Consider the following 72,089-nt stretch of genomic DNA (forward strand, 5'->3'; position numbering starts at 1 on the left):
ATTTTAAATACAACCCAAATCCATAAAGTGTTTACAAAATAGTTTTCAAAACATTTCCAACATCAGAGTTTTCCCAAAATCGTAGATCATAAAGAGAGGATGTGTACGATCACGCCTTCGCCTTCCCACGGTCATCCGAAGTACTTGAAACATAACCCAAAACTGTAAGCCAACTCATAGTGAGTTACCCCAAAGTACCAATATAACACATAATCATAATAACAACAGCATGCATACAGAGCCTTTAGCATGACCGGAACGCCCCCGGCCTACAGACTATATGGTACGATTGCAAAACCTTCAGCTTGACTGGTACGCCTCACCAGGCCCTCAGCCTATCTGGAACATTCTCCGAGCCTTCGGACTGACCGGTATGCCACTCGGGCCTACAGTCTATCCGGGACGCCACTCGGGCCTACAGTCTATCCGGGACGCCTTGGGTCTCTTGGACTTTAGCACATAACAGGACCGCCTCAACCCGACATACCATCACATATCAACATATACCATAACAGCCATAGCTAGCATATACAGACAGTCATACAGATCTAACAGATCACTATAGCATACCAATATCCTATATACCAGGATATAGATCTAACAGATCACTACAGCATACCATCATACGATAAACCAGGATATAAGTCTCACAGATCACTACAGCATACCAACATACGATAAACCAGGATATCAATCCTATGGGCCGACTTTTCTGCCTTCGACCCGTAAGTACAGTGAAGAACACTCATCTCACAGACTAAACAGTAGCTGATGAGGTCCCGACTCCGAATCTCAGCTCAACTGTCACCTATCAAACCCAATGACCAATCATAATCAAAATCTCAAAATACCCAAAATACCCTTTGGTCATACTTGGTCAATTGACAAAATCAAACTGGTCAAATCAACTGGGTCAACTGAGTGAACCCAACTGAGTCAACCCAGCCGAGTCAACTCAGGGTGCGTACATGGGGCGTACTACGAAGGTACGTTGGGCGTACACGCAGCCTCGCATGTTGACCACCATCGGGTTGGTTGACCTCTTATGCGAGGCGTACTCCGAGTACGCGGGGCGTACTCCTTAGAGCTCCAAAATCCATTAAGAGCTTAATGGCTTAAGCTCTTACGTCTATAATTTAGATCCATGGTTAAAATACTCTTAGGAGTCATAAAGTCTCCAACTTTATGACTTAGCATGACCAATAAGTGCTTAACTCAAGGTCTTATTCCATTAAGACTTTCTAAATGATGCATGAAGCAAAACTATCCATTTGGAACCCATTTTTATGAATTAAGACCCCTCCTAGGCTCTGAATGGAGAGGTTAAAGGTCAAGAACATGCCATGTTCAAGATCTAACCTTTTGGGACCAGAAAGCTCTATAAAACCATCCAAATCTAGATCTACATGCTAGAGGGATAAAGTTGCAAGCTTTATACCTTAGGAAGGTTGCAAATGATGTAGAAATCCCAGATCCAAGTGTTCCACTCCTTCAAGATGAGCTTGGCTTCCTTCCTTTTTCTTCTAAGGCACCAAAATACACACTCTAAGCTTGAAAAGGATCCTTAGGATGAAACTAGGGTTGCAAACACATATGAGAGGGATGAAGGTAGATAAGGTGGATGAAATGAGGTGGTAAGAATGCTTAAATACGAGTCACACCCTAAAAATTAGGGTTTCCATAACTGGAAAGTACACCCCGCGTACACTGATGTACGCCGCGCGTACTAGGGAGCGCCCTAGTACGCTTGGCGTACATTACGTACGCATAGCGTACTCCCAAGGCCAAATTATGAAAATGCCACAAGGGCTCCTTTTGCAGAATTTCTTGAACTTAGGGACCAACATGTGAAATAAGTAAATTATAGGGTGAAAATTAGAAGTACCTTATCATCGGGATGTTACATTTGTATTATTTTTCTGCTGAATAATTATAAAAAAATATAAATACCATACAAAATCCAAATTAACATAAATCGCAATTTATCTTTAATAATTTGTAATGGTCTTTTTGACGTATATTTACAAAAATAACATCCTTTTTTTATTTCCCAAGGATTTCAAAGTTAAAAACAAAATATTTAAGATTGAAAGTCAAATTTCTGTCCCCCAACTTTTAAGCTTTGAGTCTTCAATGTGTCTATATGTTTTAGAAGGCAAGGAATGTTGAGACATCTATATGAAATAGAACCATGAGGCACCAAAACACCAAACCACCATAAATGACAACGAAATTTGACAACTTCAAAAAAAAGAAAAAAAAACAGCAACGTTCTATAACAGAACCATGGATAATTTGGTCCAACAAGCAGCACAAACCTCGAAAACCATCAACACAGATAAACCAGGAACCAACCAATGAACCACAACAAAACCATAGGTAATTCGGTCCAACAATACACCTGTTGGGTCAAAAATATTGGTTTATACTTTGCTTTTCTAAGCTTTTATTGTTTTCGGTCTTGGGCCGAAAACCCCTTTGATTTGTTTGTAGCTTGGACCGAAAACTCATGTGTTTTCAGTCTGGGTATTGGGTTTGGGCCTTGGGTTTAGTCCATAGGTATATATATAGGGTTATTTGGAGTGTTAGGTAGCTAGACCAAGGAAGGAATCATATTGTAAAAGGGAAGCCATTGTTGAACACCTTGAAGTTCTAGAGAGAGAAAGTAGAGAGAAGTGTGAATCTGTAACGTCGTAAATTCCAAAACAATTTTTCACTTTTAAAAATATAATTTCATTCATAAATATTATAAATCCCCATGTATCACATCTCAAATCCATAAAATTCATCCCAAGATCACAATACATAAAAACTCCACAAGTGTGTACTGATCATGTCGGCGCCTTCCCGCGATCCTCACTGGTACCTGAAACACATAACACAAAACACTGTAAGCATAAATGCTTAGTGAGTTCCCCAAAATACCACATATAACACATATTAGCCACTCGAGGCTATAACTCTGTGGGCCCACTGGCCCTAACTCTGTGGACCCTCTGGTCCTAACTCTGTGGACCTTCTGGTCCTAACTCTGTAAACTCTGGAATACACACAGCATAAATCACATAGAAATAATGCAGTGCAATACATCACATACATAACATACAAGATACTCTGTCACATAACTCTACTTACCACTCAAGGTAAAGTATAGTGAGAAGACTCACCTCGGGTAACTCGGATAATCTCGCACATGGATATACTGATCTAGCCCCCGCCTAATCACATAAACAATATCCTCAAATAAATAATGGCTCTCAAAGGCTAGATTAAATCCCTTTCTACCAACCCACAAAAGGGTAAAAGACCATTTTACCCCTCCCTGACCTAAAAGTCCAAATGTTGACCAAAACCCTAAAAGTCAACGAAAGTCAACAGGGGGCAGTACGCGGCGCGTACCAGCTCTTGTACGTGGGGCGTACTCCGGCGATCCAGAATCGGGGTCTCAAACCCTTACGCTGCGCGTACTGAGATTTACGCCCAGCGTAAGTCTCAGTTTCATGCCCTCATGAATTTTTGGTCTTAAACGGTTAAGACTTAAACTCAAACTCCATATCTGACTTCTCTAAGATCACTTAATCCATAAAGTCGAGACCTTTAAGCCTTTGCATGGCTGTAAAGGTCACTAATCACTCTAACACCTTTCCTTTACCCTCATAAAGCCTAGATCTCATGCATGGCTTAATATTCACGTCCAAGATTGGATTTTTATGAACCCTCAACTCACAATACTCTGAAATATAGAAGATCTAAGCTTATGGAGACCTTTTGCTCATAAAGTCTCCACCTTGGGACCAAAAACCCTAAAAATTGGTCCATGAAGCATAAAACAACAATAACAAGGAAAGCTCAGAGCTTTTTACCTCCAAGTGAAGCTCCTCCCTCTGTAGAACTCAGATCCAAGCTTGCACTCCAACTTCTAGCCTTCACAAGAACCTCCTCTTCTTCTTCACTAACACACAAAGGCACTTTTAGCTCAAGAACACTCATACACAAGCTTAGAACGAAGGTTGGCTCTCTCTTAGGGTTTCACTCTCCCAAATGGTGGCTGGGGATAAGGCCATAGCTTTCTTTATATAGGGCTCAAGTCTCATTTAGGGTTTTGAGTCTAGACCCGCTACGCCCAACGTAGCCTAAAGTACGCCCAGCGTACCGGGTGGAGTCCGCGTCCAAAACACGCCCATGAGTACGCGCAACGTACTCTTCAGTACGCCCAGCGTACTCATTTGCCACACTCTACTTTTAAGGGCTAAACAAGACAACTTAGAAAGAAGAAGGGTTTAAGAGACGCACCTGAATTCCGGGATGTTACAGAATCTCATGTATTGATCATCATTCATATCATTGAATATATTGAAGATTCACTTGTTCTTCTTCTTCTTCTTCTCCATTTGATCTTGCATCATCCACTTGATTGGGATTCTGCACCATCAAGTGGATCTGATTGATACATCAAGCAATTTTGGGGACTTACAGTTGGTATTAGAGCTTGGATTGTATCAATCTTTTTGACAAGATCTGGAGCGTTTTTGCACTTTATCTTGAAGGATCTTACGTTTTTTAATAGTTTTGGACAAAATATTGGGGGTTTGTTCTTCGTGTTTTTCATAAAAATGAGTTTTTGATCGAGTTTGGTGCTAAAAAGTTGAAAAAATGCGAGTTCCGGCGGCCATTTTCGCACAAACAGCAAGCTTCTGCGAGGGGTGGCGGCGGTTTACGGCCAGCAGCTAGGGCATCCGGAGCATTTTCGGCCGGAAACTCATTTACGGTTCAGCAGTTTGCAGCTGAAAACGAGGGTTCGCAGCCGGTGTGTGCGGTCCGAAGAGTTTACCAATCGATCTAGCATGCCAGATGTTTTCGATCTAGCATGCCAGATGTTTAACATCTTCCAGTTTTAGTTCAAGTAGTCTGGCTGTTTCAATCCTAGTTTCGCAATTTTGACATTGTTGGCCCAAAAATCAATTTTTCAAATTTTAAAGTTTCGTTTTCGACATAAACCTTTGACTTTTAAATTTTTGACTATCAATTTTGACTTTTGACCTTAAAAATTTGACTTTGACTTTCAAGTTTGACCTTTGACTTTCTCGTTTAACCTTCAAATTTTCACTTTTAGCTTTTTGGTTTGACTTTTAAGGTTGACTTTCAAGGTTAACCTTCAAATTTTCTCATTTAATTTGACTTTTAAGGTTGACTTTCAAGGTTTCAAGTCAAAGGGTATTTTTGGTAAACCATGAGTTCCACAAACATCCCGGTCAATGAAGTTTCATGTTCTCAATCTCGTGAAGCTACAATTAAATTTCTTCGTGAACAAAATGATTTGCTAAAAAGAGAAAATGAGGACCTGAAGTACGAAGGTAATACTCTTAGGAAAGGTCAAAAACCACTTAAAGAACAACTAGACGCCAAAGTCCAAGACTTCCGAAAACTTCAAGAAGAATATAACAATAAATGTGAAAACTATACATATGTTAAGGAAAAGCTTGCTAACTTGACTGCCGAACTTGATACATTAAAAGCTAAATATAAAAATGCAGATTTTACCTTTAAGAAATTTGATGTATCAAGTGAGGTGGTTGCATCAATGATTGAAAAACAATTAACATTCAAAGATAATCAATCTAAGGGTCTATGGTATCATAGTGTGCCACCTCCTTTCAATGACAACTATAACCCACCCATTGAAACCAACGAGGAAGAAATACATGCCCAGTATGGCCAACCCCCTTGTGCCAGTTTCGGTTAAGACTGAACAGTCTGGGCCAACTGAGAGTGTTGAGGTGAAGGATACTAATGATTCTACTTCCTGTGCAGGTAAAGTAGTGGAAGATGAGAACAAGGAGAACAGAACTAACTCTAGATCTGTTGATTATGTTGACTGTCAAACTAATGTCTCCTTGAACTCTGAATCTGTTGCTTCTAATCAACCTGTTGTTGGTAAATACAAGCCACCAAAACAAGCGAAGCAGACTGCGTGCTGCAAGTGTGCTTGTGGGAACAATCAGAGACAACGCAAGGACACGCCACCAGGCGCAGGCAGAAACAACTTCCAAGTGAAGAAAAAGACATGTTTTTACTGTGGAACACCTGGACACATTGCCAGAAATTGTCCAAATTGTGCATATCTTCCTTACTACACACAAGGATGGCAGAACGCGCAAAGAGGGAGATTTTTCAAAGAAAACCATTTGAGGCCATGTTCAAACAATGATAACTGGAATGCCAAGAAGGCCAAGAGTGCAACTCCCAAGAACAAGAAGGGTATGTCGGCCAAGAAGTCCAATTCAAGAGATGCTCCAGTGAAACCAAGACCGGTTAGGTCAAAGTCATCTCAGTGATCGGCTTCAAGTTCCAGAGCAAGCGATAAGGCACCCAACCGATCGAATAAGAAATGGGTTAAACCCGACTACAGATGGGTACTGAAGGTTCACACTCCCAAATCATCTAATGATTCTAACATTTCCTCATCTTCTGTTTGTGATAAACAAGATATGTCACGGAAAAAGTACCTTGCAAAGATGACAAAGGTCAACCCAGTTTCAAAATGGACTGGGTTCCAAAGACCAACTAATCTCGCACTGTGCTGGAGCCGCTATGGAGGAATATCATCAGACTTCGGTTTGTTAATAGTGGTTGTTCCAAGCACATAATATGGGACATCTCTCAACTGTACAACACTCAGAACTTTAAGTGAGAGTATCTGTCCTTTGCGGGAAAGGAAGAAAGGAAAGGATCTCACATGGGGTTTGTGCTTAACGATGTGAAGAATTTTCGGATCTATTCTGAGATTGAAATATGCGTGCTGTTCTCAGACCTTCTGGATGCAAATTCAATTGGTAACTTACGGTTTGAGTTTTCTTCTCGATGCTCCTGAGTTTTCTCTTACAATGATTTGTTTTGAAGACAATCTTTTATTTTCTTATAGTGTTTGGTTTGTAGGTATTGTTTGGGAAGTGATATGAAGTATAGTGCTAAAGGGCAATTTATGATGCGTGTAATGCACTAAAGCCGAATTGTCTAGACTTTGTGTTCAATGTGCTGGTAGGCACAAAGGATACAAAAGGACTAGACATTGATTGACAAATGAAAGGACTAGACAATATGAACTTAGATAGTTTCATTTGGACTGACAATACGATGCTTGGGTAGATTGAGCAGTGAGATAAACATGGGAACCTGCGAGATACACTAAAAGTTAATTATCTAGAACTGTGGCTCAACATTTCCCTGATGTATGGACTTATGTCCTTAATTCCGGTACTGATAGGGCGACTGGGGTTCTGATAAAGTAGGTATGTAGGAAATTATTTTCTTGCTTTCTATCTGTCAGTCATATGTTGCCTCCTCTGCGTGATTGGAACATATCCGACCTGGAATGCAACATATGCAACTCTATCTCTATGCGTATCCTTATCTATGAAATTCTTTCTATCTGTTAGTCATATGTTGTCCCTTCTGCGTGATCAGATGATCTGACCTGGGACACAGCAGATTCTACCTCTCAACCTCTCTATCTATGTTAGTCATATGTTGTTCCCTCTGCGTAATTGGAAAACATTTGACCTGGGATACAACATATGCATCTCTATATCTATCTTCTTTCTTAATGATTGAATACTCACCTAAAGTAAGGAATTCTTTGGAAGTTCTTGATTACCGGGGTATGTCGGGAAGACGGGAACACGTTCTAGTACATCTAAAATTGAACCATTTAATAGGTTGTATGTAGATCTCGCTGCTGAATTTAAGTGGGCAACAATATCCTTGGTCGTCGTCAGCCAAAGGGTCCATTTAGGAATATATATCACAATGACATGTCACTTATAATTTGTGCAATTTGTCAAATATCCTTTGTGTTTAAGTGGACCACAATACCAGTGATTGACCAGATCTAGACATGCAGGTGTGTGCTGATAAACGATATTGGATTGTCTGACTGCTTTGATCCCAAATCAGTCTTAAATTTAGTTATCATTTTTGTTTCTGTTAAATTTGTTCATAGTTTTCCTGTATGCACAAATTTTGGGGGAGAATTAAAAATTTTAAAAATCAAACGAAAAATCAGAAAAATTAAAAATCCATAAATAGTGTTATTTATGTTTTATTTCTTTTTTAGAAAATTAAAAAAAATCCAAAAATATTTTTGTCTCTGTTTTATTTTTTCAGAAAATATGAAAAATCCAAAAATATTGTGTGCTAAGTTTTCTTTTAGTTGTGTTTTTATCTCAAATTTTCTTTGTCTTGAAAAGTGAATTTAGATGTGGATGAGACTCATGGAGACTGTATCGATATTTTCTGAGCCAAAGCTTCATCCGTGATTGTCGAAGAATTTTCATTCGAAGGAACAAGAAATGAAGATTATTCTTTCAACATACAATCTTTCAACCCCAAAAGCAAGGTGAAGCTGTACTTGAAGATTATGTGACAAGTTGCATTGAAGCCTCCTCAATCAATTTGCTGCTATCTATGTACCTGCTGAAGTGATCCAGAAGTGTCGTTCTCTATTCTCTCTGAAGATTCTCAAGCTGAAAGTGTTGATTTTCAAGAATCTCTACATGAAGCCTCCACACCCAACTTGCATTCAATGTCAAATTTTGAAGAAAAGCCTAACTGTTCAAGATGAAGTCATTCAAATAGAACATTTATTTGTTCATCCTGAAGTTGTGAAGAAATCGAAGATAAACGCTGAAGCCAAGCTCAAAGTGAAGATTGACAAGAAATGTATGCCACATTTTTAGGGGGAGTTTGTTGGGTCAAAAGAAAAGAAAGCTATAAACCAAGGGGGAGATTGTTGGGTCAAAAATATGATGGGTTTTAGGTAAAACAAATAAACTAGAAAAACAATTCCTAAGTTCACATGCAACCTACTTTGGATCTATGTTTTAACTATTGAACATATAACTTTGAATTGCAAAACAAGAACCCTAGAGGAGAGAGGCTAATTTCGAAATTAACAAACTAGGGTTTAGGGTTTACATACCTTTCAATTGTTATAGCAAACAATTGATATTCCCTTGATCTTGATCTTGATCTTCTTGGAAGCTTTAGCACCACAAGTGTAATGCCTCTAATGGAATCACACCCAATGACTAGCAAGAAGGAAACTTGGAGGAGAAAGGATGGAGAGAGTATGCAATTTCGGCCTTAGGGTTTCTTCCAAAGAAATCAGTGACCAAAAACATGAACCAGGAGGCTCCTTATATAGCTGAGGGATCTAGGGTTTAAGGGAAACCCTAGTTAACCTTTGCTTAGGGCCTAAGCAAACCCAAGGGCCTTATCCAAGCCCCTATGGACGAAATTATTAGGGTTTCCCCTAAAGATTTCGTCCACCCTCTTCCAAGGGGGTTCTAGAGCCTTCCACTCAACTATTAGATAATTGCAAACTAGTCACTGCACCTTATAATTAATTCTTTTAACCCCAAAATCAATTCTGATTAATTTCTGGCTAACAATTAATTAAACATAATGATTTCTAATTAATATATTAATCCATTAACATATTAATAAATCATTTATATATATATATATATATATATATATATATATATTAATTTATTAATCTTATAAATTAATATCTCTCCTTTCATAATTTCCTTGTCCAGTTGCTAGGTTGAGGGCAACCCAAAAGGACTGTGCTGCTATCAATTCAAGTACATACCAATTATAGTTATGGGCTTAGACACCTAATCCAACAGTCTCCCACTTGGATAAGTCTGTAACTATAATTGCTAGTATGCCTTCTAAATTTGACCAGCAAATTGTAGCTTCCAAAAGCTGCTGCCGAAATCTGACCCAGTCAGTTACGTGTCCTAAGATAAGTGATCATATAATCCTTCGTTCTGCTGGATATCCCTAGACATAAGACATGGAATGTAATCAATCTCTTTGTCCAGAATCTATGTTTCCCGATTCCTGATTTGTGATGATGTAGGACTTCTAATCGAACACATCAATTTAGTCCTGGCTGGGCCCAGCACATAAGTCAACACCAAATCATCGAGGGGCCCACATATATCGCTTTTCCTGTTAGGGCAAAAGGAACGAATAAACGTTGACTCATATGCTTGTATCTTTTACTCATCAAATTATGCATGACAATACGTTTTATAACACCAAGTTACTGATGCGTTTTCGTATCACCAATGCACAACCGACTTGTAAATTACAACTCATATATCTTCGTTTCAAGATTATAAGATATTATCGTCTCAGTATTACTCGTGATGAATTCCATGAAGTAATACTCTGAGCGAGGGTTTATCCAATACTCAAATCTCAATTTCTGAGTACTCATGAACATTGCAGCAATTCTATTGCCATGTCTATCCTTAGATAATCTGCAATCCAATTCATGACAGTCTTAATTCACTACTTACTTCCAAGAGTACGAGCGACTGTGGAGTTTGAATCATCTCATTATTCAGGAAGTAAAACATGCAAAAATGAAACACAATAATAAACAATCGACAAAAGGTAGTAGCCAAACTTATAAATAATACTTTATTATTTAATCACCAAAAGTCAATTACATTTACTTTGTTACAAGTTTCAAAAACTAATCTAACTACTAAAACTAATATCATCTTTCAGTCCTATGCTCCGAGCATGCTGAATATGCTTAGCCCTACTCAGACCCTTTGTGAGAGGATCTGCTGGGTTATCTTCAGATGACACCCTCTTTACTATAAGATGGCCTTCTTCTACTCTATGTCTGATGAAATGGTACTTTCTGTCGATATGTCTGGTCTTACCATGATCTCTTGGTTCCTTTGTCAAGGCAACCGCTCCTTCATTATCGCAGCACAGTTCCATAGGCTCCTGGATGGTTGGAACAACTCCGAGATCCCCGATGAAGTTCCTCAACCAAGCTGCTTCTTTCGACGCTTCACTTGCTGCTATGTACTCTGATTCACAAGTAGAATCAGCCACCGTATTTTTCTTGGAACTCTTCCAAGTAACTGCTCCTCCATTCAGTAAAAACACCCAGCCCGACTGAGAACGGAAGTTATCTCTATCCGTCTGAAAGCTGGCATCACTGTAACCATCTACTCTCAAAGTATCACTGCCACCAAGCACAAGGACCCAGTCCTTTGTCCTTCGCAAATACTTGAGTATATTCTTAACTGCTATCCAATGAGCTCTACCTGGGTTTCCCTGATAGCGACTGACCATGCTCAAAGCAAATGCCACATCAGGGCGAGTACATGTCATAGCGTACATGATCGATCCGACAGCGGAAGCATAAGGTACACGACTCATGTCATCTATTTCAACATCTGTACTCGGGCATTGAGTCTTACTCAATTTGGTATTGCTCTGGATAGGTAGCTCTCCCTTCTTGGAATTTTCCATACTAAACCTCTTTAGTACCTTATCCAAGTATGTGCTCTGACTAAGTCCAATTAGTCTCTTCTTTCTATCTCTCAATATTCTAATCCCAAGAATATAGGCAGCTTCTCCAAGGTCTTTCATTGCAAAACACTTTCCAAGCCAAGACTTAACCTCTTTCAAGGTTGGAACGTCGTTACCAATGAGTAATATGTCATCGACATATAACACCAGAAAAGTTACTATACTCCCACTAGCCTTGATATACACACAAAACTCATCTTCACTTCTAGAGAAACCAAACTCTTTGACTTTCTCATGGAAGCAAAGATTCCAACTGCGAGATGCTTGTTTCAATCCATAAATGGATTTCTCAAGCTTGCACACTCTATTGGGAAACTTTGCATCAACAAAACCCTCTGGCTGACTCATGTAAACATCTTCAGCCAACTTCCCATTAAGGAAAGCAGTTTTGACATCCATCTGCCAGATTTCATAATCATGAAAGGCAGCTATGGCGAGCAATATCCTAATAGATTTAATCTTAGCCACTGGCGAAAAAGTCTCATCATAGTCAACCCCTGGGGTTTGAGTAAAACCTTTTGCAACCAGTCGAGCCTTGAATGTATGCACATTCCCATCCATGTCTGTCTTCTTCTTGAAGATCCATTTGCACCCAACTGTCTTGCGACCTGGTGCACTATCAACCAAATTCCAAACTTGGTTGTCATGCATGGACTTAATCTCGCTGTCCATTGCCTCTTTCCACTTGGAAGCCTCTGGGCCTGCCATTGCTTCCTTATAAGTGACTGGTTCATCTAAGTTTACCAGTGTTCTGTCACTTATGAATGTGTCACCATCTGAAGTAATATGAAAACCATACAACTCAGGTGGCACACTCACCCTAGTGGATCTTCTAAGAGGTAATGAGTTATCAATTGGTTCAACAGGAACTGTTTCCTCTGGTTGAGTGCTAGTGTCATCTAAGGTTCCTTCATTGGCTGAATCTTGAATTTCTTCAAGGTCAATAGTGCTCCCACTGTCCACTTTGAATATGAGCTCTCTATCAAGAAAGACTCCTCTTCGTGCTACAAAGACCACGTTTTCACTAGGCCTGTAGAACAAATATCCAAAAGACTGCTTTGGGTAACCAATGAAAACACATTTCTCACTTCTAGCTGCTAGCTTGTCGTGAGTCTCTCGTCTTACGAAAGCTTCACAACCCCAGACTTTAATGTGTGCTAACGAGGGAACTTTCCCTGTCCACATTTCGTGAGGTGTTTTGGCAACCTTCTTTGTAGGGACAAGATTGAGGATGTGGGCGGCTGTCTCTAAGGCATACCCCCAGAAGTGAATAGGAAGCGAAGCCCGACTCATCATAGAACGAACCATGTCTAACAAGGTTCGATTACGCCTCTCAGCTACACCATTTAACTGTGGTGTCCTAGGAGGAGTCAATTGTGAGACTATCCCACATTCTTTCAGATAGTCGTTAAACTCGATACTAAGATACTCCCCGCCTCTATCGGATCTAAGTATCTTTATCTTTCTGCCCAATTGATTTTCGACTTCATGCTTAAACTCTTTGAACTTTTCAAAAGTTTCTGACTTATGCTTGATCAAGTAGATATATCCATATCTGCTATAATCGTCAGTGAAGGTCACATAGAATCGATTAGCATCTCTTGTAGTTGATCTGAAGGGTCCACACACATCCGTGTGTATGAGATCCAACAGACCTTCACCTCTTTCACAAGACCCTGTGAATGGTGATTTTGTCATCTTTCCCAAAAGACAAGACTCACACATATCATCTGACTTTAGGTCAAATGATTCCAACACTCCATCCTTTTGGAGTTGGGCTATGCGTTTCTTGTTAATGTGTCCAAGACGAAAATGCCACAAGCATGCCTTGTCTACACTATTAGACAAGTCAATATTAAGTACACTATTTCCTAGGCTATCAACACAAGTCACTGTTTCATACACACCATTACAAGGCAAAGCTTCAAACATAAAAACACCATTCTTATAAACAGAAATTGAACCATTCAAATCATTAAAAGAATATGTAAAACCTTGTCTGAACAATGCATGAAATGAAATAATGTTTCTCGTCATCTCAGACGAATAGCAACAATTTATTAAATCTAATCTAACATCATTACTAAGCAGAAGCTGATAAACTCCGATCTTGGTTACTGGTGAAGACTTTCTGTTTCCCATGATCAGGTTTATCCTTCCTCGCTCTATCTCCTCACTTTCCTTTAGACCCTGCAAATCAGAACAGATATGAAAACCACATCCTGTATCAAGGACCCATGAACGAGAAGATAATGAGTTATTAGCAGAAATAGTGTAAATACCTGCCGAAGATGGCTTCACTTTGCCATCCTTGATATCTTGCAGATATTGTGGGCAAGATCTCTTCCAATGCCCCTTTTGGTTGCAGTAAAAGCAAACTGCCTCTTTTGGATCAGACACATGGGGAGTGGAACCATTGGGCTTAGCCTTTGGGCCATTACTAGATGACCCAGCTTGAGCCTTGCTCTTCCAGTTTTGCTTGGGAGGACCTTTCCTCTTTTTCCCCTTTCCCTGTCCAATAGCCAAAACAGGGGCACTCGTAGGTGTGGAGGGTATACTTTTACCCTTCATCCCTGCCTCAGCTGTCTGCAACAAGTTGTGCAATTGGGCCAAGGTCTGCTCAGTATTGTTCAAATGGTAAGTTAGAATAAACTGACCATAACATTCAGGAAGTGAGTTCAAGACCATGTCAATGGCCAATTCCTCATCAAAGTGAATATTGAGCTTGACCAAACGCTCTATGTAGCGTTGCATTCTTTGCACATGTGACACAACTGACTCTCCATCTTTCATCTTGCAAGCCATGAGTGACTTGACTACTTCGAACTTTTCTTGACGAGCTCGCTTATGGTACTTTTCCATAAGGTCCTTGTTCATCTCGAAAGGCCAGTAGTCCTCATAGTACCTCTGCAGTTCTGGGGACATAGTTGCCACCATGATGCATGCCACTTTGGTAGCATCATCGTAATGTTTCTTGTAGGCAGCAAGATCTTCAGGAGTAGCTTCATTCTCATCAAGCTCTTTGAGCTCCTTTTCAAGAACATATTCTTTGTTCTCGAAACGAAGAGCCATCTTGATGTTGCGCATCCAATCGTTATAGTTTGAGCCATCCATAACGACTTTGGAGCAAATATTGAGCAAAGAGAAGTTTTGGTTGGAGGAGGACGAAGCAGAAGTGTTTCCAGGAGTAGACATCTGAAAAGAAAGAAAGTTTTAGTTAGATTTCAAGATACCTTAATAAAATAACCCAAAGATATAATATCAAGGTTAGGATCCAACTATGAAGATTCACAACTTAGAAATGGGATGCCGAGATCCAAGTGCAAATTTCATAAAGGTAGGTGAATGACGATTCACCAATTCCACCATTAGACGAAACAAACGAAGTGAAATTCCTAATTCATTTGAGATACATTGAAACTATTCAATGGCATGTTTTAATCTCAGATTATGCTCTTCTATTTGTGACTGGGATGCCGAGGATCACAAACAAGATGTGAATAACCATGCAAATGTGCTTGGTAACCTCATTGTCTTTATCATTAACTATTGATGTGCTGGTAAACCACACACGCTCCATCAAAATGACAATTATGAGATACCCATTACTACTCTTTATTAGTGCCTTTTAGTGTGCTGGTTAACCACACACGCTCCACTAACGACCAATAAAGCATAATGTGCAATTTCATGGATTAGCATACTTTTCACATTTTTCCTAAAGTAACTAGAGTTGGGATTTTGAAAATAATGTTCTAGTACTTTCTTTAATATCATTATACTTTTAATGAGAAGTAGTTGTCCTATCAAATCCGTTCTGCTAACGACCCTCCACTAATCAAGGAAGCGGTGGGTGAGAGTGGACACCCATTCAACTACCATTTTATAGGCAGTTTCCTTATACCCCCCTTATAGATTAGCTTCGTGAATGAGGCATACTAGCGATTTGACTGACCATGTTCTTATACATATATAATATTAAACTTTTAATTATAATATATGTATAAGGTGTGTTTTAAAACATTTTAAAACTTCAAGGGTTTATAAATTTCGAAATTTAAGCTATTAAATTTAAATTTAAATAAACCAATTAACTAGATTTAATATTTATCTTTTAATTAACTATTAATCAAATTATTAAATCTTGTAAGGATTATCTAATTAAATTAATCCATTAATTTAATCCTAATCCTTATCCCTCTAAATTTCGAAAATTAGGGTAAGGATAATTATCCAATTAATCTAATTAAGTAACAATTATCCAAAACAAGAAACCCTAGTTATCCTCTAGCATATTTCGAAATTTACAAGGGATGAGGCTAGGGTTTTCAAAACCCTAACCCTAATTTCGATTAGGGTTCTTTGGAGGCTAGGGTTTTCGAAAAAACCCTTTGATCCAAAACCCTAGAAATCGAAAATTTTGGCCTTTAGGGTTTAATAGCTATAAACCCTAATTTGCAATTCAACAATTGTAGCAATTCAATTTAAAACAACAATGGCTCTCATACCACTGATGGGTTTTAGGTAAAACAAATAAACTAGAAAAACAATTCCTAAGTTCACATGCAACCTACTTTGGATCTATGTTTTAACTATTGAACATATAACTTTGAATTGCAAAACAAGAACCCTAGAGGAGAGAGGCTAATTTCGAAATTAACAAACTAGGGTTTAGGGTTTACATACCTTTCAATTGTTATAGCAAACAATTGATATTCCCTTGATCTTGATCTTGATCTTCTTGGAAGCTTTAGCACCACAAGTGTAATGCCTCTAATGGAATCACACCCAATGACTAGCAAGAAGGAAACTTGGAGGAGAGAGGATGGAGAGAGTATGCAATTTCGGCCTTAGGGTTTCTTCCAAAGAAATCAGTGACCAAAAACATGAACCAGGAGGCTCCTTATATAGCTGAGGGATCTAGGGTTTAAGGGAAACCCTAGTTATCCTTTGCTTAGGGCCTAAGCAAACCCAAGGGCCTTATCCAAGCCCCTATGGACGAAATTATTAGGGTTTCCCCTAAAGATTTTGTCCACCCTCTTCCAAGGGGGTTCTAGAGCCTTCCACTCAACTATTAGATAATTGCAAACTAGTCCCTGCACCTTATAATTAATTCTTTTAACCCCAAAATCAATTCTGATTAATTTCTGGCTAACAATTAATTAAACATAATGATTTCTAATTAATATATTAATCCATTAACATATTAATAAATCATTTATATATATATATATATATATATATATATATTAATTTATTAATCTTATAAATTAATATCTCTCCTTTCATAATTTCCTTGTCCAGTTGCTAGGTTGAGGGCAACCCAAAAGGACTGTGCTGCTATCAATTCAAGTACATACCAATTATAGTTATGGGCTTAGACACCTAATCCAACAAAATATTGGTTTATACTTTGCTTTTCTAAGCTTTTATTGTTTTCGGTCTTGGGCCGAAAACCCCTTTGATTTGTTTGTAGCTTGGACCGAAAATTCATGTGTTTTCGGTCTGGGTATTGGGTTTGGGCCTTGGGTTTAGTCCATAGGTATATATAGAGGGTTATTTGGAGTGTTAGGTAGCTAGAACCAAGGAGGGGATCATATTGTAAAATGGAAGCCATTGTTGAACACCTTGAAGTTCTAGAGAGATAAAGTAGAGAGAAGTGTGAATCTCATGTATTGATCATTCATATCATTGAATATATTGAAGATTCACTTGTTATTCTTTTTCTTCTTCTCCATTTGATCTTGCATCATCCACTTGATTGGGATTTCGCACCATTAAGTGGATCTAATTGATACATCAAGCAATTTTGGGGACTTACAACACCAAAAAATCAGCAAGAACACCACCAGACCTGCAAACAGTCAAGCGAACAAGAATTACACCACATTTGCCAATTTATTGTATTAAAATTAGTCCTAGTCTTTAACCAATTGAACATGTACATGCTAATGTCATCTACGATTATCATAGCAGCTCGTCTCTCGCTAGTAAAACCGGTCATGTTTTAAATATGTCGTCCGAGAAAAGTAGACAAATTCTACAAGGAAAATAGCTATACACATTATATATCATTCACTAGTCAGGTATGAGAAATATGTCGTTCTCCATCTTTAGTTATGAGAAAGCCATGAAATTAAGTGTCCAACGGTTAATATTTATAGTCTAGGTAACTTGCAGACAAAGTCATATTTGAATGATTAAATAATAGATTTCATCCCAATTCAAATCATTTTCTTATCAACAACTATGAGGCAGAATGATTAAATAATAGATTTCATCCCAATTCAAATCATTTTCTTATCAACAACTATGAGGCTTCTGGAAACCCTAAGAAGACTCCCAAAACCGTCCATGCAATTGACTATTCTAGAATTCCCTCTTTTGTTCAACTATTGAACAATTACATTTCACCCATTGCACCTTTAATTAATTCCAATTAATTTCAGATTAATTCTGATTAATAATTAATCAATTTTTACTATCTTTAATTAATTCATATTAATTATTAACTATTTCTAATTAATTTATTAATCACATAATAAATTAACAAATCATTTATATCTTTCCTTTGATCAATCCAATCCATTTCCTGGTTATAGGGGTAACCCAAAAAGGACTTTACTTTTATTCATCAACATTATACCAATTTAGTTAGGACCTTAGACACTTAAATCCAACAAAAGCATATATCCTTCAGATGCAGAGGAGGACCACAATGGTGCTAGACGAGAGAACCGACGACAAGGTGGCGGTGGATGGGGCTGTGCGACGTCAGCATGCTCGAGAGAGCTAACCCTTTTTGCCCTTCTCATAAGGAAGAATTAAAAAAAAATTGCATTCCTAACATTTGGTTCACGCATTATCGGCACTTAATGACACGTTGGTAAGCAATAAACTCATTTCCTCAATTAATCGTGAGTATTTTGGTTTTAAAAACAATTCGAGTTTAAAAAAAAAACTTAATTCACTATTTTGTTTTTGATATAATGGTTTGTTGATTCTTTACAACTTGAATATGATGCATGTTTGAATCTCGATCCAGTCACTGTTTCTTATTGTGGACAATTACACATGTGAAATGTGGAGACTATGACAAGACTGTAGAAATCACACATAATGTTGGAAAAAACTGATGGGTTTTATAGGTTACAAAACCATGTGCTTACGGAAAATCTCTTAACACTTAAGGGCACATGCAACCTAAAGGATCTATGTCATAACACTTTGAAGTAACATACCATGAACAACAAAACTAACATGAACCCTAATAAAACCCTAGTATAATCGAAATACAAGAATTAGGGTTACATACCTTTGAGTTATTGTAGCAAATAAATCACTTCAATCCCTTGTACTTGTTGGTCTTGGAAAGCCTAGCACCAACAGTATGATGTCTCTAATGGCTCACACTCAAACCCAATAACTAGAAGATAAGTGAGAGAGAGGAGAGGAAATGAGAAATCAGAATTCTCTAGTGAAGAAGTGCGTGAAAATAGCTGACCCAAGCATCCTATTTATAGCTACCAAGAAACCCTAGAAACCTTAATTTTGAACATATAATTGAAGGGTTTTGAGCATTCTAACACTTCCTAAGTGTACATGCAACCCTAATAAACCTTGGATCTATGTTTGTCTAAAATTCATGCAAGATGATTTCCAAGGTTCATGATCCTATCTAGCATACATGGGGAACATTTAACTTAAATGTAAGATAGAATACCATACCTTGTTGTTGATTTTGATTCCTTGAAACCTTGTGAGCCTAGCACCCCAAGTGTGATGCCTCAAATGCTTCACACAACACCAAATGCTATGGAGTAAACTTGGAGAGAATGTATAACACTCTAAAATCGGCTCTAGCCCTCTTGTTTTTCTTAGTGTAGCCGATTTTGGGAGATGTCACATGGTTTATATAGTGTGTTGCATTCGGTAAACCCTAATGTAACATGACTCTTCATTTCCATGATCCATGGATTAACTCTATGGAGCATCCATGGAGCATCCTATGGGTGGAACCCAACTTGATAATCCATGGAGCCTCTTAGCCCACTATATAAGTTTTGGATGATTTACATAATCAACCCATATATTTAATTAGTTATCTTTTGATCACTTAATTAATTCTAAATTAATTCTTGATCAAACTAATTAAATAATACTATTAATATATTAGAACTTATAATATATTAATAAACCATAAGTGTTATTTCTCTCATTTAGTTTATCCAATGCATGGTGCCATGCAACCCAAATGGACCATGCCGGGTCGGGTCAAGTACATACCAGAAATAGTTATGGACTTAAACACCTTATCCAACAGTCTCCCACTTGGATAAGTCTACTAACTATAACTGCAAGTATGACTTCAGGAACCGATCGGCAATCGTAGCTCTTTCAAGGTCTCTCGGAACTGAGAAGATGATGATACGCCATTTAAGATAAGTGATCATATAATCCTCTGTTCTAGATATCAGCTGGACAAATACATGGAACAATGTCTTACTTATTGTCCAGCAATTTGTTTCCCGATTTCCGATTTGTTTGACAAAGAACTTAATTGAACACATCAACTTAGTTCTGACCGGGCCCGATACATAGGTCAAAACAAAACCATCGAGGGGCCCAGATATCAGCTTCTAATCCAAGAAGGAACAGATAAACTTCGACTCATATGTTTGCTCTACTACTTGTTGAATTATACACAAAAGCACGTTTTATAACATCGAGTTACCAATGCGTTTTCGTACAATCAATGCATAACCAACTCATAGGCAACAAATCATATCTCTAGGTTTGAAGACTTATATGATGTTACCATCTCACGATCACTCGAGATAAATTCCATGAAGTGATACCAGTGAGTGTGGATTGATTCCAATACTCAGAACTTGTGAGTACTCATGAAGTGTTGTCCTAAAACTTGACACCTACAACCAACTTCATGACAGTCTTAATTCATATCTACTTCCAACATATGACCAACTGTGGAAAATTTGAATAATATGTAAAACAAAACATAATATTCTGGAAGTCAAAACATGCAAAAGAAATTATAGTAAAAGATTGACAGAAGATAACAACACTTTACTCATAAATAAACACAACTTTTATTCATCATCAAATGTCAATTACACTTTACAAATTTCCAAAATTATCTAACTACTAAAACTAATATCATCCTTTAGCCCTATGCTCCGAGCATGCTGAAGATGCTTAACCCGACTCAGTCCCTTCGTGAGGGGATCTGCTGGGTTCTCATCTGATGATACCCTCTTTGCCATGAGGATTCCTTCTTCTATGCGATGTCTGAGAAAGTGATATTTTCTGTCGATGTGTCTGGATCTCCCGTGATCCCTTGGTTCCTTGGCTAAGGCAACAACACTTTCACTATCACATAAAATTTCCAGAGGCTCCTTTATAGCTGGTACAACTCCAAGGTCTCCAATGAAGTTCTTCAGCCATATTGCCTCCTTTGCTGCCTCGCTCGCTGCTATACACTCTGATTCACAAGTGGAATCAGCTATTGTCTCCTGCTTGGAACTCTTCCAAGTAATTGCTCCTCCGTTTAGGGTAAAGACCCAGCCCGACTGAGAGCGGAAATTATCCCTATCAGTCTGGAAGCCAGCATCACTATACCCTACAACTCTCAAGTCATCACTCCCACCGAGGGTAAGGACCCAGTCCTTAGTCCTCCGTAGGTACTTGAGGATATTCTTTACCGCAGTCCAGTGTGCCTTGCCAGGGTTCCCCTGATACCTGCTAACCATGCTCAAGGCAAAGGCTACATCAGGTCGAGTACAAGTCATAGCATACATGATCGATCCTACAGCCGAAGCATAAGGTACTCGACTCATTTCTGCTATCTCAGCCTCAATACTCGGGCTTTGAGTCTTACTCAATCTGGCGTTACACTGAATAGGTAACTCTCCCTTTTTGGAGTCCTGCATGCTGAATCTCTTCAGCACCTTATCCAAGTAGGTACTCTGACTAAGTCCAATTAGTCTTTTACTCCGGTCTCTCAAGATCCTTATCCCTAGAATATAGGCAGCTTCTCCTAGGTCCTTCATAGAGAAACACTTCCCAAGCCAGGACTTAACTTCCTGCAGAGTTGGGATGTCATTTCCTATGAGTAGTATGTCATCCACATACAATACCAAAAAGCTAACTATACTCCCACTAGCCTTGACATATACACAAGATTCATCTTCACTCCTAGAAAAGCCAAACTCTTTGACTTTCTCATCAAAGCAAAGATTCCATCTGCGAGGTGCTTGCTTTAATCCATAAATGGATTTCTCAAGCTTACACACTCTATTAGGGTACTCTGTATTGACAAAACCCTCTGGCTGACTCATGTAAACATCCTCAGCCAACTTTCCATTAAGGAAAGTGGTTTTGACATCCATTTTCCATATTTCATAGTCATGAAATGCAGCTATGGCTAACATAACCCTAATAGACTTAATCTTGGCTACTGGAGAAAAGGTCTCATCATAATCAACTCCCGGAGTTTGAGAGAAGCCCTTTGCAACCAGTCGTGCCTTATAAGTGTGTACATTACCATCCATGTCGGTCTTCTTCTTGAAGATCCATTTGCACCCTACAGTCTTACGACCTGGTACATTCTCAACTAAGTTCCAAACTTGATTGTCATACATGGACTGTATCTCGCTGTCCATTGCCTCTTTCCACTTGGCTGACTCAGGGCCTGCCATGGCTTCTGCGTAACTGTTAGGTTCATCCAGCCCTACTAGTGTCTCATCACTAATAAGTGTATCACCTTCCGCAGTAATATGGAATCCATAGTAATGCTCAGGTACATTCCTAACTCTTGTGGAACGCCTCAGAGGTACAGACTCGTCAATTGGCTCAACAGGAGTTTCCTCCTCAAGTTGAGTGCTAGGGTTTGAAGTTCCTTCACCACTTGACTCTTGAATTTCTTCAAGGTCAACTTGCCTCCCACTGTTTCCTTGGCTTATAAACTCTCTTTCTCGAAAGACAGCCCTCCTAGCTACAAAGACCACATTCTCATTAGGTCTGTAAAAGAGGCAACCAAAGGATTTATGTGGGTAGCCGATGAAAATACACCTCTCACTTCGAGGTTCGAGCTTATCATGAGTCTCGCGTCTCACGAAAGCCTCACAACCCCAAATCTTGATGTGGTCTAGTTTGGGTACTTTACTAGTCCACATCTCATGAGGAGTTTTGGCAACTTTCTTTGTAGGGACTAGATTAAGGATATGGGCGGCAGTCTCTAAGGCATACCCCCAAAATGAGATTGGTAGCGAAGCTCGACTCATCATGGAACGAACCATATCCAACAAGGTTCGATTACGCCTCTCAGCCACACCATTCAACTGCGGTGTCCTGGGAGGTGTCAATTATGAGACAATCCCACATTCCCTAAGATAGTCGAGGAACTCTGAACTAAGATACTCACCACCTCTATCGGATCGAAGCATCTTAATGTTCCTGCCCAATTGATTCTCGACTTCCTGTTTAAACTCTTTAAACCTTTCAAAAGTCTCTGACTTATGCTTGATTAAGTAGACATATCCATATCTACTGTAATCATCAGTAAAAGTCAAATAATAACGATTAGCATCCCTTGTGGCATGTTTGAAGGGTCCACACACATCCGTGTGTACAAGATCCAACAAACCTTCACCCCTCTCACAAGAACCATTGAAGGGAGACTTTGTTATTTTCCAAGTAAGCATGATTCGCAACTATCATCTGACTTTAGGTCAAATGATTCCAAGACTCCATCCTTTTGGAGTTGGCCTATGCGTTTCTTGCTTATATGTCCAAGACGACAATGCCATAATGATGCTTTATCCAAGTTATTATCATTAACAGAATCAATACACAATACATTATTTCCTAAGTTATCTACAACAGATACACTTTCATACACACCATCACAAGGTAATGCTTTAAAATAAAGAACATTATTAAAGAAAGCATTAATCGAACAAACTTCATTATCAAATGAAAAGGTAAACCCTTGTTTATACAGTGCATGAAAGGAAATAATATTTCTTGCCATTTCTGGCGAGTAACAACATTTATTCAAATCTAAACTAAACCCACTACTTAGCAATAAAGTATAAACTCCAATCTTGGTGACAGGTGAAGCTTTCCTATTCCCCATGATCAAGTTTATTCTTCCATGCTCCACATTCTCACTTCTTCTTAGTCCCTGCAAATCAGAACAGATATGAATACCGCAACCGGTATCAAGGACCCAAGAGTTAGAATAGGGTGAGTTATTAGATAAGATAGTGTAAATACCTGCATGGTTGGGTTTAACTTTCCCATCCTTCACATCTTGCTGGTACTTTGGGCAGTTCCGCTTCCAATGTGCCTTTTCATGGCAATAGAAGCATTCAGCCTCTTTTGGGTCAGCAGAAGGAGTGACGAAACCTTTCTTTGTTCCATTTGAAGAGGAGCCTTCAAGGGTCTTACCCTTGGTACCTTTCGAGGGGCTCTTCCTCTTCTTACCCTTCCTTTTCCCGATTGCCAAGACAGGGGCGGAGTTGGTAGGAGTAGGAGTAACAACCGACTTACCCTTTAGACCACTTTCCGCGGTCTTTAGGAGTCCTTGAAGTTTGCTGAGTGTGACCTCTTCCTTATTCATGTGATATGTCATGCGGAATTGATCATAGCACGAGGGTAAGGAGTGAAAAATGATATCTATTGCAAGCTCCTCGGGGAAGTTCACATTAAGCTTCAGCAGACGGTCCACAAATCTTTGCATTTTCTGCATGTGGCCCGTGATGGGTTCACCATCCTTCATTCGGGTTGTTATCATGGAGGAGATGATTTCATACCTCTCTTGTCGGGCACTTTGATGGTATCTTTCCATCAAGTCTTGGTGCATTTCAAAAGGGTAGAAGTCCTCATAGGACTTTTGGAGTTCTGTTGTCATGGTGGCCATCATGATGCATGCCACTTTGGTGGCATCCCTTTCATGTGCCCGGAAGTCAGCGATCTCCTGGGGAGTTGCAGTGGTCTCATCAATCTCTTTAAGCTCCTTATCGAGGACATATTCCTTGTCCTCGTAGCGGGTAATCATCCTGATGTTTCTGATCCATTCATTAAAGTTGGATCCATCAAAAGTGACTTTCCCACACAAGTTCATAAGGGTAAAGGAGTCATTAGGATTAGAGCCAGAAGCAGCATTGTTTGAAGACATCTGAGCAAGAAGGAAAACAAGATTAGTTTAGATATAAATATAGTCCTTAATAAAAACACCCAAATGTGATATTAAGGCTAGGACCCAATCACAATATATTATACTTAGAAGAGGTATACCGTAATCTAAGTAATAACATATTTGAAAGGTAGGTGAATGACGATTCACCAATTTCCACCAAAACGAAATATTAATATATTAAGTTTTTAATTTGGTTCTTAGAAATTCCTAGATTCTTTTGAGATTCAATGAACTTTTCAAAGGCATGTTTCAATCTCGAGTGTGCCCTCCAAGTTTTGTGACTGGGATACCGAGGATCACAAAACGAGGTGTGAAGTAACCATGCAAATCACTTGGTACCCTCAATGTTTATTACGCAATCGATGTGCCGGTTAACCACACGCGCTCCACCGACCTATAATAAACTTTAAGTCACCCTTTACCTACCTTGTTAAGTCCAAGTTAGTGTGCCGGTTAACCACACACGCTCCACTAACGACTTAAACAAAGTGTAAAGTGTAATTTCATGGATTAGCACCTTATTCACATTTTCCTAAAGTAACTAAGATTGGGAATTTAATAAAACATTTAGTTACTTTATAATATTCATTATACTTTTAATGAGAATTTATAAGTCCTTGTCCTACCCGTTCGGCTAACGACCCTCCACCGATCAAGGAAGCGGTGGGTGAGAGTGGACACCCATTAAGTTGCCATTTTATAGGCAACAACCTTATACCCCCCTTATAGACCGACTTCGTGAATGAGGCGTACTAGTGGTAAGACGACTTGATCTTATACATATATATTATTAACTTATAATATTATAAAGTATAAGGGTTGAATTTTAACTTTTAAAATTCTATGGGTTGGAACTAAAGTTTTAATCATGACTTTACTTGTTCTAAAACTTGAGGGCAAGTTTTGTAAACTTTCAAAACTTTTCATTTCTTATAACTTATGAATTAATTGAGTATTAAAAATGAAGACTCTTCATTTTTATAACCCTTGTGTTCTTTTAATGGCTTTTATTAAAGTGTGACCTTTGGTTTTTCCATAACTTGAGGACAAGTTATGGACTCCATTAAAACACATAATGATCATGAATTAAACTACCAAGTAGGTTACAAACAATTCCTATGATCATCTAATCTTCATAAGTTCAAGAACATGAATATGAACATTTCAAGAGTCATAAATTATTCTTAAAACTTGTAATTTTTGATAATTGCCATTGTAAATGGATTAGCATAAACTCTACACCATCTAAAACAAGTTTTAAAGCACCAAAACAGTTTAGGGTAATGTTTCTAGTCCATTTCCAACAACAAAAATCGAAAATCTGCTGTCAGGGCCTCCTACTCGTCGAGTGCATGAACCTACTCGGCGAGTAGGATGAATTTGCACTTGGACTCGTCGAGTCCCCCCATGGACTCGGCGAGTCCAGTCGTAAGACAGCAAGCAATTTCGATTTTTTAACACATTTTTGCACAAATAACAAACAAACAAGCCTAGGCTATGATACCACTGAAGGGTTTTGAGCATTCTAACACTTCCTAAGTGTACATGCAACCCTAATAAACCTTGGATCTATGTTTGTCTAAAATTCATGCAAGATGATTTCCAAGGTTCATGATCCTATCTAGCATACATGGGGAACATTTAACTTAAATGTAAGATAGAATAACATACCTTGTTGTTGATTTTGATTCCTTGAAACCTTGTGAGCCTAGCACCCCAAGTGTGATGCCTCAAATGCTTCACACAACACCAAATGCTATGGAGTAAACTTGGAGAGAATGTATAACACTCTAAAATCGGCTCTAGCCCTCTTGTTTTTCTTAGTGTAGCCGATTTTGGGAGATGTCACATGGTTTATATAGTGTGTTGCATTAGGTAAACCCTAATGTAACATGACTCTTCATTTCCATGATCCATGGATTAACTCCATGGAGCATCCATGGAGCATCCTATGGGTGGAACTCAACTTGATAATCCATGGAGCCTCTTAGCCCACTATATAAGTTTTGGATGATTTACATAATCAACCCATATATTTAATTAGTTATCTTTTGATCACTTAATTAATTCTAAATTAATTCTTGATCAAACTAATTAAATAATACTATTAATATATTATAACTTATAATATATTAATAAACCATAAGTGTTATTTCTCTCATTTAGTTTATCCAACGCATGGTGCCATGCAACCCAAATGGACCATGCCGGGTCGGGTCAAGTACATACCAGAAATAGTTATGGACTTAGACACCTTATCCAACAACAATAATAATAATATTACAAATCAGACAATTATCTAGTTTCCTAATTATCATTTGGAGGCTTCTAGAAACCCTAAGAGGGTCCTCAAAACCATCCAAATGATAGATGTTTCTAGATCCTCTCATTTGTTCAACTATTGAAAAATTACAGCTCGGATGCACCTTTAATTAATTCCAATCAATTCTGAATTAATTCCAGATGATATAAAACAAAAAAAAAACCCTTACTCTGCTTTTTTCTCTTACATATGCACCTTTTATGATGTTATAATATCATTATTTATAAATGTCCTCCAGAATAAATATATTGGATGCTCAGCCACAACAAGAAGTCAACAACCACTATCACAACTAGTGGAGAGCCTTCAAGAAGAGGCTTAAACCCATTTCTTGGACAAGAAATGAGATATACTTAATATCTACCCGCATCTGGATGAGGCTACATTAGAAAACTTAAAGAGAGGGTATAATTTGAGGAATTTTAGTTTTCTGATACGTGAATGTCTCTTTTGAGTATTACTTGTTATGTTGTTATGTTTTAACTATGTTACTTCTATTTGTAGGTAAAAATTCAGAAAGGTACAAGCTCAAAGATTTTTAAGAATCCTACCCTACTAGGCTATCATGGGTATCGGGGCAAGAAACCTTAGTGGGAACGAGAGATGGAATCCAATGATGACATCTTACTTTTAATGATATATGGTTAGTTGTTCATATTTATAACATCCTAGTTATAGTTTAATGATAGTTTGTTGACATTCTTCTTTTTTTACATCCACCACCCTCACATTGCTCCAATATGATATGATGATGTAATTTTATGTAGTAAAAAATGTCATGTGCTTGAAATTGTTTAAAATCAGCTGTCTTATAATTATGTTAAAAAACTAATTATTTGTTTTGTTTGTTATTCGTTGATGATAAATGATAGAACTGTTTGGGACAATTCCTCTACGATTGGATCATGGGTGTTCTTTCTTTAATTTTTTATTCAAGTTTTATGATGTAGCAGGAACTTACCAAATTAATGATTTTTTTGTTAAACAGACATATTTTTTCTTTGAATGATGTTTTTTATCGATGTCTATTACGGTTGGGTTAATTGGCATGTCAACATTTACAAATCCATGCTTAATTAAAATGTTTTTTTATAGTTTTGTTGTGAATTTATCATTGTAACTTGTAACCATGTTGTTACTGGGTTTATAAAATTAATTAAAAATAAAAAAATTAAACTAGTTATAAGACCCTTTTGAATATTGTAGAACATGGTTATAAAATACAAGAAGAATGGACCAATTGTATGTATATGAACCGAGTTATATTGTCGCACAAAAGTGATCATGGTAAGGAAGAAAAACATGGTTTTAAACTGAGGAACCGGTCTTTATTGCGATTATATGACCCAATTGGAAAACTAGGTTCTATTACGTTTTCTGAATAAGACCCGCTGATAAGAAACTCAGTCGCAAACCGGGTTATATAAAGCTTTTAACCGGGTTTTTTAAGGCATTTTGTAGTAGTAATTGCTTTATATATAGTCTAAAAATAGTCATAGTCATAATATAAAATCTATAATATCAAGGAAACTTTTCTATCTAACTGTGACACCTTAAAACCAAATAATGGCAACCTTGGAGATGATAATATAAAATCTATAATATCAAGGAAACTTTTCTATCTAACTGTGACACCTTAAAACCAAATAATGGCAACCTTGGAGATGATAATTTCGGAACTCGCATAAAATAATAAACATGCAGTAATGAAAAAAGATTGCACAAAACAAGAAAGTACAAGCTGATACATAACCGTCAAAGGCAACACTTTCACAAAAGGTTCATCCCACAACAACACATTATCACTTAAAATTAGGATTTTGGCACATTTTCAACACCTAATGCGAAACCAAATTAACACTTAAAAGACAAACAGTTGTCAAAATTATTTACACTTCATAGAATAAGTTCTAAAATGGACCAATTTGAAATAGATGTTATTAGTAGAAAATGTGGAAATTTTGTTTAATCCCTAAGCCATTTGGTTAAGAATGTGATTTTCTCTATATTTAATCACTTAAAACTTAGGACTAAGAAAAATGAAGTGTACATTTATTGACCAATATCCAATATAATCGATCGACACCAATCATGTGACACAAAATAGAATAAGTAAGAAATTGACGTTTTGTGTGGCGTTCCATGACTATGCATTTTAATATTTATAGTCTAAAATGTTGTCGTTCAATCTTGACGCACAATCATAATCCATCAACAAATCTAGCGTACTACAAATACCAGCATCATTAGCTTAATGACAACCACCACCACCTACAACAATGGAGCCTCTCACCATCGTCTCCCTCGCTGTGGCTTCATTCATTCTCTTTGTCTTTTGGGCATTATCACCCAAGACCTCCAAGAATTTGCCACCAGGTCCACCAAAACTACCCATCATCGGAAACATACACCAACTTAAAAGCCCAACTCCTCATCGAGTTCTTAGAAGCTTAGCCAAGAAATATGGCCCCATCATGCACCTACAGCTCGGACAAGTCTCTACAGTCGTCGTGTCTACACCTCGACTTGCTCGAGAGATCATGAAAACCAACGATATCAGCTTTGCTGACAGACCCACAACCACAACCTCCCAAATATTCTTTTATAAAGCTCAAGACATTGGGTGGGCTCCATATGGCGAATACTGGAGGCAGATGAAGAAGATTTGCACCTTGGAGCTTCTTAGTGCCAAAAAAGTTCGATCTTTTAGCTCTATTCGGGAAGAGGAGCTTCGTCGTATCAGTAAGGTTCTTGAATCACAAGCCGGAACAACCGTCAACTTCACGGAAATGACTGTGGAGATGGTGAATAATGTCATCTGCAAGGCTACGTTGGGAGATTCCTGCAAAGACCAGGCTACTTTGATCGAGGTGTTGTATGATGTGTTGAAAACTTTGAGTGCTTTCAATCTAGCATCGTATTATCCTGGTCTACAGTTTCTTAATGTGATCTTGGGGAAGAAAGCCAAGTGGTTGAAGATGCAGAAACAGCTTGATGACATCTTGGAAGATGTGTTAAAGGAACACAGATCTAAAGGAAGAAACAAGAGCGATCAAGAAGATCTAGTTGATGTTCTTTTGAGAGTCAAAGACACCGGTGGACTGGATTTCACAGTCACAGATGAACATGTCAAAGCCGTTGTTCTGGTACGAATATATAAATATATACAAACTTCCAACCACCAAACATGTACATGGATTTTAAATTCATAATCTAATTAACATGTTTTTGGTTTAATGCAGGATATGTTGACTGCTGGAACAGATACATCTTCAGCAACACTTGAATGGGCGATGACTGAGCTCATGAGGAACCCTGAGATGATGAAGAGAGCACAAGAAGAAGTGAGATCGGTGGTGAAAGGAGACACAATCACCGAAACGGATTTACAAAGCTTGCATTACCTGAAACTAATAGTAAAGGAAACACTGAGGTTACATGCTCCTACACCTTTGTTAGTACCCAGAGAATGCCGGCAAGATTGCAACGTCGACGGATACGATATTCCGGCCAAAACTAAGATCCTTGTAAACGCTTGGGCTTGTGGAACAGACCCTGACAGTTGGAAAGATGCAGAAAGCTTCATCCCGGAGAGATTTGAGAACTGTCCGATCAATTACATGGGTGCAGATTTCGAGTTCATTCCGTTCGGTGCTGGCCGGAGAATTTGCCCCGGACTTACATTTGGGTTGAGTATGGTTGAATACCCACTTGCTAATTTCTTGTATCATTTTGATTGGAAGCTTCCAGATGGATTGAAACCCCATGAGCTTGACATCACGGAAATCACAGGGATTTCCACATCGCTCAAACATCAGTTGAAAATCGTACCGGTCCGCAAGTCCTTAGCACAGTAAAAGAAGCTGAGCCTTTAAGTCTTTAACTGGACCACCCATCCACACTGTTGTTCGTTCTTATCGTATTGTATACAAAATTTTCGTGTACATTTTGTTATGGGTTCACAATAATTAATCAATAATATATGTTTAATCATTATTTAATACTCACAAACAATATTTTAAAAAGCTAGTCTGGTGTTTGTTTTTTTAAGCAAAAATTCATAAAATTTACGGACCACCTCTGCAACCCTCTGCAGCAGAAGAGATAGACCAAACGGTTGCAAACTGTAATAAAAAGCGTGTTTGTTTTTCAACATCTGCATGCTGCTGCAGATATTAAAAAGTTTAAATAAACTGATTTTATAACAATTTATCACATTTCAAGCATCAATTTATCACATTTCAGTAACAATTTATCACATTTCAGCATCAATTTATCACATTTTAGTAACAATTTATCACATTTCAGCAAAAAATAACGGCATTTCAGCATAATGTATGACATTTCAGTAAAAATTTATGATATTTCAGCATAAATTTGTGACATTTCGACAACATTTCAGCATAAATTTGTGACCTTTTAGCAAAAATAAACCAAAAAAAAAAAAAAAACGTGTGAAACATTAATTCAGCAAGATTTCAACATATAATCAAGATTTAGTAAGATTTCAACAAGAATAAAAGAAAAAAAAAAGGAACTTACCTGAAGTCGATTGACCAGACGAGGAATGAGGGTGCGTCGGGGAAGGAGGTTGCGCCGGCAAAGGAGGTTGTGACAACGAGGAGGTGACGACGACAAGGAAGCAGTCGTGTCGATGGGGGGAGACGATGGGAGATTGCGGTGTTTTTTTTTATGGAGTGTAGGCCCAATTTTTCTTTGTAGGTTTTAGGTTTGAAGAGGTTGGAAGCTGCAATATAAGTGCTGCCCCATACAGAACACGCGCAGAGGTTTTTTACTACGAAGACTTCCGAAAAACAAACAACTACGAGATGAAAAGTGTTACGTGTGTGCTACGTCGTGCAATAATAAGTGGTTTGAAGATGTATTTTATAAATAAATAAATAAATAAAACAACACCTATAGTTTTCGTCGATCAACATTATATGACCTCAAGACTCACATCCGACCTTATGCAACAAAATACACGACCTTAAATAATATGTATTTATATATAACTAGAAAAAAAAACCACCCGAGCTTCGCCCCGGGTTGGATTTTTTTTTTTTTAACAAAGTAACATCCTACTTTTGTTTCATCCTAATTCAATGTAAAAATCCATCCCACTATAGCAACATAATTCAAGTTTTAAAGTACAATGCTATAACTAAATAGAGTTTAAAAAATAAAAGAGAACAATGTCTTATTGTAATAGAAAAAGGATGAAAACCACTTTCTCTTCAAGTCTCATGAACCAATTCACCCTTGGAATTGAGACTCGATCTGTAACAACACATTTGCGAGTATAGAATCAACACCTTCTCCATCTTCTAGACGGGCCCAATGCATATTGTAGTTGAGTAGATTAGAGAGAGGGAAAAAGAAAGGGTAATGTAGTCATTTAGTTGGAGCAGGAACCAAAACTATTTAAAAAAAACCTCAAATAAGTACCAAAAACTGCAAGAAAGAATGGTAAGGAACCGGACAATGTATTCTTTTAAGAAGAAAAACAAAGTAATGTAACCTGTTACCCTAAAGATCAATTTCACCAACAAATTTTCATTGTAACATGTCATCAGTTATAAATTTGACCACTATGTTATCAGAAGTACAGGCTTAAAAGCGTGGAGAATAGCCCCACTGAAAAAACATCATAAACGAAAATTGGTTGAGTGACAGAAGCTAAACAAAACAGTTTCAAATTACTATGCATTTGAAATATTAAAAGAATATATTTCATGCTGAAGTTTGACATTTATTTATTGAGAAACTATAGCGGTAACACCCATGGTTGCAACTCGACTTCGATTTGTGCACCCTATCTACATGAAAGAAGTAAAATATGTAAGAAGTCAATTAAAATTAATGACTTATTTAAAAAATAAACATAACATTCCATTTGTTAAATCTAGCTAGTTTTGGGTTTTATGAGCTTTTTGTCCCAAAACCTTGGTCCTTGTGAGTATGGACTACTCCAGACCATTTGAGCTGTCCTTTCAGACGTTTTTGAGTGCATGGTGTCGTAAAAATGCAAGCTTGGTCCTTTCCTTTCATCCATGCATGAGTTATGGAGTTTTTGGTGATGTTAGAAGGTAGGGTTTTGGGATTGAGCTCTCTTTAGCCATGTAAAGGCATAAAGTTGGAGACTTTATGGATTAGAATGTCTTTTAGGGCCAGATATGAGGTTGGGTGAAGTGTCTTAATGATTAAGAGCTTAAAAATTAAGACTTGGATTTAGGCAGAGTACGATGAGCGTAAATCTGGCTACGCCCCGCGTAGCCAGCTGGGAGCTCGTTTTCGGGCTTTGTGCTCTACGTCATGCATAGAGCCTTGGTACGCTATGTGTAAGGTCGATTGGATCATTGACTTTTTGACCGAGTGTGACTTTTGGTCAAATTGTAAGGGTTTTGGTCTTGGAAGGGCCAAAATGGTCTTTTTTCCCAAATTGTGGATTAGTCTTGGTTTGGGACTATTTGAGTTTAGATAATTACCTTAATTGCTAATTAGGGTTATTTGGTGTGATTAATAGGCGGAGTCTAGTTCTGACAGTTTGGGTGTAAGTTTTATCAGTCTTCTATGCAAGGTGAGTCTTCTCACTATACTTGCTTGTGTGTATGTATGTGTATGTGTGTGTGTGTGTGTGTGTGTATATATATATATATATATATATATATATAAGTGCTGACCAGTTGAGTCTATTTGTTGTTACTGTGATACTTGTTACTGTGTGTGCTGAGACTTCGAGTAGTCTCCAGGGTTGCTGATAACCCACATGACGTGTTATTTGCCCACTGAGACTTTGGGTAGTCTCCAAGGTTGCTGATAACTCATAGTTGTTTATTTGTGATGTGTTGTATGTGGTATTTTGGGGAACTCACTAAGCATCGTGCTTATAGTTGTTGATTACATGTGTTTCAAGTACTTCTTATATTAAAGGAGGGGCACGGCTCGATTGCATTGCATCCATGGGAGATTTGTGCACATGATAACTTTTGATGATACTCTGATAAATGTTTTGAGTTAAATGGTTTTATCTAAAATATCCGTAAGTTGTGAATTGAATAATCAGTTAACTTTTTGAATGAAAAACTTGGGTTGAATTTTGGGGCATTACATCTTGTGTCGTCTTAAACTTTTTTTTGTCGTTCAAACATGTGAATGATTTCAAGAAAACATATAACTTACGATATATCACATCAGTAAGATAGTACCCATGCATGTATGCTACTCCATTTTCTTGAAACGGTACATCGCACGCCTTTCCAAGATAGATGTCGTTGAATATCGATGATTGGTTAAGAACTCTGATGTCGTTATTTGCTCCAGCAAGACCAAAGAATGCATGTCATATACAAAGATTGTGAGACGCAATTCCTTCTAAAATAATCGTTTGCTCTTTATGACCACCTCACATTTATTGACCACACCATGCGTTAAGGCACAATGCCTAAGACCGGTACATATAATCGATGCTACTTAGCATTCCGAGGAACTCATGTTCGTTTTCATGCACCATGTACACATTGGTAGATATCATTGATCGTTGGTTTGCGCAAATATCGTTTGACGTAAACCAAATAACAACTTTACCGAACTTGTACACACTTTCTCGGGTGGTCTGCCCGGACATCCTCAAATACTCATCTCATTTGTCTGCTCCCATTTTGTATGCTAACTGACAAACTCTGAATATACATTTTTGAAATGGAGAAAAACTTTTTCTACATCTCCCACCCCGCTTCAACTCAAAATATGGAAATCAAACCTCCAAGTTACCAACAATACGTCAAAATAACTCTTTCCATATCTGGAACCGTCATCAAAACTTTTCAGCGTACACGGTGTCATCTGCAGAATAGTCTTCTATAAGACAATTGTGTGAGATTTCACAATTCTCTTCAGCGGAGGTCTTCTCATTCGAGAACGTGAACTTTAAGCTTCTCGGTTTTGAAAATATGTGTCTGATTTTGCGATGATGGAATCGAGACGTTGCTTCTTGTAACGCCTTCGAATCCGACGATCTAGATCACGATGACGACATTATGGTTTAATGACTTTTTGAGAGAAAATATAGAAATTGGTGTGAGAAAAAATATTGTATAATTGTTTAGTATTTAAGAGTGGCAAAGTTATATATATATGAAACACCCCAAAAATACGGTCCAAAAAATTCGTTTTTAAAACATTAATAAAACCATAACTCATAAATTATTATAAATAAAATCATAAACCATGTGTCTCAAAACATCACATCAAATGATGTATCAAATCATATGACAAAATATCAAAGTCTAAAACGCCCCAGGCTGAACTATGGTGTGTGCGTTGCAATCATCCCGAGCCCTTCCCTTTGCTAGTGGAAGTACCTGAAAACAAAACTGTAAACCATAAGCACGAAGCTTAGTGAGTCCCCCCAAGCTACCACATATCATACACATAATCATATATTGGGCCTAGCCCACTGCATCGGGCCCCGCCCGGCATCGGACCGAGGTCCGGCATAACTTGGGCCTAGCCCCTGCATCGGGCCCCGCCCGGCATCAGACCGAAGTCCGGTATACATATCATATCAACAAGCATAACATAAACATAAACATAAACATGAAAGCTAACATTCCTCGGGCTTGCCCCGGCATCGGACCAAAGTCCGGAACACATAATTAGACACATGCAAGAATCACGAAGACATCAAGCATACTAACTTCCTCGGGCTTGCCCCGGCATCAGATCGAAGTCCGGAACATAAAATCTACATCGGGCTAACCCCGGCACATACAATCACACATAAACGGGCCGGCCTTGGTGCCTTAGACTCGTTCCTATAGGAGAAGACTCACCTCTCAAACTGAATGTTGAACTCGTGCGTGAGGAATCTCTGCTGGCTGCTCCGACGACTCCCCGGAGTATGACCATTTTACCCCTTGGTCCTACTTGGTCCATATCTAAGGTCCAAGACCCTAATACAAAAGGCCCCACACTAGGTAGGCTTCCCAAGCCCACTAGTAGCCCACTAATGGCCCAATTTGCTAAATTGAGCACATTCCCTCTAATGGGCCTTACCCTAAGCCCAAACATATTATTGGCCCTAATTATCTGACTTCTGATGGCCCACTAAGGCCCAAAGACCCAAAGTCCAAAGTATGGGCCAAACCGAGGCCCAAAAACACGCCAAGCCCATATATGTTGAGTACGCGGGGCGTACTCCTCTGTACGCTAAGCGTACTGGCTAAATGGCATGTACGCTGCGCGTACCTGCATGTACGCCCAGCGTACTTCCCTGTTAAGTCACTTTTCCCATTAAGTGCTTAATACTCTAATCCAAAGGCTATAATCACAGATCCAAGTCCTCTTCAATGTCTTGATCCATAATCACTTGGTGGCTTGCAACCCACCAAATGAGCCCAAACATAGAATAATAGCAACTAACTCCATAGAAATGGCTAGATCTCATGCATGGTTACATAAAGGCCTTAAAGGTTGAAACTTTACTTCTAAAGGAATGCTTTGAGCTCCAAGGGTGACAACCATAAGCTCAAAAATGAAGTTGCATGATAAAGATCCATCCTTTGGACCTAAAAAGGTCCAAAGCTCCATAATCCTAGATCTAAGCTTCTAAGAGGAAAGTTAGAAGCTTTATACCTCCTTTGAGTGCCAAAAGATGAAATAGTCCCAGATCCTTGAGCTCAAGATACTCAAGTTCTTCTTCAACTCCTCTTCTCTTCTTCCAAGCTTTTCTTCACCAAAATAAGCTCAAAAGGTCAAACACACACAACAATGGAGTCTGAGGGCGTATTAGGGTTTTCTGAGGGTGGGGGCTGGTAAGGAGGCCAGGGGGTGGCTATAATGGGGTATAGGGATGTGCTTCGGGCCGAAACCGACCCGAACCCGAAACCCAAATTGGATGAAAAATGGGAACCGAAACTCGGACCGATTATACTAATACGAATCGGTTCGGTTCGGGTAGTATGGGTTTCGGTTCGGTTATTAACCCGATAGGACCGAAATAACCCAAATAAACATTTACACTATGTTTTTGAACCGAATAACCCAAAAAACCGAAATGACCCGAATAACCCAAATAAACCGAAATGGACTGAATAACCCAAATAAAGAAATTTTATATCTAGTTCATGAAAAAAAATATTAATTTAATATTTTTTTTTCTTGAACTAAATATAGAATTTTCTTACTTGGGTTATTCGGGTCATTTCGGTTTATTTGGGTTATTCGGATCATTTCGGTTTATTTGGGTTATTCGGTTCAAGTGACTATTCACTTTCCGAGTCGGTCTTTTTGGCCCGATTAAATCTTTATTCGGGTAACCCAGATCGAATAACCCGAAACCCGAATTGGGCAAAAATAGATACCCGAGAACCGACCCAAATAACTTATTCGGTCCTAATTCGGGTCGGTCCGGTCCGGGTTTCGGTGTCAGTTCGGGTATTCGGTCCAAACGCACATCCCTAATGGGGTATTTATATGTCTTAAACCCTAAAAATTAAGGTTTTGGCATCTGCTCGCGTACCCTTCGTGTACGGGCGCGCGTCCCCCGCATCCAATGCGCGCCTCTACGCCCCGCGTACACCAAGGCTACGCCCAACATACGTCTTATGGGCGGCCCAATTCTTTGGCCCACTTGCTAAAGTCCAATCCAATAGTCATTTTTATCCATATTTAGCCCAACAATAATTTAAAAAATATTTAATAATTAATACCTCAAATGACGTTCGTTACAATATATATATATATATATATATATATATATATATATATATATATATATATATATATATATCCGTTGGAATTCAAAAACACAAAATATTTTTGGTTGGCCAATCACGAGAAGAAAGAAGTAGCCGTGAAATTTGTGAGATAAAGAACCTCACCCAGTCTTTTGTTTTTCTTAATGTGGTTCTCAGTCTTTTGTTTTTCTTAATGTGGTTCTATCCATATCATCAACGGCTGCACGGTACGGTTTACTATACACACAAATCTAATAGCAATTTTTATATCTATTTTTTAATTTAATATAAAGTTGTTGTTTCATAATTAATAACAATATATTATATAGTTTTAACAATATATTATTTTTGTTACATAATTTTATTTGTATAACACATGTAGAGATTCATCTAGTTTATAATATTTAATCCTATAAAACCAAAGTTCCTTTCTTTGTATAGGTATTTAAAAATGAACAAAAACACAACAAATATATTCATTTTAATAGAAATGGTATCGGTTTACTTGATTGACATGTTTTTTTTTAATGTTCTTTGAACCATTGCATTTTGGGAGGTTGTTTGCCATTTATCCACAAGCATCAACCAAGATAATTAAAAGTCGTAAAAGCAAGGTGGCTAAGACATGTCTTAGTTTAAACTTGTCCGTTATTATATCTTGAGAATATTTTTCTCTCTTTTGTTTCTATTAATCTTTTTTATTTATCAAATCAAAATAAATTTAAAATTAAAAAAAAAACAATTAAAAGAATTGATAGATTTTATATATTATTATTTTATATGACTAGAAAGATAGATATAAACTAAAAAAAAATTATTACTTTTATATCCTGCATACATTACATGTCTTAGAATTTTTACAAATTATTCTTCAAGTTTGCTTATTTTTATTTAAAAAATGAATTTTAATAAACCACAACTATATTCTTTCCACATACTATACTCTACAAGAAGATTAAGGCTAATATTGGAAATTTATAGACTTATTCAACTCGGTATATTCATTATTTTGGTGTGAGACTTGTGTACTATATTAATTGATTAAAAAAAATTATATATGAAAATATAAAATTTGAAAATGAAAATGAATTTTGAAAGAAACATATCAATTTTAAATTATGTATATTAAATTAAACATATTAAAATTTAAAAATATAAGAAAAGAAATTAATTACATATTAATTACTTTTTATAACTTGTAAATTAGAATAGTTAATTAAAAAAATCAAAAATTACCATAAAATGACAAATGAAAATTAATTTCTAAGAATTAACTAAAAGATTATGTGTATCAAAATACATGAGAATGTGATAAATAGTAGAAATGTTTTTATTTATTAAAATAGATTTTGTATATTTTGAAATCACATTTTAGATGTTCTTAAGACGACAATGATTAATTTGTTATTTAACATTTAAAAAAAAATGATCCACACATGAAAATTTATCTTTTTACTAATATTTTATCTTTGTGAAACCACCTACAACCAAACGGCAGCCGTGTATTTTTCTCGAAACCATTGGCACCCACTATATTTATTTTTAAAACTATTTATCTCCTTTTGCGTTTATTTCTTAAAACCGTTTATCTCCTTCTCTAATGACGACCGAATTTTCATTTTAGTTTCATAAATTCCCGAAAAAAACGTGTATAACCATTTCTTTAGAGCATTAGGTGTGGGTAACGAGGTGCAACACCAAGTTGTGTCACCTCACATGTCACATAAGCAAGTGGTGTTATAACAGCAAATGAGGAAATTGGCAACAAGATACAACACCAACTTTTTGAAAATAAATATGTTTTCTTTTTTATTTTTTTTTCCGAAATTGGGTTTTTTTTTACTTTTTCGTTTTTTTTACTTTTTCATTTTTTTTTTCTTTTTGCATTTTTTTAATCATTAAAATGAATATATTTTTTATAAAAAATAAAATTTAAAAAAAAAAAAAAAAAGACATAATATTTAAAATCTAAAATTACGATTACAATTAAAAAAAACATAATTTTAAACCTAATATTATAACTAAAATATCATTCAGATTACTACTAAAACCACATAACAATCCTAATTAACCTAAATATTTCTTTCTAATTTGTTCATTCATCGTTTGTAGCACCGCTAGATCAGCAGGCGCCAAACCCTCCTCGCTCGTCCGAAGAATTGACAACTGATGTGTCATTAGTTCCCTCTCTTTTTGCTCCTGCTTCTCCCGTGCCTGCCTTTCCAGGAACTCCAAATGACGACGTTTCAACTCATTTTTTTCTTTTATTAATAAATTAAGCTCGTCGAATTTCGCTCTCATTTCCGCCGCATCTTTTGCTCTCGTCTCCACCTCCTTCGCATGTCTTGCAGCGCGCCTCGCTTTGTCGCGTCCGGGCGGTCGTCGTGGTGAGGATATCTCTTGGATATCATTCTGGATCTCATCGTCGTCGGCGTTTAGGTCGATGTTAGTCCGTGCGTCCGACACGTCGACCGAGCTAGAATTGCGAGACCTTTTGGATTGAACCTCCGACGATGTAGGCGTTTTATTCCACTTTGGATCCGCTCGCAACAATTCCCATGATTTTTCAAAGTCGAAAACATGACCTATTTCAACCCGATATTGTTCCTTAGCAGATTTGAACAAATCAAATTCGTTGGTTCCGCTTTGTTGTTGCGCCTCAAGCCGGTTGTAAATACCGTTGAATTTGCTGCACCGCTTAGTTATCATACCCCATTTGCTGCTCAACATGTCATTGTTGCGATACGGATTTTTCTTTAAAATAGCTTAAAACTTGTCGAGCACCGCCCCAATAAGCTCCTTTTTTCATTCCATTTCCGCGAAGTTCGTTTTTTGAAGTAGCACACCAAGCTGTCGTCAAAGCGTATTCCTCCTCCGGTGTCCACCATTGTGGAACGTCTGCATTTTCTGTTTCTACCGCTATTGATTTCCCTTTCGATTTTCCTTTCCCTTTCCCTTTCTTACTACTTCCCGCTTCCACTTGAACTGATGGTTGTGTTGTAGGCGATGGTTGGTTGGTTGTTTGTTGCATCGAACCAAAAGTAGAGAAAAGATTTTGTTGTAAATTTGGGTTTTGACCAAATTGATTTTGTTGAACGTAAGGTGAGTTGGGAAATTGCAGTGGCGGTGAAGTGGGATTGAAAGCGGCGCATTGGTATGGGATTTGTGGTGAACCTTGAGACGATAAAAGGTTGAAATAATTTTCATACCCCGCAAATCCGAGAGGCGAGGTTGTGTTTGGGTTTGATGATGGAGGGGGGGTGTTTGGGTTTTGCTCCATTTTTTGAAATTCTAAGAAAATATGTGTATAAGATATAGAAAGAATGAGAGAAAGGTTTATAAAAATTTGAAATAAAATGAGTATATATATATATATATATATATATATATATATATATATATATATATATATATATATATATATATATATATAGGTAAAAAGGTAAAAAAAAAAAATTGAATTTGACCGTTTTCAAACGGTCTATAGTGACAACGGTTATTTTTTTGGGCGTTACACTTCGTTTCCATGGCAACGAGAATCAACGCAACGAGCAACAACGAGATGGGGGGCGGTGTGCAGCTCGTCGTAACGCTGTTGAGGGGTGCCACCTCATCCGCGTTTCTTCTCGTTTGGACCCGTACCGCATACTCTTAAGGTTCTCTTTCTTTAACTTCTTCGACGAATATAATACAGTTGGTTTCATCATTTTTGCAGCACCGCTAAAATAATAATAATAATAACAATAATAATAATATAATATATAATTAACTATAATAAATGAAGATCCATTTTGTCACATGTCAATCTCTCATGAGTTTTGACACTTGTCATTTTGTAATATTTTTGAAATAAATAATATCCACATTTCAATTCTTAGGTTTTTCAAAATTTAAAATTAAAAAGTCACATTATATTTATATATGTAAAGTATTAAATGTCATAAATATAATATTAAATTGCAATTAATACATTTTTTATTTCTTATTTCAAAATTTTATTTTAAAAAATATTTCTTGTTTATACATTTTAATATTTAATTTCTTTTTTAATCAACCCGTGTAATACACGGGTTTTACACCTAGTCTCCATAATAAATGAAAATAATTTTGTCAAATGTCATGTTGTCATTGAATTTGACACATGTAATTCTCTAAGAGTTTTTGAATTATTTTTTTTCCATTTGTCATTTTCTTATATTTTTCATTTTCATAAATTTAAATCCACATTTTAGTAAGATTTATATATATAAGGTAGGTTATTCTATTTAATTTCATAATAAATGTTCTATAATCTTTCAAATCTCCTATATTATATATTAAATTACTTACTTTATTTATTATATCTTTTATATTTATGTAAAACTATTACTTTAAAAAATATGTAATTCTTATAACTTTAAATTAAACTTTTGCTTTTAATAAACTCGTGTAATACACGGGTCTCACATCTAGTAATAATAATAATAATAAAATCTGCAGCACCGGTCACAAACACAACGCGCTTGGAAGCAGAATTGTGTCCGTGTGCGTACCTCCAAAACTACGATTTTTTTTTGTGAATTTGTTCTATTTTCAAATTAAAACACGACAAATTCACATTTTTGTATATTTGTTTTCTTATCTATTTGTTTTAATGTTTTTATTAATAGAATAAATTACATAAATGGTCTATACGTTTAATTTATAACTTTTTTCTGTAGAACGGTTCATGTATTTTTATTTTATTTTATTTTTTTTGCATTTTTTTCTCCCTAATAAGCGTCTAATAGGCGTGTAGTATTTTTTTTCCTCCGATTTTTTGATTATTTATTTTATCATTTAAGATAATATTAAATACTAACTGTGCCCCACTCCTATATTCATTTTATTTTTCATCGTGTTAGATATTTGAAATTGGATATATACCAGGAGGATCTTTTAGAAATTGGCCAAAAATAATGGAATTTATTAAATTTGGAGAAAATCGGTCATACTTAGTCAACACGGTCAAACTCGGGAATTTTGATTTTCTTAAATAAACAACTATAATATTTTTTTTAGAACATTGTCTACTCTACTCATAAATGTACATCATTCATCAACAAGGGCACCGGAACAAAAGCAACTGGAAATTGTTTCTTGATAACTTGATGGATGATGTTGATCTAATTGGGGGAAGAGGCGGTGATACCACTTTCATGTAACACAAGGTAACTCTTGATCTAGTATTACTTTTGATGTCTTAAGTTTTATGATGTTATTGTGATAACAGAATTTGTAAAGCCTCGTTTTATTTTCGTCTTATTACTTTCTACTTTTAGAAAGGGTTTAATAAATAAAGATGGTGATTATACAATTAGAAAGAAAAAAAGAAAATAAATAAGTAAAAGAATAGCTAAATGTTAAAATATAGTTGTGTGAATTAATTAAATAAAATGCATTGTAAAAAGGTTATATAATAATAATAATAATAATAATAATAATAATAATAATAATTCTCCGGCGTTGCCGGGGTCGGAAGGTATTGCTTTGTAAAGTAAAGTAGCATGTTGATTGTTTTTTGTCCGTTAATGTGAGGGTAATTTGGTCTTTTCAGGTAGTAGGGACTGAATTTGTCACCATGGGTAAACCATACTGACAATTTATCTAATAAATAAAACATTAATTTAAAACCAAAAAGAGAATGTTAAATCTGGTAAACCACAGGGACCAATCGTGTAATTTTGTCTAACAATAATAATAATAATGATGAGGGACCATTTCTGCCAAAAAACTAAATACTAATAATATGTAATAAAAGGCGAGGGTTATTAAAAATTCAAACCAAAGTGAAAGGGTTGTTTGTGAACAAAAGCATAAAGATGAAGAGTCAATGTTGTAAGTTGGAGGACCAAAATTGACAAAAAAAGTGTCACTTTACGGTTATAATCTCTCATAACTTTAATATATATATATATATATATATATATATATATATATATATATATATATATATATATATATATATATATATATATAATAAGAGAAAACTACAAAAATGGTCACTGTGGTATGCAGTTTTTTGGGGTTTTAGTCCAAACCACGACTTTTTTGGATTGGTGGTCCTTTTGAGCTAGTTTCATTGCGTTTTTGGTCCCTCTAAATAGTAAAATGACTGTAATACCCTTGGATTATTTATTTTTCATTTCTTTCATTTTTCTTAAAATCTAAATACTTATTTATTTATTTAACTAATTAAAAAAATAAAAGTATCTCTCTCTCTCTCTTTCTCTCTCTCTCTCTCTCTCTCTCTCTCTTCCATCCCATCGTATTTCCTTCCAAAGATTCGGTGATATCTTCGGCCGACCAACACTGTTCATCACCTCCGACCAGCCACCAACCCACCATATTCAGCACCCTCCATTACCTGCACATCGTAGCCACCACCACCATCATAAATGAAGTTTGCCTTTCACCTATGATGCCCTCTCGTGAAACCCTTCAACCATGGACATGATCAGCTTTCGATTACTCCTCCAGAAACGAAAAAACAATTCTAAAAGCTTCTAAAAAATTGAAATCGTTTGAAACGCTCACCCAAACCAAAAAAAACCAAATCTCATATGATAATTTAAATCATGTTTTAAAAATCGGTAAACCTAAATAAGATGGAATCCTAATTGGTTTGTTGGGGAGAATGGAAATCTGGGAGATAACATCGGGAACTGTGATCTTGGAGAATGTAGGCATTCAAATGGAAGTGGAGACGACGGTGATGTGAACTCCGATGGTGCTGCATCTCAGGCTAGAAATTTCAAACAATCACTTCACTGGTGCTGCATTTCAGGCAACCTCCCTTCTCAATTTCTATCAATTGAACCTCAGTTTTGTCGGATAAACTCTCCTCGAAGTTCAACTTCACCATTACCAATCGTAACCCTAATAAGAAGATCGTGTGTGTATACGATCCGGTTTCTGTTTTGCTTAATTTGAAAGACGTCGATGTCGGTGACAAATTGATTCTGGCTTTCACGATGGGGAAGAAGAAAAAGATCTGAAGAATAAATAGAGTTTACTATTGAAGATCCATGTCGATACTAAAGTGAAGGAGTAGATCGAAAGCTTCAAGACTATTGAACAATGATGGTTGGCCGAAGATATCACCGGATCTTTGGGAAGGAAAGACGGTGGGATGGAAAAGAGAGAGAGAGAGAGAGAGAGAGAGAGAGAGAGAGACTTTTATTTTTTTTAATTAGTTAAATAAATAAATAAGTATTTAGATTTTAAGAAAAATGAAAGAAATGAAAAATAAATGAAAAATAAATAACCCAAGGGTATTATAGTCATTTCACTATTCAGAGGGACCAAAAACACAATGAAACTAGCTCAAAATGACCATCAATCCAAAAAAGTCGTGGTTTGGACTAAAACCCCAAAAAATTGCATACCACAGGGACCATTTTTGCAATTTTGTCTAATAATAATAACATGGAATATAAAGTCGAGGGTCTAATCTGCCATTTTCAGTAATCACTTTTGAATAAAAAAAATCGAATTTAGGGTAGATTCCGTTTAAAATCCAAACCCAAGGGACCTGTTGTGTCAAAATTGGAAACTTGGAGTCAGATTCATGAAGCAACGTCGTAGCAGCATAGCGAGATCTTTTGCTCGATTTAGACCAGCAAGCGAAATCTGTGAAAGTAAATTGATCCCTACCCCAAAATACCTTCCCCTTGATCGATTAAAGGTTTTCCTTCCCGTTCTTGAGCTTCAAAACCGAGAGAAAAATACGAGAAAAGTTTGAGGTCCGGTGAGGGTTTTCTGAGAAAGAAGCAACTGTAGAGATCGTTTTAGGCCGCCATCGAAGCGGGTACGAGGCCCATTCCCTCCCTAGTCTCACTCCCGACCCCTCGCTGCCACTGTGGTGGTTGGAGCTGCCTCCGGCAGCCTCCAAATCGACCGGAAAATGCATATAGCGGGAATTATGTTTTTTTTAACTGTTTTTAGTCGAGTTTTGGGCATGCTTACCACTTGATAATGCTGTTATTTAGTCCCTAGAGCATCTAGGATCAGGTATTGTCAACTAGAAAATGAATTTTACTTGGTCTTGTGTTGGTGTCTAGGACCAAGAAAACGACATCTTTTATTCGATTTTGCCCTAAAAATCCTAGAAACGAAGAACTGCACTTTTGAATGTTTTTGGTGTATGAAATATGATTTTGAACTAAATTTTATGGTTAAAACACAATCCATATCATGTGTTGTAAGTTTGGTTGGATGTGAGTGCTTAAAACGAAGAATAAGCTACGTTTATGGTTGTGTATGTTTGGTATGTGTTTCATGTGTGTGTGTAAACCCAAGAATATGTTGAATCATTCTTACCCTAATATATGTATATAAAAGTGTGTGGTTTAACGCCTATATAATCATATAAGAGGAGGTGTGTGCACAACATGATAATACAAGAAGGTTATGAAGTAAAAGTATAAATAAAGTATAATATGCATATTATATGGAAATGATCTAAGTAAAGTTATTGGTATGGGTGTAGGTGTTCAGAGAGGGAGTTTAACCTAGAAACTCTAGTGGTTTGATCTTTATTTGGTGATAGTTGGTTTGCGGTTCAGATCAGTGTGAGGAGTTGAGAGTGTAGTGGTGTTTCTTCGGTTCTGCGATTCAGGTGAGTCTTCTCACTATGCCACCTATGACATTGTATATCCTTTATATGATAAGATAATGGTACTGTTAGAGTACGAGTATGCTAGTGGACTATATTTCCTTGTTATGCATGTGCATTGTAGGACACGTGGTGTCATGATATGCTAAACTAGTAGAGTCTTGTTTGTAGTTTGTATGATAGTATTGATTGTTTATTGAGGGTTGTATGTGGTTAAATTAGATAGCCTGAGAACTCTGGGTCTAAAGCCTTATCGCATGGTTCTTATTTGATTTATTTCTCTCGGGCGGACCATCTGTTCGACTGTCTATCTAATCTTTAGCTACATATAACTTTATGTATTATGTGAAATACCAAGATGTGGCCCCTGGAACCTATATCTAAGACCAGGATGTAGCCCATGGCATTGCAGAAAAAGACCATGGTTGGAACCATGGCAACGGTATGAAAGACCAGAATTTAGCCCCTAACACCTATATATAAGACAAGGATGTGGCTCATGGCATTGCAGGGAAAGACCATGGATGGAGTAATAGAAACGATACGGAAGACCATGTTGTGGCCCCTGAAAATGGAGTCTTAGCTGGGCTCGTATACTCCCTAGGGTTGGGCCTATTATGTATAATATATGTATGTAAATAGGAGACTTGGTTGTTCGATGCTAGGGGTGAGGACTTTGCTTGTATGCATTGTATGTATGGTGGAATATGTGGTAAACTGGGGAACTCACTAAGCTTTATGTTTATAGTTATGGATTAAATGTTTTGCAGGTTGTTCGTGAGAAGAGCTCAGTAGGACTATACACTCGCATCGAAGATTTTGTTCTGCATTTTTGTAACTTGACTCTGATAACATTATGGTTTTAAACAAACGAATGTCACTTATTGTTTTTAAGTAAAATGTTTTAATTGGTCAAACTTATATTAAATGAAAAGTTTATTCTGAAATTTAGGGATGTTACATTGTAACATCCATAAAATTCGAGCCAATTTAAAACTTTTTAAATCATATAAAACCATTAAGTTATTATAATTTTGTTTTCAACATAGTTTAAACATCAGAGTTCCCAGAAATCATAATCATCAATCGAGGAAGTGTACGGTCACGCATTCGCCTTCCCGCGGTCATCCGCTGAACTTGAAACAATAAACTGAAACTGTAAGCTCGAAGGCTTAGTGGATTAACCCCAAAATACCAACCTCATATAACCATAATCATATCGTATCAACAAATACAGAACAACCATGCATCTCGAGTCTACAGTGTGACTGGTCCGCCCGCACCGGGCCTTCAGCCCACCTGGTCCACTCTCTGAGTCTACAGTATGACTGGACCGCCCGCACCGAGCCTTCAGTCTATCTGGCCCACTCTCCGAGCCTCGGCACGTCTGGACCGCCCTCTCGGGGTCTTCAGCCTATCCGGACCGCTCGTCGGGCCTTCGGCCTGGCTATGTGCCCTCCCGGGTCTGTAGCCTATTCGGTCCGCCCTGGGTATGTTGGCCTACAGCACAAAGCAGGACCCGCCTCAACCCAACCCCCAATCAAACAACCATGTGTACATATAACATATAATCACATAATAGTCTATAGACAAACAAACCGATCTAACAGATCATATAGCATAGCAACATCCTACAAACAAGATACCGACCTAACTGGTCACCAACATAGCATCATCCTATATACCAGGATACCGACCTAAAACAGGTCACTAAACATAATACCGTCCTAACTACCAGGACGCCGATCTAACATATCAATAAGCATATCAAACAAATACCAGTATACAATCCGAGAAAGGGCCGGCCTTGGTGCCTTAGACCCTGTTGATATAGTGAGGATAACTCACCTCGCACTGCCGATCTGAACTGAAGAGTCGAACTCCCGAATCGCTGCCTCACCAAAATCCCAAACGGCTGAGCTCTCGACTCCCAAAGCTATCAATACCAAAATATCACTTAGTTCAAAACAATAATCCTCCTTAGGGTAAAATGACCATTTTACCCCTAGTCCAACATGGTCCATTTCCAAGGCCCAAAACTGCAATATAAAAAGGCCCAACACTAGGTAAGCTTCCCAAGCCCACTAGTGGCCCAATAATGGCCCAATTTGCTACATTGAGCCCAATCCCCTTAATGGGACTTTCCCTAAGCTCAAACATATTCTTGGCCCATAATAACTGACTCATGATGGCCCATGAAAGCCCAAATACCCAAGCATGGCCCAAATCATGGCCCAATAACACAAAGTCCATACTGACAGATTACGCGGGGCGTACATCTACGCACGCTAAGCGTACAGGCTAGAAGGTGCGTATGTTGGGCGTACCTGTACGTACGCTCAGCGTAAATCCCCTGTTAAGTACTTTTCCCATTAAGGGCTTAATACTCCACTTCAGAAGCTATAATCACAGATCCTAATCCTTTTCGACGTCTTAATCCATAAAGTCACTGACTTGGTGACTTTACTTGGCCCAAACAAGCCCAAACTCCAAAAATGATGCATTACTTCCATGAAGAGGGCTAGATCTCATGCATGAACCCATTAAGACATTCAAGATGGAGACTTTACTGCTTATGGGACCCTTTTAGCTCTGAGGGTGGCAACCCTAAGCTCAAAAACGAGATTTCATCATAAAGGTCCATTCTTTGGACCAAAATGACTCCAAAACCAAACTACACTAGACCTAAGTATTCTTAGGTAAAGTTATGAATTGTATACCTCCAAAGAGTTCCAAATGATGATGCTATTCCAGATCTATGAGCTCCAACTTCCCAAGTTCTTCCTTCCCAACTTCTTCTTTTCCTCTTCCAAGCTTACACCACCCAAAATGAGCTTCTTGAAGTCAAAATCACCCAAAGATGGAAGGATGAGACGTTTTAGGGTTCTCTGAGGTTGGGGTGGCTGATAAAGAGGCTAGGGTTTGAGCCATAATGTTCTTTATATAGTGTTTAGCCCCAAAAATTAGGGTTTAGGGTCTCTGAGAGTACGTTGGGCGTACTCCTCCCCATACCCGCGATCATTTACTCCACTACGCTGGGCGTACACAGCTTACGTTGGGCGTACCCAGCCGGACACGTGCATGCTTCCCTTGCATGCATGGGACTTGCTTGCCAAACATTTCCATTATGGACCATTTATGCCAAATTCTTTATAGTGCTATAACTTCTTCATTCTAAGTCCGTTTCTGACGAACCTTATATCCACGAAAAGGTGGCGAGAAGCCCTACGCTCCTGACCACACACCCAAGCCTTAAACCTTCTGAATAATTCTCGGGACCCTAAAAGACCGAATTACTTATACCCTGGGCCTCCGAGACCGCCACAAAGTGCTTTTCAAAATGGAGTGTTACAACTCTCCCCCACTTAAATTAGACTTCGCCCTCGAAGTCTGCTACGGCCAACTACCCCGCAACCTCTCACGGTGCTTCGTTACGATTGGAAATCCTTGGTGCTGACAGGATAAAGCGTCCTTCAGCTCCCAAAACATCACACATGATCAATCCACTAATGAACACGAACACTCATTCCAGAGAAGACGATTCCACAATCCAATGCGGCACACAACCATTTACCACCTAACACCCGAAATCTGGAAACCTAGATTCGGTCTGACTCCCTGGCCGACCACTAATACTATCCATCGCTAGCTCTCTTCTCATTACTACTAACGGACTATACACCCCTGGGAACCTGAAGTTCCTACCCGAGATAGAACCATGGGTCATAATCTGCTGAACCCCTGACCCTACGACTCACCGTTGGCCCGCACCGGGTATCTTGGCCTACTACATAAAGCAGGACCGCCTCAGCCCGATCAAGCACAACATGTCATCTAATAGACCATCAGAATAAGACGACCACATAATACCGATGATAATTTACCATGTCGTTCCTTGCCATCCACCACTTCCATAGAATACAGTCCCGCAAGCGATTACCACCAACAACATACCTACCACTACCGGCCAACCAGTACGGTACTCATATCTAGCCCATACCACCCTTCGGGTGGGAATACCAATATGTCAAGTCCAAATGATCATAGGGTTCGGTCATCCTCGGGATGGAATACCCTAGATTGGAATACCAACATGTCGAATCAATTCAACCATCGTGTTGAAACTCTCTCGGGGTTTGTTGGCATATCGCCTCAACCCTACCGCACCTCCTGAGCCTTCGTGCCTACGACTTTCATTCGGCCCGCACCGGGTATCTTGGCCTACTGCTTAGAGCAGGACCGCCTCAACCCTATCCAAACGCCATAGATGATCGTGAGAAATATCTAACCCGGTTCCCAGAACCTGAATGACAAGACATTCTAATCCCAAGCCTTCCTAAAGCTGACGAATACCCATTCTGATCTACTCCCAGTCCCCAACTGGAGTATTACTCGATCCAAGAAGATTAATCCTTTGAGACACTCCGAACTGATGAGATCACCAAGATCCTCTGCACTCCATCTGATCTCTAATAACAACTTCCGATCAAACCAAAATTACACCGGAGTCTTCAGCCTACTCCAGCAGCATGTTCAATACTTGGGGACAGACCTACTGAATGTTATAGCATAGCAGCATTGTAACACCCGTTTCTTTATTAGATAAATAAATAAATTAATGAACGAATAGTAGCCCTAAAATAAATAATTGAAAGTTTAGGGGGGGTTAAAAATATAATTTCCGGATTAGTTATAAAGTATTATGGAAGGCAGAGACTAAATGGTAATTGTTGGGACTTCATTGAAAAGATTATGGAGGCTAAGTGGCTATTTGGTAAGTATTAGACTTAATTTGTAAAGGATTTCTGGAGATTGGGTTAAAAAGGTAAATTTTGGATTAGTCTTGTAAAGATTTTAGAAGATGGGGGCTATTTTGTAAAAATTAGGACTTAATTAGTAAGGGTTTTCAGGGGCAAGGTTTAAATGGTAAATATGGGATTAAGTTTGAAGAAAATGTTATAAGGAGGGACTATTATTGTCATTATGGCAAACTTGTAGATGGAGGCGGGTATTTAAAGGGTGTGTAACCCTAACCCTAAGAGAGAGCAGTTGCCGCTCCATCCTTATGCCCCCACCATCGGCCGCCACCCTACTCCCTTATTCCTCCGACCACCGAGCCACCATTGATCTCGTTCGTCCTCCGGTTACCAAGCATCATCAAATCGTCCTTGCCACCGGCAACATCGAAGACCCACGGCGTGTGGAGGGCAGCCCTCAGGCGCTGCTGCTTCGTCGTTGCCATTAGCGACCGCCGCTACCGGATCCTGCCACCTTGTTTCTGTCGCTGCTGTCTTTTCCGACGAGAGGAGAAGCCGTGAATCGGAGCCGATTGATAAGGAGGTTATATGGCATTTATTCCATCGGAGAAGGCGAATCCTCTTCCTTTTGCTGCTGTGGTTCCGATGGCTCTAACCGCGGCCCGTTGGTCGCTTTTTCTGTCGCTCTCCGACGACGTGCTGCCGCCTTGTGGGTGGTGGAGTGCTTAAGTGTTCGCAAATAAGGGTTGTTTTCGGAATTAATGGTGTTGAATGTACATTTTTGGCAGAAAATCAAGAAGAACCACCGCCACCACCATGAGGTGGTGGCTGCCGCTACGTGTCACCGCCGGCTACCACAAGGGTGGTTGCGGGTGTGTGTTTATGTAGTTAGTGTGTGTGTTTATTCTTGGTTAAGGCATTGTAAATTGTAATTAGCTAAAGTATAATAAAAGAAATTGAAAACCACCACCTTAGGGTGGTGGCTGCCGCCACCGGCCGCCGTGTCGGGTGGCGGTGTGCTTGCCTCGTTGTGTTCGATTCGTTTAGGGTGCTTGAAACCCTAATGGGCCTTGTAAGCTCTAATGGACCATAATTGACCCAAATAAAACCCTAATGGGATTAATGATATTCCAGTGGGCCTAATAGGCCCAATAAAGCCCTAATTGACCTAAAAGCCCAACAAATTGATAAATGGGCTAATATTTGGATTGGAAAACCCTAATGCCAATAAAACCCTAATTTGGGGAATTAACCGGGACACACGGGAATTATTTAATAACTTGAGATATTAAATAATAATCATTGGCAAAGATTAATCTAAGCAATATTGGACTTAATGGATTAAGTCCTTAGAGGATTAAGTCCTTAATGGGTTAAGTGAGAAACACTTAACCCTAATCGTCATTTTATGTGAAACCCTAATTTCACTTGGGTTTATTGTTGGGCCTCTTTATTGGGCCTTGATGATTGGGTTATAATGGGTCATCCAAAGTCAAGCAATTGGACTAGAATAATTTAATGGGCCTAGGGTAAGGCCCATGTAAGGGGTTTGGGCCTTAATGATTATATGATGTTGGGCCTTAGAATAAGACCATGTATAGGCCATATGTTGGGCCTTGATTCACAGATTGACCTTTGGGCCTATGGATTGGGCCTTGGGCTTGAATAAGCCAAGCTTGGGGTAATGTAGTAATTATCCAAAGAATGTACTTATGGTTATGTAGTGGAACCCAATTATTAATTGGGTGATGTTTTGATATTGACAGTTCGGGGAAGCTGTCATCCAGCAGCTGGGATTGTGTCTACGGGACTTCAGAAGTGTGAGGTGAGTTACCTTCCAGTAGGGGTGGGTCTATGGCCACAATGCCGACCCACCAGTAGGAGTTGTTAGATGATTGTCTTTGTGATAATTGTCTATGTTTGCTACTACCTGTTATGCTTATGTACTAGTATGTTATGATTTTATGTGATAGTGATAGTAGGGGTGAAATAGTCCCCGGTTACCGGTCGATAGGACCGAAGGAGTAGATTAGTACCCAACTATGCTAGATAGATTATGATATATGTGATATGATATTATGTGGTAGTAGTAGGGGGTGAAATAGTCCCCAGTTACCGGTCGACATGACCGAAGGGGTAGGCCAGCACCCAGATATGCTAGGCAGTATGTGATTTATGTGTTTATGTTATGCTTTTATGTGGTAGTGGTAGGGGTGAAATAGTCCCCGGTTACCGGTTGAAAGATACCGAAGGGGAGGCAAGCTCCCGGTTACCGGTTGAAAGATACCGAAGGGGTAGGTCGGGCACCCAGATATGTCTGACATGGAGTAGGTCGGGGACCTCGGTATGCCTGACAGTGGGGTAGGTTGAGCACCCCGGTATGCTCAACAAGGTAGGTCGGGCACCCAGATATGCCTGGCAATATGTGATTGTATGGTATGTGGTATGATGGGGGAACTCACTAAGCTTTGTGCTTACGGTTTTCAGTTTTGGTTTCAGGTAGTTCGTTTTCAAGGAAAGGAGCCGGCTCGATCGCAGCGCATCACACCATATTTCTGCACATGAGATCTTGGGGATTACACTCTGATATTGTTTTATGAAATATGTTTTGATTATTTCTACTTTAGTTTTGACATGGGATGTTATTATGGATGTTTTTATACTTTTGGTTTTATAATAACTTATTTATAAATGAAATTTTTGGTCTTAAATTTTGGGATGTTACAAGCATACTCAATACCCGCACATAGATCTACAAACACATACAATCTTCAGCATGACTGGACCGCCTCACCAGGCCTTCAACCTATCTGGACCACTCTAAGAACCTTCAGCATGTCTGGACCGCCTCTCTGGGCCTTCAGCTTGTCTGGACCGTTCTCCGAGCCTTCAGCCTGACTGGTACGCTGATATGGGCTTATTTAGTCATAGAAATCATTCATTATCTTATTAATTATTGTTGATTTTATATCATTTTATGGACAAAAGGTACTTAATTAGCTTAATATTTCAATTTCAGCAATAAAAGACATGCTCGGGTGAAAAAGGAAGAGGATTGAGTGATTGGAAGCTTGGAGATTGAAGTCTGAAGAAAGAAGGATGTTGCTGGACAGCTTGACCCCTCGTCAGTGTTTTGGCCATATCTCATGAACCGTAAACCCGATTGACGAGATTCAAAATGTTCTAAAAACTAGACACAATTTCGGACGACTTTCGTGTTTTGAGAAAATGTTGATTCCAAATGGACTCGACGAGTAGGCCATAAACTCGACGAGTTGGTTAGAAGTTTCGCGATTCTTGACTTTGACTTGCCGTACACGGGATTTTAAGTGATGGACTCGCCGAGTCAGTCACTGGACTAGCCGAGTAGCCCCTGTTTTCAGAATATATATATATATATATATATATATATATATATATATATATATATATATATATATATATATAGAAACGCTTCTCATTCGTACCCTAATGAATGGGAGAAGCTATGGACGATTTTTAGAGGCCAGAAGGGTTCTTAGAAGCTGTGGTTTTCGAGGTTTCAACTTAGATTCCAATTTTGAGAAGATCAAAGGCAATTTAGGTTTACTCTTTACTTAATCTTTTGTTTAAACTATGTTTGCATCAATTAATTTCGTTTTTGAGTTACTTTCTACTGTAATCATGAGTTAAAACTCATATCTTCTGTTTAGGGTAGATGATTTTGTGAATATGGATTGATTTTATGGTTAGAATTAATTTTAATTGGTGATATTGTTTTGCTAAGCTTGTTAAAGAACCTCATTGATTAATGACAACTATTTTCTGTTAATAAATCAGTAATTAAGTTGTATGAACATCTCTTAGTTATCAATTTCATATGATTTATGTGACCACATAGTTATATGTCTAGGAATAACGAATGTGAAACTAGAATTAACTAGAAGATAGGTAAGTTAATACGTGAGCTTGTGTGATACACCATCAACAAGAGGTTGATTGAATCACCAATTCAATTAACCATTACAAGTCTTACTTAACCCGAATTAATTAACTAGGGAACTTATTAATTTAGACAACTGGCCACTGCTTGAATTAATCTGTTTTCTAAGGATTAGCAATAACGAACGTGAACCTAATCATCTCAATCAATAGCCAATGAAAAGTTAATTCGATATATTTACCATAAAATCAACCATAGGATCAAATGACTCGAACCTAGACAGAAGTCCTTTTTATCATTGAATTTAGTTGCAATTTAATTGTTAGTTGCTTAATTAGGTGCTAGTTTAGTTAAGTTTCTAGTCTTGCAAAACTAGAGAAAACCCCCATTTTATTATTTGTTTTAGATAATATTAGTAATTAATTTAGTTTGTCGTTCCCTGTGTTCGATACCCTACTTATTTAACTATACCACAAATGATAGGTCCACTGCCTTTGTGTGTCTAATTTATAATTGAAAAGTAGGATTAAAACTAGTTGGTTTGACACACATCAAGTTTTTGGCGCCGTTGCCGGGGAACGGTTCTAAATAGTTAATTTTATTTGCTAATTGTTATCATTTTTTTTATTTGTTGATTAATTTTTTTATTTAGTTTAATTTTTATTTTTATTTTTATTTTTATTTATTATGTATTTTCCAAATCTCGATGCTCTTGATGCTTTTCTTGAGGAAGTAGTACAGGAAATTGAGCAAGAAGATGAGGAGTATGACTCAGATGAAGATTTGAAGAAATTTGGAAGATGGTTAGATAACATCTTGCCTAACACACAAGGGACATCTGAGTCACAAGAGCTAGAAGATGAGGAATATGACTCAGATGATGATTTGAAGGAATTTGGAAGATGGTTAGATAGCATCTTGCCTAATAAACAAGAGCAATTTGAGTTACAAGAGCTAGAGTTAAAAGATGAAGAATTTAATCCAGAAAGAGATTTGGAGGAGCTGGAAAGATTGCTAGCAGAAGGGTCAGATGAAGAACAAAAACAAGCTGAGTTGCAGGAACCAAGCCGTGGTTTGACCATTACCACGACGTGGCCCCCTATTTTCCCAGATTGTGTTTCGAAGCATGGGGTGACGACTCCAACTTTGGAGAAATTTCTGAAGCACGATCCATTTTTGATTAGTATCCAACCGGTCCCAACCCTTATCAAGATTCTTGGGTTTTACAAATTCAAGCTTGTTTGGCCAATTTTAGAAGCAAAGAGCCAAATTTTACAATTTGGTCCAAAGTAAATATTCAATGCAACGGATGGATTGACATTGAGTTTATTGGAAGTTTATTAAGTTGAGAGTCCAGCTAAAGACTCGCACAAAAAGAAGCTCTTGCGGGAGGCAACCCGTCATTAGAGTTTGCTTTTCTTTTTCTTTGTAAACTTCTAGTATTTAGGGATAATTTAGGATTTTTATTTTGATGTTTTTTTATTACTTGGTATTTGTTTTTTATCTTTTCAGAATATAGGGTGAGGGATAGAATGAACGAATAAAGCGTGAAGAATAAAACGTGAGATCGAGTCTAAAACGAGAAGAATGGGAGAATTGAGTCTAATTACGAGTCCGATAATTAAACAGCTGAAGGGATGTGCTTTTACTGGAGGAAAATGAGGGGGAATATTGCTATAATAATCTCCTTAAACCCCAGAAACGAACCTGAAGCAGGAACTAATTTTTTTCACTCAGTGAAGAAAACTCGTCGAGTTCCATTCAGATACTCGACGAGTCCATTTGGAAAAACCCGACTGTTATCGACTTAACTCGGCGAGTTCACTCTGGACTCGACGAGTTACTCTTTCTCTTACCTTCAAGTTGGTGATTTGATTACATTTGACAAGGGCATTTGGCTATACTATTAAAGATCAATTTCCGAGAATTTCCAAGACCTTTTTCCTCTATATTTTGGAGCATAACCACACGAGATTTTGACACCCAAGGCATGGATGAGCTGTTCCCACGCCAAAGTCAGCTGAAGATAGAGCTCAAAAGAAGAAAGATCACCCTCGCCACTACTATCCCAGGGGAGTTTGTTCCAATTCTCTCTTTACTTTTATGTTCTTTAATTGTCATGATATGCAATGGGGACATTGCATAAATTAAGTGTGGGGTAGGGGGTTGGTTACATTAGTTAAAATTTTAGTTGAAATTTTAGTTAAAATTTGAAATTTTTGCATAAAAATTGCTAGAATTAATTTAGGAAATCTTGGTAAAAACAATTAGGATTCCATTCTAGTGTTATGTTTGATGATTGCATGAAGACCCAAATGTTTAGTTGAGCCTATACACGTTCTAGTGCATTTGTGGCCTCCTTTATTCTAGTGAAATCATGGGACAAAAACACAACCTCGCTTAGTTTGAGGGATGCAATATGTTTAGCATCGTGTACTGTCACACCCCCAAACCAAGGATGGCGGAAATGTCCGGGGGTGGAGGACTTCATGTATAGTATCATAACAACAATTGTAATAGTAATTCAAGCAAACACAACCAACATATATATAATTGAAAAAGTTACATCATTGTATGAATTACATGTTTACGAATCAATTACAATATGTTGACAAAATATGAAATAGTAGACGCCTTAGCGTCCCATCCTCAAAAGCACTTGGTTACATGTTTAATGATTTCCTGAGAATACAAGTTGTTTTGAAAGAGTGTCAACACAAAGGTTGGTGAGTTCATAAGCTTTTGTATGGTATTATTAAAAGCCTTTCGTTTGTAAAAGTAGTATTTGTGTTAGAAAATCCAATATTTTCCTTAAAATGTATATGTAGTCTTAAATTCAAAGACCGGAATGTATAAGTAACTTTTCTTACTTATAATAAATAATGTAAGTTTAAATCGACATAAACTCGTTAAATTTTAATGAAGTTCCCGTAAATTCCAATGTTTATTAATACTTTATGTGAGTTTATTATAACTATGCTATGACCAAGGTTGCCTAAAACGACGTTCTTCAGGCGTCGGAAATGTTATGACATTTGTCACCCCAGACCTATCGGTCTAATTGTTGCATGCAGTTTAGGTGTGGGTTTGTCAAACCCAATATAGATCTATACACAACTATCACGCTCTCCCTCAAGGAGACTCTGGTTACAATACAGGACTTAATGTTAATTTGAAGTAAATGTCTCACAAAGTCATTAAGGGAATTACGTGTTATGAAAACTTGGTACCGTATGGCCGTACCTTGCTTAATGAAAATCTTCTTTGTATAAATGTACCCTTTTTAAATGTATGTGTTATGTAATGTATCATAAACTATACCTATTATAGTTTATCAACCAAGGGTAGTACGTAGTAATGTATACAAACTATATTCAAACTAGTTTATTAAATGTTTGAATATATTGGTTGTACTTTGATTATAATCACTTGTTATTCTTTATATTCAATATGTCCAAATCCATTTGTAAACTGATGTGTGTCTATATATTAAGACAAAATGACATATATTGCAATAACATATAATCACATAAAGATATACACCTTGCTCAACATGTTACAAGGTGAAATGAAATTGACAGCAACTTTTTGTTGAATACAGTTTCTGTTACTGTTCTTAGAAAATTTATAGAAAAATCATCAAAGCTCCAAATCCAAATCCACAAATTCTGAGAGTTTGGAATATGAGTCTAGTTTGTTTGTAAATTTTATCACGATTTTTAGTGATCTCTAACAGAGGTGAAAATGTTCATAATCACAGACTGGTCCGGGTTTGCCTCTGAAATGATAGGCAGTTTTGTAAAAATCACCATAAATTGTAGAAAAATCATATGGATATGTGAAAGTAGTCATTTTAAAGCTACGAGTTTGAACTACTTGCACCTGGAACAGTTTTGAAAACTAAAATATTTAAGTTGACCAAAACAGTCCATGATCGAAGTCCATCTTTTCTGATGTAATCTGTTAGAAAAAGTTTAATTGTGTTCTTGATGATTTTACTTGTATTCCCCCCTTAAAACTTAAGAAGAACATGTAAATGTAGGGGTATGAACTCACCTTATGTGGTTTCAGTAGATGAAAGTGAGAGAGAGGAAGTATTCAACCCAAGAACACTAAGAATATGTCTTGATGATTCGAGAATCTAACACCGAATAAGATGGAATTTGTGTAAGATATCATTGATTTGAGTATAATGGAGTGTAATAATTATATGAATGATGAAGATACTTACTAATTGAAGAAAGAAATCCCTGGAGAAAGCCTTGAAGTTGAGAGAAAAGATGAGAGAATTTTGGAGAGTGTTCTTTGGTTGTTAAGTGTAGAATGAAAGGACTTTATGGAGAATGAGGAGAGAGGATCAATCCTCCAGCTCTTAGAACGTGGGAAGAGCTGGAGATTGGGTGTAAAGGTCCACTAAGGTGACAAGGAGTAGTGGGAAAGAGTGGCTGATCATAGAGTGAGGTGGTGGTGGTTTGCTTTTGCCATAAATTAAGGAAAAGCAAATATTCCCTCAATAATTAGTTCAACCACTAATTCTTTTAATATATTTTTATAAAAACCCTGGAGATTTATATATTTTGGGGCCTTAGTTTATAAAATAAAGTTTTGGGTGAAAATCCCACGTTAAAATAATGAAAAACGGAGTTAAAACGAAGTCGTAGTCGAAAAACCGGTAAAAAGGGGCCGTCTGCGAGACCTCTCGCATGGGCTGTCTGAGAGGCTTCTCATGCGAGGCTTCTGTCCTGAGAGGCTTCTAATGAGAGGCTTCGGTCCTGAGAGGCTTCTCATGAGAGTTTTCGCTTCTAATAGGAGGGTTTTGGTTCCTTAAGGTTATTTTACCCGTTTTTACCCCGTTTCATGTGGTTTTTGACCCAGTTAAGGGTCGAGATGACCCAAATGATTACAAAAAGTTAAAGTAACTTTTGAGAGAGATTCGAGAGAGATTTTAATAGAGAGAGATTGAGTGAAAGAGATTGAGAGAGGTTTCGTTTGTGATCTTTTTGAGTGTCCGGCTTCACAACGCAAGGTCCATAAACCCCCTTTAAGCCATGATTTAGTGTCCTACACAATCCCGATGATTGTGCAATAGTGTTTTATCGCTTTGGTTCGTTGTTTAGCACTGTTAAGGCTAAGGAAAATCAAACACATGAACTTTCCAAATGATGATTTCTCATTAAAATAGCGAATTGTATAGTGATTACATAACGTAAACCCTAACATACAAGGGTTATTGGAGTTGACCGGTTTGACTTGTTGACTTTGACTTGACCGAAATTTGACGGTTGTCACATCATCCCCCTGTTAGAAGGAATTTCGTCCCGAAATTTTCATTTTGACTGGGATTTCAAGAGTTTGGGAAGAGATGTGGATACTTTTGTTTCATCTGATCCTCGCGTTCCCAGGTGAATTCGGGTCCTCGTTTAGCGTTCCAGCGGACCTTCACAATAGGAATACGACTTTGCTTTGTTCTTTTGATCTCTCGATCCATGATTTCTACCGGTTCTTCCATGAAGTGGAGACTCTCGTTGATTTCAATTTCGTCAAGAGGTATCACGAGGGTCTCGTCGGATAGATTTTGTCAATCATATTTTCAGGGTTAAAAAATAAAGTTTTATTAGTTACCTATAGCGACGACTTGTCATCACCACAGGTTTAATCTATTACGATGACTTGTTGTCGCTATAGGTTTTTAACAAGAGCCAACGACATACCTATAGCGACACACAAGTCATAATTTGCATGTGTGAAGACTTGGAGTACTTTCTAATTGGTTCATGTGTGAAGACTTGGAGTACTTTCTAATGAAAACTGTGCTACTGGGGAAATTGGAAACTAGTACGTAGCTTCAAAGTCAAGAATATGCAGTAGGCATGTGATGCATTAAATGCATGAGGCACACAAGTCATAATTTGCAGCAACATATACGTATATGTGTGTGAATTGAAGAAGAAAGTTACGGCTCAAAGAATATATATATATATATATATATATATATATATATATATATATATATATATATATATATATATATATATTCATTTTCTCTTCATTTGTTAGATACACAATAACCATAACATCATAGACTATATATATTCAATTTCATTTGTAATTTTCACTAGTTTATATTCCGCGAGTGTTACCGAAATCATTTATCAATTTTTCAGAAGTGCTTAACTTGTTTTGTTGCATTCCCAACAATTTGCTATTAATTACTTCTCCCACTTTACTTATATAAATCATCACATTCTTACCGCGACTTTTAACTTCTCCCTCACAAATGGATCCACCTGCAGATCATCAAAACCCCATAGATGACCTCGATTGGTTTCAGTACTTTGGTCATCAAGATCTTTTCAGGTATATATAAACGTCACTCATTACACCATCTTACGCACATAAAAGTGATTTTGTCGACATTGATCAAAACATGGTTTGGATTTGTAGTGATCAAAAAGAGTCTTTCATCGTGTTGGATTTGATTATCTTGAGTTTTTGGATTTTTGCAGTGGTGACATGCTCAACCATCATGATTACGAGTTGTCGGAAAAATTGCATGAAGTGCTCGATCAGAACGTTTCCACAGTACTTAACAAAGATCAAAACATCATTTCTAGAAATGAGTTTCACGATTTTGATCCCCTTGAAGATATAAGCTTATGGGATTGTTGGGAGGATGGTAATTTACCATTGGTTAGTTTCAGTGAAGACTGTAAATCCGGTGGTGAGGCTACATGTAGTTCTAGTGCTGCCACCACTGATCACGGTGGCCGGAAGGTGGCAAAGAGATTGAGACCATTGGAGTTTGAAGAGATAGAGAAGTACTTTGAGATGCCGATAATCATGGCAGCAAAGGAACTAGGGATAAGTTTAACAGTGTTGAAGAAAAGATGCAGAGACCTAAACATAAACAGATGGCCTCATAGAAAACTTAAGAGCCTTCAATCCCTCATTGAAAATGCCAAGGTAAATTATGATAATAACCTTCTATACATTACTCATGCACTTGGTAACCAAAGTAGTTTTGGTATTTTCTAAAATTTTAATTGTTAGTTTCTTTATAACTAAACATAGGTCCTAGGCATATGCCACATCAAATCAATTGATTTACTACGATCTCCTGATTTATATTTATATAAACTTAACTCATTGTAAATTTTGTGAACTCACATGAAAAATATATTGCATCTACCTTTAAAAAAAATTAGGAGCTGGGATTAAAGGAGGAGATAGAGACGTTAGAAGGGCACAAGAAGATGATGGAGAAATTGCCAGGTATGGAATTGACAGAAAGAACAAAGAAGCTTAGGCAAGCTTGCTTCAAAGCTATTTATAAGAAGAGAGGACTTAACAATCCTTAGCCATTTTGTTATAATTAGTGGATTTTAATCTACATTGTATGTGTTTTTCTCTTGATAGTTTGATACCCTTTTTAGTTTCATTTTATGTATTTGTCTATTGATTTTTAATGCAGAAAATTTTGTATAATTTGGGTATTATAGTTTGTATTATGTATTTAGCCATATTCTAGATTGCCGACACGACTACGCCGACGACTCTATACCAGAGGTCTATATAAATAGACTTATGAATTTAGTAGGAATAACTTGATTATAATCTTGTGATTTGTTCCATGTCTGATCCACTCCTAAGATTCACTTGACATGCCCTCATTTATGTGTAATTAAAATTTTATAAGACTGTTGATCCTAATGAGTCTACCCTAAGTCCACAACCAAACAAGGAACAGGTCCTAAGGCGGACTCACCATTTCTAGGTCAATCATTTCTTAATTACACATAACTTCGAGGTACACCTAAAGAATCTTAGAGTTACCAGTTGTAAATTGTTTGTAATACCAAGTAGTGAGATTCAATGAAATAAAATGCATGCCTATTTCATTGATAAACCTTTTAGTAAATATCCTTACCATTTATATACACATGTATAATTTCGCACTTTAGTGAACTATTCTTGGTGTTTCTGTTAACGTCTTGGAGACGGAGTTATGGTAGTGGGTAGAAGTAGGTTTTGTACGGGCGTTAAAATTTACACATCATGTTGCTCGTGCGAGAATAGGGGTAGAAGAGATAATTAATAGACGCCTAATCCGATAATTACTTATAGGGGTGATCCTTATTAATTACGTCTATAATCACGTAGTGCATATCAGTTATACATAATTTGAGATAGAATAGACTTTCGAATAAATGACTCTACTCTAAGTCCACAACCAAACAAGGAACAGGAAGTAGAGCAATAGTCATAGATTCTGAGTCTATAATATCTTTAATTATGTATAACCTTTGCATATGCACTCAGTTATCATAGGCCTACTAATAGAGCTCTTTAGTTTTCACATAAGTTGGTTATAGTATCACCAAATACTCCTATAGTATTTTTAGGTGTTTAGATTCGATTCTTAAAGTATTCCCTGTAGGGTGTAGTTAGGTTGTTAGATTTGTTGCCCATTATGACTATCCCCCAGTATATGCAAGTCACTCCTCGGACAGATATAGTTGATCAGGCTATATCCTTCCCATACTTGATTTACATATACCAAGGCATACCCATAATGTACAACTCCTCTTCTTTTACTTTATGTTCTTCTAGTTATGACACTATGTGAGCATGTATGCATGTATTTATACTTTTAATAAGAAACCATTCATTTTCTAAAAGTATATTTATTTGAAAAATGCACAAATCAGAGACTATTAGTCCCAATTGTGTTTATAGTTTGTATATCTTATGTGGTTTGATATACTTAATTCACTATAAACTGTGCTCTGATACCAATCTGTCACACCCCCAAACCAAGGATGGCGGAAATGTCCGGGGGTGGAGGACTTCATGTATAGTATCATAACAACAATTGTAATAGTAATTCAAGCAAACACAACCAACATATATATAATTGAAAAAGTTACATCATTGTATGAATTACATGTTTACGAATCAATTACAATATGTTGACAAAATATGAAATAGTAGACGCCTTAGCGTCCCATCCTCAAAAGCACTTGGTTACATGTTTAATGATTTCCTGAGAATACAAGTTGTTTTGAAAGAGTGTCAACACAAAGGTTGGTGAGTTCATAAGTTTTTGTTTGGTATTATTAAAAGCCTTTCATTTGTAAAAGTAGTATTTGTGTTAGAAAATCCAATATTTTCCTTAAAATGTATATGTAGTCTTAAATTCAAAGACCGGAATGTATAAGTAACTTTTCTTACTTATAATAAATAATGTAAGTTTAAATCGACATAAACTCGTTAAATTTTAATGAAGTTCCCGTAAATTCCAATGTTTATTAATACTTTATGTGAGTTTATTATAACCATGCTATGACCAAGGTTGCCTAAAACGACGTTCTTCAGGCGTCGGAAATGTTATGACATTTGTCACCCCAGACCTATCGGTCTAACTGTTGCATGCAGTTTAGGTGTGGGTTTGTCAAACCCAATATAGATCTATACACAACTATCACGCTCTCCCTCAAGGAGACTCTGGTTACAATACAGGACTTAATGGTAATTTGAAGTAAATGTCTCACAAAGTCATTAACGGAATTACGTGTTATGAAAACTTGGTACCGTATGGCCGTACCTTGCTTAATGAAAATCTTCTTTGTATAAATGTACCCTTTTTAAATGTATGTGTTATGTAATGTATCATAAACTATACCTATTATAGTTTATCAACCAAGGGTAGTACGTAGTAATGTATACAAACTATATTCAAACTAGTTTATTAAATGTTTGAATATATTGGTTGTACTTTGATTATAATCACTTGTTATTCTTTATATTCAATATGTCCAAATCCATTTGTAAACTGATGTGTGTTTATATATTAAGACAAAATGACATATATTGCAATAACATATAATCACATAAAGATATACACCTTGCTCAACATGTTACAAGGTGAAATGAAATTGACAGCAACTTTTTGTTGAATACAGTTTCTGTTACTGTTCTTAGAAAATTTATAGAAAAATCATCAAAGCTCCAAATCCAAATCCACAAATTCTGAGAGTTTGGAATATGAGTCTAGTTTGTTCGTAAATTTTATCACGATTTTTAGTGATCTCTAACAGAGGTGAAAATGTTCATAATCACAGACTGGTCCGGGTTTGCCTCTGAAATGATAGGCAGTTTTGTAAAAATCACCATAAATTGTAGAAAAATCATATGGAGATGTGAAAGTAGTCATTTTAAAGCTACGAGTTTGAACTACTTGCACCTGGAACAGTTTTGAAAACTAAAATATTTAAGTTGACCAAAACAGTCCATGATCGAAGTCCATCTTTTCTGATGTAATCTGTTAGAAAAAGTTTAATTGTGTTCTTGATGATTTTACTTGTATTCCCCCTTAAAACTTAAGAAGAACATGTAAATGTAGGGGTATGAACTCACCTTATGTGGTTTCAGTAGATGAAAGTGAGAGAGAGGAAGTATTCAACCCAAGAACACTAAGAAGATGTCTTGATGATTCGAGAATCTAACACCGTATAAGATGAAATTTGTGTAAGATATCATTGATTTGAGTATAATGGAGTGTAATAATTATATGAATGATGAAGATACTTACTAATTGAAGAAAGAAATCCCTGGAGAAAGCCTTGAAGTTGAGAGAAAAGATGGAGAGTGTTCTTTGGTTGTTAAGTGTAGAATGAAAGGACTTTATGGAGAATGAGGAGAGAGGATCAATCCTCCAGCTCTTAGAACGTGGGAAGAGCTGGAGATTGGGTGTAAAGGTCCACTAAGGTGACAAGGAGTAGTGGGAAAGAGTGGCTGATCATAGAGTGAGGTGGTGGTGGTTTGCTTTTGCCATAAATTAAGGAAAAGCAAATATTCCCTCAATAATTAGTTCAACCACTAATTCTTTTAATATATTTTTATAAAAACCCTGGAGATTTATATATTTTGGGGCCTTAGTTTATAAAATAAAGTTTTGGGTGAAAATCCCACGTTAAAATAATGAAAAACGGAGTTAAAACGAAGTCGTAGTCGAAAAACCGGTAAAAAGGGGCCGTCTGCGAGACCTCTCGCATGGGCTGTCTGAGAGGCTTCTCATGCGAGGCTTCTGTCCTGAGAGGCTTCTAATGAGAGGATTCGGTCCTGAGAGGCTTCTCATGAGAGGCTTCGGTCCTGAGAGGCTTCTCATGAGAGTTTTCGCTTCTAATAGGAGGGTTTTGGTTCCTTAAGGTTATTTTACCCGTTTTTACCCCGTTTCATGTGGTTTTTGACCCGGTTAAGGGTCGAGATGACCCAAATGATTACAAAAAGTTAAAGTAAATTTTGAGAGAGGTTCGGGAGAGATTTGGGAGAGATTTTAATAGAGAGAGATTGAGTGAAAGAGATTGAGAGAGGTTTCGTTTGTGATCTTTTTGAGTGTCCGGCTTCACAACGCAAGGTCCATAAACCCCCTTTAAGCCATGATTTAGTGTCCTACACAATCCCGATGATTGTGCAATAGTGTTTTATCGCTTTGGTTCGTTGTTTAGCACTGTTAAGGCTAAGGAAAATCAAACACATGAACTTTCCAAATGATGATTTCTCATTAAAATAGCGAATTGTATAGTGATTACATAACGTAAACCCTAACATACAAGGGTTATTGGAGTTGACCGGTTTGACTTGTTGACTTTGTTTGACTTTGACTTGACCAAAATTTGACGGTTGTCACATGTACCAGAAATGTATCCAGGAAGACTAATACCTTAACCAATAAAGGTTGAAGTTGAGCGCCCCTGCTTAAGCATGTAGGTATTGACTGAAAAAAAGTGAGATACGTGTTAAAAAAAGAGAGAATTACAAGAAAAGTTGTATGAATTTTGGGAGCAGTCAAAGTATGAAGATCAAAAGTTCAAAATTCCGAAGAGCAAAATTCAAAAGTTGAAGATACCAAAAATCAAAAAGGTGGTGAATTCAAAGAAATCAAAGATCAAATATCAAAGAAGTGAAGAATTCCAAATAAGTTCTATAGTGGTATCAAAAAGTTGTAATTGTCTAGATTATGTATGCTTGGGTTGCTCAACCAAAAATACCTTGAGGCTAGGAAGTTTTCTGCGGATGGATTCGGAGGGATGCATAAAATGAGCGTTGTTCAAAAGAAGTGGGCGAGTGTTTATGAGGGTTGTAAGTATTTAGAATTGAGGGGGGTCCTTAGGAAAATTTTAGACACAAATGCATGCGTTGCGGTCTTGGCATAATGGCTGGGTTCAATTGGGATTGTCTTATGTGATATTAGCGTGCTAAAATTCGGTTTTGCTTGGGGGCAAGCAAAAGTCAAGTGTGGGGTATTTTGATATGGGCTTATTTAGTCATAGAAATCATTCATTATCTTATTAATTATTGTTGATTTTATATCATTTTATGGACAAAAGGTACTTAATTAGCTTAATATTTCAATTTCAGCAATAAAAGACATGCTCGGGTGAAAAAGGAAGAGGATTATGTGATTGGAAGCTTGGAGATTGAAGTCTGAAGAAAGAAGGATGTTGCTGGACAGCTTGACCCTTCGTCAGTGTTTTGGCCATATCTCATGAACCGTAACTCCGATTGTCGAGATTCAAAATGTTCTGAAAACTAGACAAAATGTTTTGGCCATATTTTTAGAATTAATTTTAATTGGTGATATTGTTTTGCTAAGCTTGTTAAAGAACCTCATTGATTAATGACAACTATTTTCTGTTAGTAAATCAGTAATTAAGTTGTATGAACATCTCTTAGTTATCAATTTCATATGATTTATGTGACCACATAGTTATATGTCTAGGAATAACGAATGTGAAACTAGAAGATAGGTAAGTTAATACGTGAGCTTGTGTGATACACCATCAACAAGAGGTTAATTGAATCACCAATTCAATTAACCATTACAAGTCTTACTTAACCCGAATTAATTAACTAGGGAACTTATTAATTTAGACAACTGGCCACTGCTTGAATTAATCTGTTTTCTAAGGATTAGCAATAACGAACGTGAACCTAATCATCTCAATCGGTAGCCAATGAAAAGTTAATTCGATATATTTACCATAAAATCAACCATAGGATCAAATGACTCGAACCTAGACAGAAGTCCTTTTTATCATTGAATTTAGTTGCAATTTAATTGTTAGTTGCTTAATTAGGTGCTAGTTTAGTTAAGTTTCTAGTCTTGCAAAACTAGAGAAAACCCCCATTTTATTATTTGTTTTAGATAATATTAGTAATTAATTTAGTTTGTCGTTCCCTGTGTTCGATACCCTACTTATTTAACTATACCACAAATGATAGGTCCACTGCCTTTGTGTGTCTAATTTATAATTGAAAAGTAGGATTAAAACTAGTTGGTTTTACACACATCAAGTTTTTGCCGCCCCACCGGCCTTCAGTCTATCTGGACTGCTCTAAACTGTTGAGCATCTCCCTGGACCACCCATCCTGGTGATCTCTCCCATGCAGACTGTTCTCACCCACTTGGGTTTCCGAAATCCTGATCCATTCTGTGGACTCTAAAGCCCGGCCTAACCCTAGGCCTTATGTCGATCGTCCACCCTCTCGGAATTTTGTGGTCTGTTCCCTGACCCGTGTATCTACCACATACGCTAAATAACCCACACACACGTGCTGAAAGTGCTGCCGAACCCTGGCTGCTAACAAAATCTTCAATCTATCAATCCAAAAACCCTTAGATTCGAGCACACCCTTGACCGAATACACTCAAATCATGACCAGAACTCCAACCTGATTCCCCAAATTCTGTTATCAACCACCGAGAAGACATGATACACATGTTGGGGAGTTTTTACCAAACTCCCAACTCACATAATCCTCCAACGAAACAACCACTTGGGTTGTCTTCCTTCCTGCCAACAATGCAAGACTTATCCCATTTTCAAAACCGCTCCTGCTTCTGTATCTCGGGACGATTCTCCCCCACTTAGAATCGACTAAGTCTTCACAATACATGGACATTGGAGAATTCCCAACCCTTCTCACTTTTCCACTATCGATCCGATGACAACCAACTCTTTCCCAATTGATCACACACTTCTAATAACCAGATGATCGCTTTTTGAATCCCAGTGAAACCGACAGTCACTAATGCTTGAATGACCCCACACTCATGTCCTGAAGACCAAAAGATAAATGCTCTAACTAATACCTCGGCAACGAACCACTTCCCTTGGCGCTTTCGTTCGTCAATCACTAACGGTTGCTGAAACCACTGAATCCTGACAATGATGGATAACCCTTCTGTGGGACCCTATCCGCAGACTTCCCACATAATACCCTTTTTCCCAAAGGTGCTCCAAACAAGTTTCCCGCTCTCGGGCTCTAGAATCATTCTATTCAGGGTTCACACCCTGACTCACATACCCGCTCAAATGTCCACAGCTAAACTGAAACAGCTGAAGCAACCTCTGCCCTAACCTGGGCTACGAACTACATCCCAAGACATAGTCTACAATCCCAAAAGTGCAATAGATCGCACAATCAACCCTTACCGCCCGATACAAGAGATCCAAGGCAAACTGGACATCACAAAATACTTATTCCACATCGACCCACCTACGCTCAACGACGCTGAAATAATATCGCCAATCTCTTCAACCAACTGACCCCGAGCTAGAATACAACCTAATCCTGGGGTCACAAGCCTGCTCACTCCTTCGAGCTCGAAAAACTGGAAGGGCACAATCATTGCCCTATAAAACGACATTCCAATCCATCAATTAACCATTCCACTTCCAACTGCAAAACCCCAGCTGAACATAATCATCACCCCTTTCCAGAGTCCCCGCGACTCACATTACGGCCTCGAGCAAACCCCCGAGCCTTAAATCTAGAAACTCATGTGCCAGCCTCTCCCGCTTAACCTGCAGAATGCAACGAGTACAGAACATCTCCCTGATCTCAAGTAACCGCGGTCCTCTGCTCGTCAGAATATATCCCAGCAACGAGTCCCGATACTGGAAAGCTCAACCAGCTCCTCCCCCTGCCGTCGTTACAGCTGCTGCGGCAGCTGTCTCCGCAAGGCTGCATAGCGCTCGAAAAAAATACTCAACCATGACGGTCTTAAAAGACCCAATCATCTCCGGAATCTGTCTCCGAACGATCTCGATCACCTACTCCCGGATGATCCCCCTGACACGATCCTCTGACAATACTGGCTTATCCTGGCTGCTAGCTCTCAATTCTGATCCTGATCCAGTCTCAAAACGTCTCGAATAATCCATACCATAAACATGGGACCAACTTCCAACTAAACCCCAGGGGTTGTGACTTCCTTGCTACGCGTATGGGTCATGTGCTTTCAATAGTACGGGCCCATACTACCTTCCACACCTACCCATATTTGTCTCAAGTATCATCACAACACCCTAACAATATACATAATTATAGCGAGCGCTCGATCCTCACTCCTAGAGGAATGCTAAAATATCTCATAACTGGCCTCCCGACCTCACACAACCCACCCATCCATGAAACTTCCACCAACCCTGCAACACTAATGTATGCTAGCCATACATAACGTTGGACCCTATAGACTTTCGAATATCTGATCCTACCCTAAGCCCCTAATCAATAAGAACAGAACATACGGCCAAATCAAACATTCTCAGGCTATAAGATCTTAGTTATGTACGGCTGTGATACACACACAAGCAACTACAGTAATGATTTCAATCTCATATAAGGAAAACCCTAGGCTAGCAGGCATCATGTAGTCAGGCAATTCTATCATGCAATTCCTGAAGATCCCTAGCCTAGTACTAGCATGTTGTTCTAACATATCACATAGTCAAATAACTGCATGGTATTTTGGGGCCTACTTACTGGCTCCGGCTGATCGTACACTTCGCATCCTCTTTTCTTATTTTGAAAACCACTTAAAATCATTTTGAAAACATTGTCCTTAGTTTGAGACTGGATTCATACGAGTGTTCCTCCAATTCACTCAAACCAAGGCTCTGATACCAACTTGTAACATCCATAGAATTCGAGCCAATTTAAAACTTTTTAAATCGTATAAAACCATTCAGTTATTACAATTTTGTTTTCAAAATAGTTTAAACATCAGAGTTCCCAAAAATCATAATCATCAATCGAGGAAGTGTACGGTAACGCCTTCGCCTTCCCGCGGTCATCCGCTGAACCTGAAACAATAAACTGAAATTGTAAGCTCGAAGGCTTAGTGAGTTACCCCCAAAATACCAACCTCATATAACCATAATCATGTCATATCTACAAATACAGAACAACCATGCATCTCGAGTCTACAGTGTGACTGGTCCGCCCGCACCGGGCCTTCAACCCACCTGGTCCACTCTCTGAGTCTACAGTATGACTGGACCACCCGCACCGAGCCTTCAGTCTATCTGGCCCACTCTCCAAGCCTTGGCACGTCTGGACCGCCCACTCGGGGCCTTCAGCCTATCCGAACCGCTCGTCGGGCCTTCGGCCTGGCTATGTGTCCTCCCAGGTCTGCATCCTATCCGGTCTGCCCTGGGTATGTTGGCCTACAGCACAAAGCAGGATCCGCCTCAACCCAACCCCCAATCAAACAACCATGTGCACATATAACATATAATCACATAACAGTCTATAGACAAACAAACCGATCTAACAGATCATATAGCATAGCAACATCCTACAACCAGGATACCGACCTAACTGGTCACCAACATAGCATCATCCTATATACTAGGATACCGACCTAAACCAGGTCACTAAACATAATATCGTCCTAACTACCAGGACGCCGATCTAACAGATCAATAAGCATATCAAACAAATGTCAGTATACAATCCGAGAAAGGGTCGGCCTTGGTGCCTTAGACCATGTTGATATAGTGAGGATAACTCACCTCGCACTGCCGATCTGAACTGAAGAGTCGAACTCCCGAATCGCTACCTCACCAAAATCCCGAACGGCTGAGCTCTCGACTCCCAAAGCTATCAATACCGAAATATCACTTAGTTCAAAACAATAATCCTCCTTAGGGTAAAATGGCCATTTTACCCCTAGTCAAACTTGGTCCATTTCCAAGGCCCAAAACTGCAATATAAAAAGGCCCAGCACTAGGT

The 72,089-nt window shown here is 37.8% G+C and overlaps 1 protein-coding gene across 1 annotated transcript; it reads left to right on the top strand.

Annotated features, from left to right (window-relative positions):
• The first annotated feature begins 29,213 nt into the window (after positions 1-29,213).
• On the top strand, positions 29,214-30,955 carry LOC145124445 (costunolide synthase-like). Its single transcript, XM_079059765.1, has 2 exons — positions 29,214-30,100; positions 30,197-30,955. Exons 1-2 carry the CDS (start codon positions 29,234-29,236, stop codon positions 30,809-30,811), a joined length of 1,482 nt encoding a protein of 493 aa, XP_078915891.1. The 5' UTR covers positions 29,214-29,233; the 3' UTR covers positions 30,812-30,955.
• Positions 30,956-72,089: the final 41,134 nt, after the last annotated feature.

Source organism: Lactuca virosa, chromosome 7 (assembly GCF_052849685.1).
Source record: "Lactuca virosa cultivar CGN04683 chromosome 7, Lactuca_virosa_CGN04683_v6, whole genome shotgun sequence".
Classification (NCBI taxonomy): domain Eukaryota; kingdom Viridiplantae; phylum Streptophyta; class Magnoliopsida; order Asterales; family Asteraceae; genus Lactuca; species Lactuca virosa.

Excerpts from the sequence above, each read along its gene's own strand:
- LOC145124445 (XM_079059765.1), top strand. The coding sequence starts at position 29,234 with ATGGAGCCTCTCACCATCGTCTCCCTCGCTGTGGCTTCATTCATTCTC. Across the intron at positions 30,101-30,196 it reads ATGTCAAAGCCGTTGTTCTG|GATATGTTGACTGCTGGAAC; the intron begins GTACGAATATAT and ends GGTTTAATGCAG.